General features: G+C 43.4%; 4 protein-coding genes across 6 annotated transcripts in view; 3 read left to right on the plus strand and 1 right to left on the minus strand.

Moving 5' to 3' along the window:
- The first annotated feature begins 20463 nt into the window (after window positions 1–20463).
- LOC121582088 (volume-regulated anion channel subunit LRRC8A) lies at window positions 20464–43443 on the plus strand. Its single transcript, XM_041897639.2, has 3 exons — window positions 20464–20628; window positions 32355–34476; window positions 41070–43443. The coding sequence occupies exons 2-3, from the start codon at window positions 32365–32367 to the stop codon at window positions 41343–41345; spliced, it is 2388 nt and encodes a 795-aa protein (XP_041753573.1). The 5' UTR covers window positions 20464–20628; window positions 32355–32364; the 3' UTR covers window positions 41346–43443.
- A 5673-nt stretch (window positions 43444–49116) lies between these two features.
- On the plus strand, window positions 49117–54920 carry phyhd1 (phytanoyl-CoA dioxygenase domain containing 1). 2 transcript variants are annotated; one of them, XM_041899396.2, is made up of 12 exons: window positions 49117–49246; window positions 49714–49872; window positions 50271–50276; window positions 50502–50577; window positions 50689–50736; window positions 50871–50926; window positions 51030–51092; window positions 51189–51210; window positions 52880–53008; window positions 53309–53425; window positions 53834–53960; window positions 54489–54920. In XM_041899396.2, exons 1-12 carry the CDS (start codon window positions 49214–49216, stop codon window positions 54535–54537), a joined length of 885 nt encoding a protein of 294 aa, XP_041755330.1. In that variant the 5' UTR covers window positions 49117–49213; the 3' UTR covers window positions 54538–54920. The 2 variants fall into 2 exon arrangements, with proteins under 2 accessions (XP_041755330.1, XP_041755332.1); XM_041899398.2 differs by lacking the exon at window positions 50271–50276 and having other exon boundaries at window positions 49118–49246.
- Window positions 54921–61303: 6383 nt separating this feature from the next.
- On the minus strand, window positions 61304–64618 carry dolk (dolichol kinase). 2 transcript variants are annotated; one of them, XM_041899394.2, is made up of 2 exons: window positions 64517–64618; window positions 61304–63580 (listed from the first exon to the last, which is right to left on the minus strand). In XM_041899394.2, exon 2 carries the CDS (start codon window positions 63424–63426, stop codon window positions 61855–61857), a length of 1572 nt encoding a protein of 523 aa, XP_041755328.1. In that variant the 5' UTR covers window positions 63427–63580; window positions 64517–64618; the 3' UTR covers window positions 61304–61854. The 2 variants fall into 2 exon arrangements, with proteins under 2 accessions (XP_041755328.1, XP_041755329.1); XM_041899395.2 differs by lacking the exon at window positions 64517–64618 and adding an exon at window positions 64150–64500.
- Window positions 64619–64826: 208 nt separating this feature from the next.
- nup188 (nucleoporin 188) overlaps window positions 64827–71797 on the plus strand; it is a 22456-nt gene continuing 15485 nt past the window's right edge. Inside the window, exons 1-17 of the mRNA XM_041897638.1 lie at window positions 64827–64882; window positions 66869–66923; window positions 67075–67148; window positions 67420–67504; window positions 67778–67858; window positions 67990–68034; window positions 68295–68387; window positions 68712–68831; window positions 69098–69309; window positions 69689–69803; window positions 70020–70220; window positions 70430–70519; window positions 70681–70746; window positions 70859–70978; window positions 71050–71176; window positions 71355–71510; window positions 71705–71797. The exon at window positions 71705–71797 is cut by the window's right edge and continues 34 nt beyond it. Coding sequence (XP_041753572.1) covers window positions 64857–64882; window positions 66869–66923; window positions 67075–67148; window positions 67420–67504; window positions 67778–67858; window positions 67990–68034; window positions 68295–68387; window positions 68712–68831; window positions 69098–69309; window positions 69689–69803; window positions 70020–70220; window positions 70430–70519; window positions 70681–70746; window positions 70859–70978; window positions 71050–71176; window positions 71355–71510; window positions 71705–71797 — 1759 coding nt within the window. The 5' untranslated portion in view covers window positions 64827–64856. The remainder of the gene's footprint in view (window positions 64883–66868; window positions 66924–67074; window positions 67149–67419; window positions 67505–67777; window positions 67859–67989; window positions 68035–68294; window positions 68388–68711; window positions 68832–69097; window positions 69310–69688; window positions 69804–70019; window positions 70221–70429; window positions 70520–70680; window positions 70747–70858; window positions 70979–71049; window positions 71177–71354; window positions 71511–71704) is intronic.

Below are 71797 nucleotides of genomic sequence, written 5' to 3' on the forward strand. Positions count from 1 at the left end.
GGTAGTGCTGGTGAGCTACCGCCGCTCTGATATCCAATAGTTCTTCCCGGCTATATGTAAGAAATAATACATCAAAAAATAAAATACTGCAAAGTTTCCTAAGGACTAGAAGCGAGGCAGCCCTCTGTTGGCGCAATCTTCACACCAGGAATACATTTCAATTAACAGGTGTGCCTTCTTAAAAGTTAATTTGTGGAATTTCTTTCCTTCTTAATGCGTTTGAGCCAATCAGTTGTGTTGTGACAAGGTAGGGGTGGTATACAGAAGATAGCCCTATTTGGTAAAAGACCAAGTCCATATTATGGCAAGAACAGCTCAAATAAGCAAAGAGAAACGACAGTCCATCATTACTTTAAGACATGAAGGTCAGTCAATACGGAACATTTCAAGAACTTTGAACGTTTCTTCAAGTGCAGTTGCAAAAACCATCAAGCGCTATGATGAAACTGGCTCTCATGAGGACCGCCACAGGAAAGGAAGACCCAGAGTTACCTCTGCTGCAGAGGATACGTTCATTAGAGTTAGCTGCACCTCAGATTGCAGCCCAAATAAATGCTTCACAGAGTTGAAGTAACAGACACATTTCAACATCAACTGTTCAGAGGAGACTGTGTGAATCAGGCCTTCATGGTCGAATTGCTGCAAAGAAACCACTACTAAAGGACAACAATAAGAAGAAGAGACCTGCTTCGGCCAAGAAACACGAGCAATGGACATTAGACCGGTGGAAATGTGTCCTTTGGTCTGGAGTCCAAATTGGAGATTTTTGGTTCCAACCGCCGTGTCTTTGTGAGACCGCATGTGTATTTCCCACCATAAAGCATGGAGGAGGAGGTGTTATGGTGTGGGGGTGCTTTGCTTATGATTTATTTAGAATTCAAGGCACACAGCATGGCTGCCACGGCATTCTACAGTGATATGCCATCCCATCTGGTTTGGGCTTAGTAGGACTATAATTTGTTTTTCAACAGGACAATGACCCAACACACCTCCAAGCTGTGTAAGGGCTATTTGACCAAGAAGGAGAGTGATGGAGTGCTGCATCAGATGACCTGGCCTCCACAATCCCCTGACCTCAACCCAATTGAGATGGTTTGGGATGAGTCAGACCGCAGAGTGAAGGAAAAGCAGCCAACAAGTGCTCAGCATATGTGGGAACTCCTTCAAGGCTGTTGGAAAAGCATTCCAAGTGAAGTTGGTTGAGAGAATGCCAAGAGTGTGCAAAGCTGTTCATCAAGTCAAAGGGTGGCTACTTTAAAGAACCTCAAATATATGTTTAACACTTTTTTGATTACTACATGATTCCATATGTGTTATTTCATAGTTTTGATGTCTTCACTATTATTCTACAATGTAGAAAATAGTAAAAATAAAGAAGACAAAAATTGAATGAGTAGGTGTGTCCAAACTTATATATACACATACGAACATACAGTGCCGTGAAAAAGTGTTTGCCCCCTTTCTGATTTTCTCTTATTTTTGCATATTTTTGATCAGATCTTCAACCAAAACCTAATATTAGATAAAAGGAACCTGAGTGCCCCCTTACACTCAATAACTGGTTGTGCCACCTTTAGCTGCAATGACTGCAACCAAATGCTTCCTGTAATTGTTGATCAGTCTCTCACATTGCTGTGGAGGATTTTGGCCCACTCTTGCATGCAGAACTGCTTCAACTCAGCGACATTTGTGGGTTTTCAAGCATGAACTGCTCGTTTGAAGTCCTGCCACAACATCTCAATTGGGATTAGGTCTGACTAGGCCATTCCAAAACCTCAAATTTGTTGCTTTTTAGGCATTTTCATGTAGACTTGATTGTGTGTTTTGGATCATTGTCTTTCTGCATGACCCAGCTGCGCTTCAGCTTCAGCTCCCAGATGGATGGCCTGACATTCTCCTGTAGAATTCTCTGATACAGAGCAGAATTAATGAGTTATTCTATTAAGCAAGTCGTCCAGGTCTTGAGAGAGCGAAGAAACCCCAAACCATCACACTAACACCAACACAAGGTAAATGGCGTCGACAGAGAGGGCTTCCTTGCTTCTAGTGTTATATCTAGCCTAGCTGTAGAAGAACGCACAGTTTCACATTGTACATCACTCTCTCGTTTAATTACATGTGCCACTCATTCTGACAACCCATTCATCCGTAAAGCAGCACACTGTCGTAAACCATAACAACGTACAGCACGTCGTACCATACATAACATCTAGCTCTTAGGAAACTTTGCAGTATTTTGTTTTTTTATGTATTCTTTCTTATGTTATTAGTCCAGAAAATTGTTTGTGTTATTACATACAGCCGGGAAGAACTATTGGATATCAGAGCGGCGGTAGCTCACCAGCACTACCAGCATTACGACCAGGAATACGACTTTCCCGAAGCGGATCCTTTGTTCGCACCCCCCAGGGCAATTGAACTGATTCCAGAGGCCGACCCAAAACAACGCCAGAGAAGAGGTACTTGGAGCGATCTTCTAGTCCGACTTAGGAGGCGTGCACACCACCCACCGCTTCCGAGTATATTACTCGCTAATGTTCAGTCTCTGGATAATAAAGTTGACGAGCTCAGGGCGAGGGTTTCTTTCCAGAGAGACATCAGGGATTGTAACATACTCTGTTTCACAGAAACATGGCTCTCTCGGGATATACTGTCTGAGTCGGTCCGGCCAGTTGGGTTCTCAGTTCATCGCGCAGACAGGAATAAATATCTCTCCGGGAAGCAGAAGGGCAGAGGTGTATGTTTTATGAATAACGACTCATGGTGTAATTGTGATAACATACAGGAACTCAAGTCCTTTTGTTCACCCGACCTAGAATACCTCACAATCAAATGGCGACCGTATTATCTCCCAAGAGAATTTACTTCGGTTATAGTCATAGCCGTGTATATCCCCCCTCAAGCCGATACCACGACGGCCTTCAAAGAACTTCACTGGACTTTATGCAAACTGCATTTATTGTAGCTGGGGATTTTAACAAAGCAAATTTGAGGAAAAGTTCTATCAACACATCGAATGTAGTACTCGCGCTGCTAAAACACTCGACCACTGCTACTCCAACTTCCGGTGATGCATACAAGGCCCTCTCCCACCCTCCTTTTGGCAAATCTGACCACAACTCCATTTTGCTCCTCCCTTCCTATAAGCAGAAACTCAAACAGGAGGTACCCGTGCTAAGGACTATTCAACGCTGGTCTGACAAATCGGAATCCACGCTTCAAGATTGTTTTGATCACGCGTACTGGGATATGTTCCGGATAGCTTCAGAGAATAATATCGACATACAGTGGGGAGAACAAGTATTTGATACACTGCCGATTTTGCAGGTTTTCCTACTTACAAAGCATGTAGAGGTCTGTCATTTTTATCATAGGTACCCTTCAACTGTGAGAGACAGACAAAAATCCAGAAAATCACATTGTATGATTTTTAAGTAATTAATTTGCATTGTATTGCATGACATAAGTATTTGATACATCAGAAAAGCAGAACTTAATATTTGGTACAGAAACCTTTGTTTGCAATTACAGAGATCATACGTTTCCTGTAGGTCTTGACCAGGTTTGCACACACTGCAGCAGGGATTTTGGCCCACTCCTCCATACAGACTTTCTCCAGATCCTTCAGGTTTCGGGGCTGTCGCTGGGCAATACAGACTTTCAGCTCCCTCCAAAGATGTTCTATTGGGTTCAGGTCTGGAGACTGGCTAGGCCACTCCAGGACCTTGAGAAGCTTCTTACAGAGCCACTCCTTAGTTGCCCTGGCTGTGTGTTTCGGGTCGTTGTCATGCTGGAAGACCCAGCCACGACCCATCTTCAATGCTCTTACTGAGGGAAGGAGGTTGTTGGCCAATATCTCGCGATACAAGGCCCCATCCATCCTCCCCTCAATACGGTGCAGTCGTCCTGTCCCCTTTGCAGAAAAGCATACCCAAATAATTATGTTTCCAACTCCATGCTTCACGGTTGGGATGGTGTTCTTGGGGTTGTACTCATCCTTCTTCTTCCTCCAAACACGGCGAGTGGAGTTTAGACCAAAAAGCTCTATTTTTGTCTCATCAGACCACATGACCTTCTCCCATTCCTCCTCTGGATCATCCAGATGGTCATTGGCAATCTTCAGACGGGCCTGGACATGCGCTGGCTTGAGCAGGGGGACCTTGCGTGCGCTGCAGGATTTTAATCCATGACGGCGTAGTGTGTTACTAATGGTTTTCTTTGAGACTGTGGTCCCAGCTCTCTTCAGGTCATTGACCAGGTCCTGCCGTGTAGTTCTGGGCTGATCCCTCACCTTCCTCATGATCATTGATGCCCCACGAGGTGAGATCTTGCATGGAGCCCCAGACCGAGGGTGATTGACCGTCATCTTGAACTTCTTCCATTTTCTAATAATTGCGCCAACAGTTGTTGCCTTCTCACCAAGTTGCTTGCCTATTGTCCTGTAGCCCATCCCAGCCTTGTGCAGGTCTACAATTTTATCCCTGATGTCCTTACACAGCTCTCTGGTCTTGGCCATTGTGGAGAGGTTGAAGTGTACCTATGATAAAAATGACAGACTTCTACATGCTTTGTAAGTAGGAAAACCTGCAAAATCGGCAGTGTATCAAATACTTGTTCTCCCCACTGTATATACTGATACGGTGACTGAGTTTATCAGGAAGTGTATAGGAGATGTTGTACCCACTGTGACTATTAAAACCTACCCTAACCAGAAACCGTGGATAGATGGCAGCATTCGCGCAAAAGTGAAAGCGCGAACCACCGCATTTATCCATGTCAAGATGACTGGGAATATGGTAGAATACAAACAGTGTAGTTATTCCCTCCGCAAGGCAATCAAACAGGCAAAACGTCAGTATAGGGACAAAGTGGAGTCGCAATTCAACGGCTCAGACACGAGACATATGTGGCAGTGTCTACAAACAATCACGGACTACAATAGGAAAACCAGCCACGTCGCAGACACCGACGGCTTGCTTCCGGACAAGCTAAACACCTTCGCCCGCTTTGAGGATAATACAGTGCCACCGACGCGGCCCGCTACCAAGGACTGTGGGCTCTCCTTTTCCGTGCCCGATGTGAGTAAGACGTTTAAGCGTGTTAACCCTTGCAAGGCTGCCGACCCAGATGGCATCCCTAGCCGCATCATCAGAGCATACGCAGACCAGCTGGCTGGTGTGTTTACGGACATATTCAATCTCTCCCTATCCCAGTCTGCTGTCCACACATGCTTCAAGATGGACACCATTGTCCCTGTACCCAAGAAAGCAAAGATAACTGAAGTAAATGACTATCGCCCCGTAGCACTCACTTCTGTCATCATGAAGTGCTTTGACAGACTAGTCAAGGATCATATCACCTCCACCTTACCTGTCACCCTAGACCCACTTCAATTTGCTTACCACCCCAATAGGTCCACAGACGATGCAATCGCCATCACACAGCACACTGCCCTATCCCATCTGGACAAGAGGAATACCTATGTAAGAACGCTGTTCATTGACTATAGCTCAGCATTCAACACCATAGTACCGTCCAAGCTCATCATTAAGCTTGAGGCCCTGGGTCTAAACCCCGTCCTGTGCAACTGGGTCCTGGACTTCCTGACGGGCCGCCCCAAGGTGGTGAAGGTAGGAAACAACACCTCCACTTCGCTGATCCTCAACACTGGTGCCCCACAAGGGTGTGTAATCAGCCCCCTCCTGTACTCCCTGTTCACCCATGACTGCAGACGACATAACAGTAGTAGGCTTGATTACCAACAATGATGAGACAGCCTACAGGGAGGAGGTGAGGGCTTTGGGAGTGGGGTGCCAGGAAAATAACCTCTCACTCAACGTCAACAAAACAAAGGAGATGATCGTGGACTTCAGGAAACAGCAGAGGGAGCACACCCCTGTCCACATAAAACGGGACCGCAGTGGAGAAGATGGAAAGCTTCAACTTCCTCTGCGTACACATCACTGACTAACTGAAATGGTCCAACCACACAGACAGTGTGGTGAAGAAGGCCAACAGCGCCTCTTCAACCTCAGGAGGCTGAAGAAATTTGGCTTGGCACCTAAAACCCTCACAAACTTTTACAGATGCACAATTGAGAGCATCCTGTTGGGCATTATCACCGCCTGGTACGGCAACTGCACCGCCTGCAATCACTGGCCACTTTAAACAAATGGAACACCAGTCACATTAATAATGTTTACATATCTTGCATTACTCATCTCATACAGTGGCTTGCGAAAGTATTCACCCCCCTTGGAATTTTTCCTATTTTGCTGTTTTACAACCTGGAATTAAAAATGGATTTTTTGGGGGTTTGTATCATTTGATTTACACAACATTCCTACCACTGAAGATGCAAAATATTTTTTATTGTGAAACAAACAAGAAATAAGACAAAAAAACAGAACACTTGAGCGTGCATAACTATTTACCCCCCCCAGAACACTTGGTGCCATATTCTTTCATTTTTTTAAATAATGGATTTAATGTTGCTCCGTGGGATGTTCAAAGTTTCTGATATTTGTTTATAACACAACCTGATCTGTACTTCTCCACAACTTTGTCCCTGACCTGTTTGGAGAGGTCCTTGGTCTTCATGGTGCCGCTTGCTTGGTGGTGCCCCTTGCTTATTGGTGTTGCAGATTCTGGGGCCTTTCAGAACAGGTGTATATATACTGAGATCATTTGACAGATCATGTGACACTTAAATAAAGTCCACCTGTGTGCAATCTAACTAATTATATGACTTCTGAAGGTAATTGGTTGCACCAGATCTTATTTAGGGGCTTCATAGCAAAGGGGGAGAATACATATGCACACACCACGTTTCCATAAATTATTTTTTAGAATTTTTTTAAACAAGTTATTTTTTTGACTATTTTGTGTATGTCCATTTAAATTACAGGTTGTCATGCAACAAAATAGGAAAAACGCCAAGGGGGATGAATACTTTTGCAAGGCACTGTATGTATATACTATATTCTATACTATTCTACTTTATCTTAGTCTATGCCGCTCTGACATTGCTCGTCCATATATTTATTTATAATATTCTTAATTTCATTGCTTTACTTAGATTTGTGTGTATTGGGTATATGTTGTGAAATTGTTAGATATTACTTGTTAGTTATTACTGCACTGTCGGAGCAAGAAACACAAGCATTTCACTACCCCCGCAATAATATCTGATAAATACGTGTATGTGACCAATACAATTTAATTTGATTTGATTTGACCGTGCTTCACCATTGGTATGAGGTTCTTACTGTGGAATGCAGTGTTTGGTTTTCGCCAGGCACAATCCAAAAGGTTGACTCAAGTTTGCCAAAAAAAAACCTGGAAGCACCTGGATGACTATCAAGACTCTTGGAAGAATGTTCTATGAACAGATTGTTCAAAATTATAACTTTTTGGACGACATGGGTACGCCTATTGGGGAAACCTGGTGTAGAGTGTGACACAAATCGTCTGATTTTATTTTAGCTGCTGGTGATGGGCAGGAGGAGGTATGTAGCCCATTGATTCCTTCTTGATAAATAAATAGAACAAAAATGTTTCTCTGTAATACTAGACACCTAGAAATGTTATTAAATTGGAAATGTATAGACAGTGAATTCAAATTCACTGAATTCATAGACATTTTCCACTGTGAAATTCATAGACAGACCTATGCATGCAAAGATTGACAGACATTTAGATTGTTCTTTTCTAAACTCAAATGGCAATAAATAGATCCACAATTGACTAAAATTGCTTTAATTATTGGGTTATGATACTACACTGAATAAAAATACAGGGGCGCAACTTTCACTGGGAACGGGGGGGACATGACCCCCCCACATTCTGAAATGTTTTTGTCTCCCCCAGTTTTATCATTGCACTGTAATACAAAACGCAGCCTCGGTGTGCTTTAGGACCATGCAGATGCCTCAGAGCTGTCGGGTAAGCTGTTTTCCAGTTTCAGCAGGCTGGATTTAGGACCACACGGACACCACAGAGCGTGCGGACAGGCTGTGTGAAGGCAAAGCTTCTGAAAGGCTGGCGTATAGGACCAGCACAGGAGAGATAAACAGAGGCAACTGCTCTCTGTGTTGCGCATTATCTCAGAGTTGTAAAAGCAAGCAGAGCAGAAACTGGCTACTCTTTAGTTGACTGATCTAGCTGGCAAGGTAACTGCTGTTTGACAGAAAAAAAGTATTTATTCCCAGTGCTGAGCTAGTAGTGTAACTGTCATGTTACGTTTGCTAATGTTTCATCCCCTCTCGACTTAAGTGAAGTACCATAGCCAGCTCAGCTCTAGCTAGCCTCTAGCTATCTGTCAGGTAGCAGTATCTAATAGCTGTAGTGTGGATGGTAATGTTTTGTAGCCTTTGTTTTGTCCCGTTTCAACATAATTAAATTTGATGATGTACCATTAGCTACAGCTAGCTAAAAGTTGGCTAATGTTAGCTAGCTAGCTCACTAACTTTAGCTATTAGTTTTGTCTCAATCACGCTAGACCTGAATCAAATGATGAAACCAGCGGCCAAATGATTGAAAACCGATATTCTGACATTTTTCAGCACAATGTGAGTTTTTATTAGTCAGTATAGCAATGTAACATTATTGATCTGTCCGTTTCCCTAGCTAATTTCCTACTTTTCACACTGACATGGAATAAACAACTCCACATGCTTCACTGTCATGGTGCACAGTCAGTACACAACACTATGCTCATCATGTCAGATGGATCAGGTGGTGACAGGGGTCCCTGCAGGGTCAGACAGCCAGGGAAGACCAGTCTATGGAGCTCAGGGGAATTTTGCAGTATATTATAACACTCAGTGAATGGATACAAAGTTCCATCTTGAGTTGTTGGGTGCAGTCTGGGATCTGGGAATAATGGTCATTTCAATTATTGAACCATTTCTATTCTTGGACAATATAATGTATAAATGTACACCAAGGTAATTCTTTGTCATGCCTCATCTGAGCAGGATCAGATGGTGACAGGGGTCTCATCAGGCTCAGGCAGCCAGGGAAGACCAGTCTGACGGTGCAGAGGTGAACTTTTCCAGATACAACACTTTATTCTCTCTGTGCAGTAAACACTGGACAAGCAAAAAGCTTCAATGATTGAAACTATTTTAAGGCAGTCTGACAAACCTCTAAAGTTGATTTCCAAACTGTAGGGTTGATAGAGCCTTTTCCCGATGGCACAAAACATGTAAAACAAAAATGTGAGGAAGACCTGGGAGACACTATTGATGATGAATGGATACAGATACAGTGGGGAGAACAAGTATTTGATACACTGCCGATTTTGCAGGTTTTCCTACTTACAAAGCATGTAGAGGTCTGTAATTTTTATCATAGGTACACTTCAACTGTGAAAGACGGAATCTAAAACAAAAATCCAGAAAATCACATTGTATGATTTTGAAGTAATTAATTTGCATTTTATTGCATGACATAAGTATTTGATCACCTACCAACCTGTAAGAATTCCGTCTCTCACAGACCTGTTAGTTTTTCTTTAAGAAGCCCTCCTGTTCTCCACTCATTACCTGTATTAACTGCACCTGTTTGAACTCGTTATCTGTATAAAAGACACCTGTCCACACACTCAATCAAACAGACTCCAACCTCTCCACATTGACCAAGACCAGAGAGCTGTGTAAGGACATCAGGGATAAAATTGTAGATAGCACAAGGCTGGGATGGGCTACAGGACAATAGACAAGCAGCTTGGTGAGAAGGCAACAACTGTTGGCGCAATTATTAGAAAATGGAAGAAGTTCAAGATTACGGTCAATCACCTCGGTCTGAGGCTCCATGCAAGATCTCACCTCGTGGGGCATCAATGATCATGAGGAAGGTGAGGGATCAGCCCAGAACTACACGGCAGGACCTGGTCAATGACCTGAAGAGAGCTGGGACCACAGTCTCAAAGAAAACCATTAGTAACACACTACGCCGTCATGGATTAAAATCCTGCAGCGCACGCAAGGTCCCCCTGCTCAAGCCAGCGCATGTCCAGGCCCGTCTGAAGTTTGCCAATGACCATCTGGATGATCCAGAGGAGGAATGGGAGAAGGTCATGTGGTCTGATGAGACAAAAATATAGCTTTTTGGTCTAAACTCCACTCGCCGTGTTTGGAGGAAGAAGAAGGATGAGTACAACCCCAAGAACACCATCCCAACCGTGAAGCATGGAGGTGGAAACGTCATTCTTTGGGGATGCTTTTCTGCAAAGGGGACAGGACGACTGCACCGTATTGAGGAGAGGATGGATGGGGCCATGTATCGAGAGATCTTGGCCAACAACCTCCTTCCCTCAGTAAGAGCATTGAAGATGGGTCGTGGCTGGGTCTTCCAGCATGACAACGACCCGAAACACACAGCCAGGGCCACTAAGGAGTGGCTCCGTAAGAAGCATCTCAAGGTCCTGGAGTGGCCTAGCCAGTCTCCAGACCTGAACCCAATAGAAAATCTTTGGAGGGAGCTGAAAGTCCGTATTACCCAGCGACAGCCCCGAAACCTGAAGGATCTGGAGAAGGTCGGTATGGAGGAGTGGGCCAAAATCCCTGCTGCAGTGTGTGCAAACCTGGTCAAGACCTACAGGAAACGTATGATCTCTGTAATTGCAAACAAAGGTTTCTGTACCTAATATTAAGTTCTGCTTTTCTGATGTATCAAATACTTATGTCATGCAATAAAATGCAAATTAATTACTTAAAAAACATACAATGTGATTTTCTGGATTTTTGTATTAGATTCAGTCTCTCACAGTTGAAGTGTACCTATGATAAAAATGACAGACCTCTACATGCTTTGTAAGTAGGAAAACCTGCAAAATCGGCAGTGTATCAAATACTTTTTCTCCCCACTGTATGCTAGAATGCCCAGTCATATTCATATAATCTCAGACATAAATTACTGCAGTTTAAAACCATCCATAGAACGTACTATATGCCAGTGAAACTGAATATCATGCACTCAGAAATTGAATTATTCTGATGGAGGTGTAAAACACAAAAGGGGACATACAGTAACTTTGGAAAGTATTACATTTTACACTTCAATCATTTAGCAGACACTCTTATCCAGAGCGACTTACTGTTAGTGAGTGCATACATTTTTTGATACTGGTATTCAGACCCCTTGACTTTTTCAACATTTTGTTACGTTACAGCCTTATTCAAAAATGGATTAAAGAAAACAAATCCTCAACAATCTACACACAATACCTCATAATGACAAAACAAAAACAGGTTTAGACATATTTGCAAAAAAATAAATTATAATAATAATAATACCCTCTTTACATAAGTATTCAGACCCTTCGCTATGAGACTCGAAATTGAGCTCAGGTGCATCCTGTTTCCATTGATCATCCTTGAGATGTTTCTACAACTTGATTGGAGTCCACCTGTGGTAAATTCAATTGATTTGACATGATTTGGAAAGGCACACACCTTTCTATATAAGGTCCCACAGTTGACAGTGCATGTCAGAGAAACAACCAAGCATGAGGTCAAAGGAATTGTCCGTAGAGCTCCGAGACAGGATTGTGTCGAGGCACAGATCTGGGGAAGGGTTCCAAAACATTTCTGCAGCATTGAAGGTCTCCAAGAACACAGTGGCCTCCATCATTCTTAAATGGAAGTCTTGAAGTTTGGAACCACCAAGACTCTTCCTAGAGCTGGCCGCCCGGCCAAACTGCGCAATCGGGGGAGAAGGGCCTTGGTCAGGGAGGTGACCAAGAACCCGATGGTCACTCTGACAGAGCTCCAGAGGTCCTCTGTGGAGATGGGAGAACCTTCCAGAAGGACAACCATCTCTGCAGCACTTCACCAATCAGGCCTTTATGGTAGAGCATTGTGGTGGCAGCATCATGCTGTGGGGATGTTTTTCAGCGACAGGGACTGGGAGACAAGTCAGGATCGATGGAAAGATGAACGGAGCAAAGTACAGAGAGATACTTGATGAAAACCTGCTCCAGAGCGCTCAGGACCTCAGACTGAGGCGAAGGTTCACCTTCCAACATGACAACGACCCTAAGCACACAGCCAAGACAATGCAGGAGTGGCTTTGGGACAAGTCTCAATGTCCTTGAGTGGCCCAGCCAGAGCCCGGCTTGAACCCGATCTAACATCTCTGGAAAGACTTGAAAATAGCTGTGCAGCGACGCTCCCAATCCAACCTGACAGAGCTTGAGAGGATCTGCACAGAAGAATGGGAGAAACTCCCCAAATACAGGTGTGGCAAGCTTGTAGCGTCATTCCCAAGAAGACTAGAGGCTGTAATTGCTGCCAAAGGTGCTTCAACAAAGTACTGAGTAAAGGGTCTGAATACTTATGTAAACTTTATATTTCCGTTTTTTTTATTTTATACATTTGCAAAAATGTCTAAAATTCTGTTTTTGCTTTGTCATTATGGGGTATTGTGTGTAGATTGAGGGGGGAAAAACTATTTAATCAATTTTAGAATAAGGCTGTAACTTTCCGAATGCACTGTATTTGCATATGTTATGGTCTTGTGAAGGCTGGCTGAATTCTGGCAAAGAATATGTTATTTTATCTCAGCATGTCTACAGATTCTCCCTACTCCCTGTTTTTGTTTGCTTGGAAATGTTGATACTGGAGACTTATCAGAAGAAACTGTGTAACCTAGCAATTATAGCGGCTAAGAAATGCATTGCCATTAATTGGAAGGTTGGTTATCCCACAATGTCAAGTTATGTATCACTAGATTTGATTTATTACAAGATTAAGGGTATACTATGCAACTTTCATAAGGTCTGGATGCCTTATATGGAATACTGTACGACAAAAGGACTCTGTAATGAAAACATGCCCACGTGATGGGAGATACCTATTTAGGCAATCCCTAGCTGCTGGGCTGCTCAGACCTGGCCCTGGGGGTCTGCCGTGCTTTTGGTTGTCACTCTGGCCTTTGCCTAACACACCTGAAACCAATAATGAATGTTTTACTAAGATCCTAAAGCTGCGTGGGGTGTGTTGGGTTGGGGCGCTGCAGGGCCGTGGACCCCTAGGGTCAGGAAGGGGTGACCCAGCTATATTGTGTGCAAGTACAAATACTTCTACAGTACTATTAGGCCTATGATATGAATTATATGGAGGATGTACTGTTTCTGTGCGTTAATGTGTAGGTGTATGTTTTTATTAAATTTTTGTTTTCCAAAACTTTCCCTTGAGACATAAAAAATAAAAAGATGGGAAGGAATTGTTGGGGAGAGAGTTGAGTTATTGACTAGACTGGTGGGGGTCGGGCGTACAGGGGCTCGGGCTGGCTGGGCGGTCTGGCTGAAATTTGATATAGAGGGTGTCTTAATAAAGACAATCAAAAGTTGTCTTTGTACTTTAATTTTAAGAGTTGTTCATTTGTTAGGCTATTGGTTAAAGGTGCAACACAATATTGATTATTGAATTATCATAGATCTAGTTCAGACTTATCAATCACTTAAACATATTTAATAGCGATCTCTTACCTGCGCCACTCTCCTGAGTGGCGCAGTGGTCTAAGGCACTGCATCGCAGTGCTAGCTGTGCCACTAGAGATCCTGGTTCGAATCCAGGCTCTGTCGCAGCCGGCCGCGACCGGGAGACTCATGGGCGGCGCACAATTGGCCCAGCGTCGTCCAGGGTAGGGGAGGGAAGGGCCGGCAGGGATGTAGCTCAGTTGATAGAGCATGGCGTTTGCAACGCCAGGGTTGTGGGTTCGATTTCCACGGGGGGCCAGTATGAAAAATAAATAAAAAAATGTATTCACTAACTGTAAGTCGCTCTGGATAAGAGCGTCTGCTAAATGACTAAAATGTAAATGTAAATGTAGCTTGATGACTGTGGGCATTTTTTCTTACTTTTTGTTGTTCTAAATAGAGACAGCTAGAAGGGCCATGGGTCATATTAGATTGTGTAGAAATGCAGGAAATAAGCTTTAGATGCCCCCAAAAATGAGAGGACCCCCCACTTCTAAAACCAAAGTTGCGCCCCTGCAAAAATATAAATGCAACATGTAAAGGGTTAGTCCCATGTTTCATGAGCTGAAATAAAAGATCCTCGAAATGTTCCATATGCACAAAAAGCTTATTTCTCTCAGATTTTGTGCACAAATTTGTTTATATCCCTGTTAGTGAGCGTTTCTCTTTTGCCAAGATAATCCATCCACTTGGCAGGTGTGGCATATCAAGAAGCTGATTAAACAGCATGATCATTACACAGGTGCACCTTCTGCTGGGGACAATAAAAGGCCACTCTAAAATGTACAGTTTTGTCACACAACACAATGCCACAGATGTCTCATGTTTTGAGGGAGCATGCAATTGGCATGCTAACTGCAGGAATGTCCACAAGATCTTTTGCCAGAGAACTGAATGTTAATTTCCCGTCATTTTAGAGAATTTGGCAGTACGCCCAACCGGCCTCACAACCGCAGGCCACGTGTAACCAGCCACCCAGACAGCTGATGAAAATGAGGGTTTGCACAACCAAAGAATTTCTGCATAAACTGTCAGAAACAGTCTCAGGGAAGCTCATCTGCGTACTTGTCGTCCTCACCAGGGACTTGACCTGACTGCAGTTCGGCGTCGTAACCGACTTCAGTGGGCAAATGCTCACCTTCGATGACCAATGGCATGCTGGAGAATGGCCACTGGCATCCAGGTTTCAACTGTACAGGGAAGATGGCAGACAGCGTGTATGGCATCGTATGGGCGAGCGGTTTTCTGATGTCAACGTTGTGAACAGAGTGCCCCATGGTGGCAGGGGGGTTATGGTATGGGCAGGCATAAGGTACGGACAACAAACACAATTGCATCTTATTGATGGCAATTTGAATGCACAGAGTTACCGTGATGAGATCCTGAGGCCCATTGTCGTGCCATTCATTCACTGCCATCACCTCATGTTTTCAGATTGCAGGAAATAGAACCCCCCCCACCCCTTCATCCGCATGTACTTCGTGCCCCCTCTAAAATAATGTGCATGACGCCCCTGGCAACAGCTATGAGGGGAAAAGTTGGTTGTATTTGATTGTGTAAAGCATGGATTTCAGCAAACGAAGAAAGGCATGCAACAACAGAGGAGAAAAATAGGTAGGTCAATGGTAAGGTTTAAACATTTAAATGTTTTAAGTATTGACTGCACAGAGGAGGTTCACTCCAAATACTCTAGTCTCCACTCAACTTGGTGGATGAAATCATCATTGAGTTCAGATACTTGGTTATTTAGAAATCAGATAATAAGCACATGAGCTTGCTCAGCCTGATTATCATGAATAATTGGCATCATCAATAACTTCAATCAATGCATTTTCCTTCTAGTGAATTAATTGCTTCATTATTACAGCTTTTCAGGGATCATGTGAATGAGCGCGTTCGAGCAGATCACTATTGTCAAGTCGGTGACCATCGTTTGTCACCGCCTTCCAAAGTGTATTGCATTATGGGGATAAAAATTGTCTGACTTATGCCTACATGATGACTGCATGAAATACACAAAACCATGTGATCAAAGGTCTTGAAGTAAGTGACTGCAGTCGACTGCACATTTCTGCAGTGGCTCTTCACCAACTAAATCCTGCAGCCATCACCTGCATTGTGGGAGGCTCTATTGTCAACCAATGAGCAGATTCGATTATGCTGAGCCGTAAGGCACCTGTCTATGGCCCCTGACATGAACGGGCAAACGCAGTGGGGGAGGAGCGCCCTTCTCAAATCTAACAGTAATCTGCGATGCTCGCTCATGTTGTCAACAAGGCAGCATGGTGCATTGTCCAGAAGCATACAACATCTCTTTTCCATAAAATATATATTTGAATTTTCAAACTAGTTTTCATTGGGAAAGCAGATAAAGCGTTTTTATCAAAAGCGATCACTTTTGCATGTGAAAACACAGAATCCTATTCATTATTCCACGTGCTTAATTCCGTCACTTTTGTTTTGAGCTGACTTGAAGAATCCACCGAGTTGTGGCTGAACGACGACATGCATAACATACAGCTGGTAGGATATACGCTGCATCGGCAAGATAGAACAGCTGCCTCTGGTAAGACAAGGGGTGGCGGTCTGTGTATATTTGCAAACAACAGCTGGTGCACGAAATCTAATATTAAGGAAGTCTCAAGGTTTTGCTCGCCTGAGGTAGAGTATCTCATGATAAGCTGTATACCACACTATTTACCAAGAGAGTTTTCATCTATATTTTTCGTAGCTGTCTATTTACCACCACAAACCGATGCTGGCACTAAGACCACACTCAATGAGCTGTATACGGCCATAAGCAAACAGGAAAACGGTCATCCAGAGGTGGCGCTCCTAGTGGCCAGGGACTTTAATGCAAGGAAACTTAAATCCGTTTTACCTCATTTCTACCAGCATGTTAAATGTGCAACCAGAGGAAAAAAAAACTCTAGACCACCTTTACTCCACACACAGAGATGCGTACAAAGCTCTCCCTCGCCCTCCATTTGGCAAATCTGACCATAACTCTATCCTCCTGATTCATGCTTACAAGTAAAAACTAAAGCAGGAGGCACCAGTGACTCATCAATAAAGAAGTGGTCAGATGACGCAGATGCTAACCTACAGGACTGTTTTGCTAGCACAGACTGGAATATGTTCCGGGATTCTTCCGATGGCATTGAGGAGTACGCCACATCAGTCACTGGCTTCATCAATAAGTGCATCGATGACGTCGTCCCCACAGTGACTGTACGTACATACCCCAACCAGAAGCCATGGATTACAGGCAACATCTGCACTGAGCTAAAGGGTAGAGCTACAGCTTTCAAGGAGCGGGACTCTAACCCGGACGCTTATAAGAAATCCTGCTTTGCCCTCCGATGAACCATCAAACAGGCAAAGCATCAATACAAGACTGAGATTGAATCGTACTACATCGGCTCCGACGCTCGTCGGATGTGGCAGGGCTTGCAAACTATTACAGACTATAAAGGGAAGCACAGCCGTGAGCTGCCCAGTGACACGAGCCTACCAGACGAGCTAAATTACTTCTATGGTCGCTTCGAGGCAAGCAACACTGAAGCATGCATGAGAGCATCAGCTGTTCCGGACAACTGTGTGATCACGCTCTCCGTAGCCGATGTCAGTAAGACCTTTAAACAGGTCAACATTCACAAGACCACCGGGCCAGATGGATTACCAGGACGTGTACTCCGAGCATGCGCTGACCAACTGGCAAGAGAGTAGCAGCAGCGTAAAAGAGGGGGGGCAATGCAAATAGTCTGGGTAGCCATTTGATTAGATGTTCAGGAGTCTTATGGCTTGGGGGTATAAGCTATTTAGAAGCCTCTTGGACCTAGACTTGGTGCTCTGGTACCGCTTGCCGTGCGGTAGCAGAGAGAACAGTCTATGACTAGGGTGGCTGGAGTCTTTGACCATTTTTAGGGCCTTCCTCTGACACTGCCTGGTATAGAGGTCCTGGATGGCAGGAAGCTTGGCCCCAGTGATGTACTGGGCCGTACGCACTACACTCTGTAGTGCCTTGCGGTCAGAGTTGCCATACCAGGCAGTGATGCAACCAGTCAGGATGCTCTCGATGGTGCAGCTGTAGAACCTTTTGAGGATCTGAGGACCCATGTCAAATCTTTTCAGTCTCCTTAGGGGGAATAGGTTTTGTTGTGCCCTCTTCACGACTGTCTTGGTGTGCTTGGACCATGTTAGTTTGTTGGTGATGTGGACACCAAGGAACTTGAAGCTCTCAACCTACTCCACTACAGACCCGTCGATGAGAATGGGGGCGTTCTCAGTCCTCTTCTTTTTCCTGTAGTCCACAATCATCTCCTTTGTCTTGATCACGTTGAGGGAGAGGTCGTTGTCCTGGCACCACACGGCCAGGTCTCTGATCTCCTCCCTATAGGCTGTCTCATCATTGTCGGTGATCAAGCCTACCACTGTTGTGTCATCGGCAAACTTAATGATGGTGTTGGAGTCGTGCCTGGCCATGCAGTCATGAGTGAACAGGGAGTACAGGAGGGGATTGAGCATGCACCCCTGAGGGGTTACCTACCCTTACCACCTGGGGGTGGCCCGTCAGGAAGTCCAGGATCCAGTTGCAGAGGGAGGTGTTTAGTCCCAGGGTCCTTAGCTTAGTGATGAGCTTTGAGGGCACTATGGTGTTGAACGCTGAGCTGTAGTCAATGAATAGCATTCTCACATAGGTGTTCCTTTTGTCCAGGTGTGAAAGGGCAGTGTGGAGTGCAATAGAGATTGCATCATCTGTGGATCTGTTGGGGTGGTATGCAAATTGGAGTGGGTCTAGGGTTTCTGGGATAAAGGTGTTGATGTGAGCCATGACAAGCCTTTCAAAGCACTTCATGGCTACAGACGTGAGTGCTACGGGTCAGTAGTCATTTAGGCAGGTTACCTTTGTGTTCTTGGGCACAGGGACTATGGTGGTCTGCTTGAAACATGTTGATTACAGACACAGACAGGGAGAGGTTGAAAATGTCAGTGAAGACACTTGCCAGTTGGTCAGTGCATGCTCGGAGTACACGTCCTGGTAATCTGTCTGGCCCGGTGGCCTTGTGAATGTTGACCTGTTTAAAGGTTTTACGCACATCGGCTACGGAGAGCGTGATCACACAGTTGTCCGGAACAGCTGATGCTCTCATGCATGCTTCAGTGTTGCTTGCCTCGAAGCGATCATAGAAGTAATTTAGCTTGTCTGGTAGGCTCGTGTCGCTGGGCAGCTCGCGGCTGTGCTTCCCTTTGTAGTCTGTAATAGTTTGCAAGCCCTGCCACATCCGACGAGCGTCGGAGCTGATGTAGTACGATTCAATCTTAGTCCTGTATTGACACTTTGCCTGTTTGATGGTTCATCGGAGGGCATAGCAGGATTTCTTATAAGCGTCCGGGTTAGAGTCCCGCTCCTTGAAAGTGGCAGCTCTACCTTTTAACTCAGTGCAGATGTTGCCTGTAATCCATGGCTTCTGGTTGGGGTATGTACGTACGGTCACTGAGGGGATGATGTCATCGATGCACTTATTGATGAAGCCAGTGACAGATGTGGTGTACTCCTCAATGCCATCGGAAGAATCCCGGAACCTATTCCAGTCTGTGCTAGCAAAACAGTCCTGTAGGTTAGCATCTACGTCATCTGACCACTTCTTTATTGACCGAGTCACTGGTGCTTCCTGCTTTAGTTTTTGCTTGTAAGCAGGAATCAGTAGGATAGGGTTATGGTCAGATTTGCCAAATGGAGGGCGAGGGAGAGCTTTGTACGCATCTCTGTGTGTGGAGTAAAGGTGGTCTAGAGTTTTTTTCCCCTCTGGTTGCACATTTAACATGCTGGTAGAAATTAGGTAAAACTGATTTAAGTTTCCCTGCATTAATGTCCATGGCCACTAGGAGCGCCGCCTCTGGATGAGCATTTTCCTGTTTGCTTATGGCCGTATACAGCTCATCGAGTGCGGTCTTAGCGCCAGCATCGGTTTGTGGTGGTAAATAGACAGCTACGAAAAATATAGATGAAAACTCTCTTGGTAGATAGTGTGGTCTACAGCTTATCATGAGATACTCTACCTCAGGCGAGCAAAACCTTGAGACTTCCTTAGATATCGTGCACCAGCTGTTGTTTACAAATATACATAGACTGCCACCCCTTGTCTTACCAGAGGCTGCTGTTCTATCCTGCCAATACAGTGTATAACCCGCCAGCTGTATGTTATTCATGTCGTCGTTCAGCCACGACTCGGTGAAGCATAAGATATTACCGTTTTTAATGTCCCGTTGGTAGGATATACGTGCTTGTAGTTCGTCCACTTTATTATCAAGCGATTGTACGTTGGCCAATAGTATCGATGGCAAAGGCAGATTAGCCACTCATTGCCGGCTCCTTACCAGGCACCCTGATCTCCTTCCGCGATATCTCCTTTTCTTTCTACTGCGAATGACGGGGATGAGGGCCCTGTCGGGTGTCTGGAGCAAATCCCTCTCATCCGACTCATTAAAGAAAAATTCTTAGTCCAGTTCAAGGTGAGTAATCGCTGTTCTGATGTCCAGAAGCTCTTTTCGGTCATAAGAGACGGTAGCAGCAACATTATGTACAAAATATGTTACAAACAATGCAAAAAATTTGCATGGTTGGTTAAGAGTCCATAAAACGGCAGCCATCCCCTCCGGCGCCATTCTCCAATCTGATATCTGCAGCTCTCTCTCTCACTAAATGATTGTGCAATGTACACACATATGATTTCAGTTTGTGAGGGTGTGATATGGGGGTTGGAGACATGTTTATTTCGACATTATAAAGAAAAACTTTTATAAACAATGGCAACACTGCCATGTTAATCTGAGGCTTGCTGTTGGAAAACCACATTAATATCCGGCAGTTGCAGATACACCTCCCCTGACTTCACTCCTCGACTTTAGTCTACAGTCTGTTGCTTTAGACTTAACTTACCACTCAAACGCGCCCAGTGGAAACCCTCTGGTACCATGTTATTGTGATCCAACTTCCTGGGTGGAGACAACTGCGCCTCCCGATTCTTTTCTGTTGCTGCAAATGGTGTGTGAACCTGAATATTTCCATTCTGTGAAACATTAAGAAATGTATCACATATGTGCGGAAGAGGAGAAAGACAGTTATTGTAACAAATTAGGTGAGTACGGACTTTAAAATGCTACATTACCACAGTCTATATCGCAGCATGTTCATAGAGCAATGTCGACTCTTGTGTATATACATCGTTTCTGCCGCCCTAGGCGAGAAAAAAAAATGTGCCGCCCTCCCCCGCAAAACTACAATAGTGTATCCTACCGTGCTGTCCGCAATGGAATTTAATGAATGCCCATCCATGTAGTAGGCCTAGTTGCATTGGCTTTATTAGTCCTGATTTCTGTGACTAATCATTTTGGGTCTTAATATCAACTACCCAACTTTATCAGGATTTATCCTGAGAATCCATGAATTCAATGTCTTTACACTGCGAGAAATGCAGAAGTCTTATTTTTCACTATGATACAGTTCGTCAAAAATGGATAAATAGGTCTACAAACCTGAAATCACTGATTATCATGATAATTTAGCCCACGGTGCGAAATTCCTGGACAGTTTAGCGGTTGAGGATCCAGATTTTTCCATTCCATATATTGTACATTTTTCTTTGACCTGTCCTGTTTTTAGGATAGGCCTATATTGTTTGGTAACATGTCATATTCACAACGAAGCACATTTTCTATTTGATTGGGCGCCATTTAGGTTAGGCTATTTGATCGGAGAAACGTGCATGATGAAAAATGTGTATCACATGATATTGTCATTAAATGTAATTATCCAGCCTGTAGGCTACAGAAAACGCCACTCTTTCTACAGTAGGCTAGTAGGGGTTTTCAAACTTTTTAGGGCCGGGGACCCCTTTTTTGATGGCAAATTCATCATCCTCATAATCAACACAACTCGAGTGAGATAAAAAAATAAAAAAAAGATAGCATACAGGGAGTGCATGGCAGGAAGACAAAGTCTCTAGGGCCCTGGGAAGAACATTTTAAAAGCCCGCTTCTTGGCATTGGAGATAACATGTTGCAGTTTTCAAGCTAATTTCCTGCAATTCTACACATTTTGCCATGAGGCAGAGAGATTTTTGCAGTTTTAAAGCAACTGTCCAGTGTTTCCAGTTTTCTATGAAATATGACCTATAATAATATGAGTGAAATAGTTTTCCTTCCAAAAGATTGCAATATATATGATACAAATCATATTTTCTGTTTTGGAATGGTGTGGGTGTACCCCAACAACAGAATGGTGTGAGTGTACCGGTCATTCAAAATATTCACGCGAGTAGATGGCTGATTGGCCAGCTCATCCTCCTCAATGAGGAAATTACAAGCATTTTTTAAAAACTGTCTGTTTGAGATTCAAGTTAGAGTATTTTTTGTTGTTTTTGTAATGTTTTTTTTAAATGATTTGGCCACTAAGTATAGGATGAGTCAACAACATTATTTGGGTATTAGTTAACAGAATATTAACTTTTAAGTGAGATTTTCACTGGACAGTTACTTTAAATTACAGTGCATTATATATATTTTTTAAACTATTTAAAAAAAATGGGTGAATACAGGAAGTATTGAGTTAAAATGTATAACTGGTGTAGTACTGTGGATACCAATATCCCTGTGAGCCTCCCAGGCCCATATTTCCCATGGTTAAGAACATACATTGTAGTTTAATAATATTGTATTGTATTACACCCTCTAAACTTATTCCACAGATCCCTTGGCCCAAATTGGTTTAATCTGTTGTTAGTAATATTCATTTACAAATTTTTTATTTTTTATTTTGAGATCTGGCTGCAGACCCCCTGCAGTACCTGGTCCGCAGACCCCACTTTGAGAACCCCTGGGCTATAGGCTACATGATTAATGTTGGATAATTTTTTTACGGAACATTGGTGGAGCACCGCAGTGGTGCTTCTCTCCAACAGCACCCTGGAGAGGCACGCTGGGCATGGACAATATTTTGTGCCCCTGCCTTTGACAAAGTTGGTACTGCTTATCACAGGGCGAGATCAGCATTCACCTAAATAGCCCATATGCCACAGGGTGAGAAACTAGCTAGTATTCATGTAAATATTCTAAAATCGGCATATAACTATGCGTATTTTCCTACCAGAGATTAGCCCTGCTGCCACCAGATGGTGCTATTATTCCTTACGTCGTTTGTAATTTGCCACTGGCGTCCTGCATTAAGTTGCACAGCCGGTAATACACTTGTGTCCCCTGGCGACCGGTTCATACATAAAACATCCTCCATTCGGGCTGCAAAGGTTTCGGTTTCCTTCCTTAACTCGATTTAATGGCACGTCGGTGGGAAAAAAACTGGAAAATATGTGTACTGTCTTATTAAAACAAAACGTTCCACCACCATGCTAGGGAGGCTAATGGTAATTAATAATCATATTTTTTTTAAAATGCCATTTAGCAGACGCTTTTATCCAAAGCGACTTACAGTCATGCGTGCATAATTTTTTTTGTGTATGGGTGGTCCCGGGGATCAAACCCACTACCTTGGCGTTACAAGCGCCGTGCTCTACCAGCTGAGCTACAGAGGACCACAGAGGACCTACAGGCTGGTACTTCCTGATGTTGCCCTAGGTTGAAGATAAAAGGTTAAGACAACATAATATTTCCATGCAGAAGCGTTCGAAAATAAACAAATTCATTGGACCAGTGCCGGACTGAATAACAAAAAGTGAATGTTAGCAGTACAGAAAGTTCACCATCAAAGTGGAAAATAAACACAATCATAGTGAATTTCAGCGAACCACTCAACAAACACATAGCATACCTGTTTTATTCATTCTATTCATTTACAAAAAAATTAAATGACCTACAGCCACTTTATTACTTGCTGGTCACGTTTTCAATGCAATCCTGTAGAATCCGCAATGGCGCCGGTCCTATGAATATGTTAATTGTTTTATGCGCCGCATGGAATTGTCACATTGTCTTAACTTGTGTATATATATTTTGTGATTACGATCCTGTCTCATCGCTGCAACTCCCCAACGGGCTCGGGAGAGGCGAAGATCAAGTCATGTGTCCTCCGAAACATGACCCGCCAAACCTCGCTTCTTAACACCTGCTCGCTTAACCCAGAAGCCAGCCGCACCGATTTCACAGTTCAACTGATGAACGAAGTCAGCCTGCAGGCGCCCAGCCCGCCACAAGGAGTCGCTAGAGCACGATGAGCCAAGTAAAGCCCCCCCGGCCAAATCCTCCCCTAACCCGGACGACGCTGGGCCAATTGTGCGCCGCACTATGGGGCTCCTGGTCACGGCCGGTAATGACACAGGCTGTAGTGACGCCGCAACACTGCGATGCAGTGCCTTAGACCGCTGCGGCACTCGGGAGGCCAACTTGTATTTTTTCAACGTAGATGTCGCCCACGGTGTTCAGCCAGGGGTAAACAACCGACGTAGGCAGTGTGCAACATCCGGAAGTGGTGTTGTCTGAAAATCCGAAAATGGTGGTGGATTTTTTTTTTCACCGACGGGTCAATAAATCTAGTTAAGGACAGGTCGCCGGGGGACACGAGTGCATTAAGCACATTAAGTCCAGACGATAGTGGAGAAAAGCGCCCACTAGCGGCTGTTCAGACTAACCAGAGATGTGTTTCCATCAAACGGACTGTCACGTTCGTTCAATGACGGGTCAGACCAAGGCGCAGGGTGATATACGTACATGTTTATTTTAACTATTAAACACACGACAAAACAACAACCAAAACGTAAAGTCCAAGGTAGAACAAACAACATACCTTACAAGGAACAAGATCCCACAACTAGACAGAGCCAATAGGCTGCCTAAGTATGGTCCCCAATCAGAGACAACGAGCGACAGCTGCCTCTGATTGGGAACCACACCGGCCAACATAGAACTATGCATAAAGTGGGGGGGAAAACTATTTAGTCAGCCACCAATTGTGCAAGTTCTCCCACTTAAAAAGATGAGAGAGGCCTGTAATTTTCATCATAGGTACACGTCAACTATGACAGACAAATTGAGGAAAGAAAATCCAGAAAATCACATTGTAGGATTTTTATGAATTTATTTGCAAATTATGGTGGAAAATAAGTATTTGGTCACCTACAAACAAGAGATTTCTGGCTCTCACAGACCTGTAACTTCTTCTTTAAGAGGCTCCTCTGTCCTCCACTCGTTACCTGTATTAATGGCACCTGTTTGAACTTGTTATCAGTATAAAAGACACCTGTCCACAACCTCAAACAGTCACACTCCAAACTCCACTATGGCCAAGACCAAAGAGCTGTCAAAGGACACCAGAAACAAAATTCTAGACCTGCACCAGGATGGGAAGACTGAATCTGCAATAGGTAAGCAGCTTGGTTTGAAGAAATCAACTGTGGGAGCAATTATTAGGAAATGGAAGACATACAAGACCACTATTAATCTCCCTCGATCTGGGGCTCCACGCAAGATCTCACCCCGTGGGGTCAAAATGATCACAAGAACGGTGAGCAAAAATCCCAGAACCACACGGGGGGACCTAGTGAATGACCTGCAGAGAGCTGGGACCAAAGTAACAAAGCCTACCATCAGTAACACACTACGCCGCCAGGGACTCAAATCCTGCAGTGCCAGACGTGTCCCCTTGCTTAAGCCAGTACATGTCCAGGCCCGTCTGAAGTTTGCTAGAGTGCATTTGGATGATCCAGAAGAGGATTGGGAGAATGTCATATGGTCAGATGAAACCAAAATATAACTTTTTGGTAAAAACTCAACTCGATCGTGTTTGGAGGACAAAGAATGCTGAGCTGCATCCAAAGAACACCATACCTACTGTGAAGCATGGGGGTGGAAACATCATGCTTTGGGGCTGTTTTTCTGCAAAGGGACCAGGACGACTGATCCGTGTAAAGGAAAGAATGAATGGGACCATGTATCGTGAGATTTTGAGTGAAAACCTCCTTCCATCAGCAAGGGCATTGAAGATGAAACGTGGCTGGGTCTTTCAGCATGACAATGATCCCAAACACACCGCCCGGGCAACGAAGGAGTGGCTTCGTAAGAAGCATTTCAAGGTCCTGGAGTGGCCTAGCCAGTCTCCAGATCTCAACCCCATAGAAAATCTTTGGAGGGAGTTGAAAGTCCGTGTTGCCCAGCAACAGCCCCAGAACATCACTGCTCTAGAGGAGATCTGCATGGAGGAATGGGCCAAAATACCAGCAACAGTGTGTGAAAACCTTGTGAAGACTTACAGAAAACATTTGACCTGTGTCATTGCCAACAAAGGGTATATAACAAAGTATTGAGAAACTTTTGTTATTGACCAAATACTTATTTTCCACCATAATTTGCAAATAAATTCATTAAAAATCCTACAATGTGATTTTCTGGATTTTTTTTTCTCATTTTGTCTGTCATAGTTGACGTGTACCTATGATGAAAATTACAGGCCTCTCTCATCTTTTTAAGTGGGAGAACTTGTACAATTGGTGGCTGACTAAATACTTTTTTCCCCCACTGTACTAGATCCCACACATAGAAAAAGCACAACAAGGAATATACACACCCTGACTCAACATATAAGCGTCCCCTGAGTCAGGGCGTGACACGAACTTATTGCGGATAAAAGGCTGTGCGTGATGACGTAGTGCACATACAAAGTTTGCGGTTAAATTCCCACGTACCGAATAAGAAATGCAAGTTAAATAGGTTTACATCGCATTTTCAACTCTACTGATGGTTTTGTCACAAAAACTGTTACAAAAAGTGTTATATATCAAATGTGCCCACTCTGGTCTTGGCACGTGCTCTCTAGCCAACAGCTCGATACAGTGTGGGTAGGCTACCTACATGATGAGATTAGCTTAGTGGTTAAGAGCGTTGTGCCAGTAACCGAAAGGTCGCTGGTTCTAATCCCCGAGCCGACTAGGTGAAAAATCTTTTGATGTGCCCTTGAGCAAGGCACTTAACCCTAATTGCTCCTGTAAGTCGCTCTGGATAAGAGCGTCTGCTAAATGACTAAAATGTAAATGTAAAAAATGTGGGGTCAAACTGCAGCCAATCATCATGTCACCAGAATAAGACCCTCTCTTTTTATTGGAAAGGAGCATCAAGCTCATCACCGTGCATTTTCACCACCCTGTGAAGTTTATCAGAATTTATTTCATCTGTAGCCTAATAAATAGCATACTTTCCCGAGTCGTAATGGGAGGAGTGGACCACACAACATATCATTGCATGACTCCAAGTTTACTTCAATATGATGTTATTATATCAATATTTGCTCATAAAGGCGTTTACACTTCCATTTTTCGGTTAATTTATTTTACTAACAGAAAAAGATCCCACCATGGTGAATGAACAAATTGTCTCTCTGCATTTATAAAATTGTACCTGCATTTCCTGTTTCCATCAGCCTGGTCGTGACTTTTTTCCATAGACATTAAAACCAGTAGATAGTGATAGCACTGATATCATCCACGTATTCCTATAGAAAACTCTTGATGGCGCATTAAGTATTTGAATTTGAAGTGTTCCATATTGCTGAATGGGGCTGACTGGCACCAAAGAATTCCTAAGGATCATGGTGAAAGTGTCCGTAATTAGCAAAGGATCATGGTCAATGTAGTCGTTTTCATCCTGCCTGAGAGAGTCAACCAGGAGCTAATCTCGGTTAACCATAAGTAAAATTCTCACAACAGTTATCACGTCCCGTTTATTAACCGACAGATTAACTGGGAGCCTACTTGGCCTTGATGACAGCTTTGCACACTCTTGGCATTCTCTCAACCAGCTTTATGAGGTAGTCACCTGGAATGCATTTCAATTAACAGCCCTATTTGGTAAAAGACCAAGTCCATATTATGGCAAGAACAGCTCAGATAAGCAAAGAGAAACGACAGTCCATCATTACTTTAAGACATGAAGGTCAGTCAATACGGAACATTTCAAGAACTTTGAAAGTTTCTTCAAGTGCAGTCGCAAAAACCATCAAAAAGCGCTATGATGAAACTGAGGACAGCCACAGGAATGGAAGACCCAGAGTTACCTCTGCTGCAGAGGATAAGTTCATTAGAGTTACCAGCCTCAGAAATTGTAGCCCAAATACATGCTTCACAGAGTTCAAGTAACAGACACATCTCAACATCAACTGTTCAGAGTGGACTGTGTGAAACAGGCCTTCATGGTCGAATTGCTGCAAAGAAACCACTACTAAAGGACACCAATAAGAAGAAGAGACCTGCTTGTGCCAAGAAACACGAACAATGGACATTAGACCGGTGGAAATTTGTCCTCTGGTCTGGAGTCCAAATTAGAGATCTTTTGTTCCAACCGCTGTGTCTTTGTGAGACGCGGTGTGGGTGAACGGATGATCTCCGCATGTGTATTTCCCACCGTAAAGCATGAAGGAGGAGGTGTTATGGTGTGGGGATGCTTTGCTGGTGACACTGTCTGTGATTAATTTAGAATTCAAGACACACTTAACCAGCATGGCTACCACAGCATTCTGCAGCGATACGCCATCCCATCTGGTTTGGGCTTAGTGGGACTATCATTTGTTTTTCAACTGGACAATGACCCAACACACCTCCAGGCTGTGTAAGGGCTATTTGACCAAGAAGGAGAGTGATGGAGTGCTGCATCAGATGACCTGGCCTCCACAATCCCCCGACCTCAACCCAATTGAGATGGTTTGGGATGAGTCGGACCGCAGAGTGAAGGAAATGCAGCCAACAGAATCTCAAATATAAAATATATTTTGATTTGTTTAACACTTTTTTTGTTTACTACATGATTCCATATGTGTTATTTCATTGTTTTGATGTCTTCACTATTCTACAATGTAAAAAATAGTACAGATAAAGAAAAACCCTTGAATGAGTAGGTGTCCAAACTTTTGACTGGCAGTGTAGCTAAGCTTGCCACTCTTGCTAGCTAGTTAGCTGGCTAACATGATTTTAAAAAAATAGTATTACAGAGTCACATCTAATTAAATCATTGTTTTCTAATCTATTTTTGGATTAATAATTTCTGTTGCCTGTAAATACTTTTTATGCATGTTGGATCACTGTATCAAAGTGCCGTGAAAAGTGTGTCCCGTGTTTTATCCCCCTGTACCTCCATTTTTACACAAGGGCCCTTCTGTTAGTTTGCTTTCAGCTTGCTGCAGCCCAGAGGATCAGATTACCTTGATCAATCCACCTGGGGAATAACCTTAGTTAAAATTCTACAGTACCTGCCTAAACTTGAATACTAACCCAATTCCAGGTCAGGCAACTGTCAGGGAAACACTCTGATATGGTAAAGTTATAATGCAGTTGCAGTTCTATCAGACATTCTTGGAGTTTAATTAAGTAGGTGTGCCAGGGGACCAGACAGATGGGGAAGACAGAGAGGAGGGATGTTGGGTGTACTGTTGTTGGGTGGATCTCCATATGTTTAATACTGTCTGAACCTGAACAGACTGGACACATCTTGGTCACTCTGACCCACAGGGGAAACGGAAATGATTTATCAAGCTGCCATATAGTGATCATTGTGACCTTCCCTTAGGACCCTTACAGTGTCAGATCTGCCAGATAGTGCTCCCTGTGCAGCTACTGTACGTGCACTGTGTGAACTGAAAGGCTGTGTAACGGGCTGTTTGAGTCACATTAGCAGTATACGACTGGAAATCTGAGCAAACGAAAACGTCACTTTCTAGGCAACTTGATTCGGAGAAGAGAAAATAATAAGAAGAGAGAAACAGACCGAGACCTGTTTTTGTTCGGATTCAGTCAGTGTTGTTTTAACTAGACTTCTGACAAACTGGGAGTTGCTGCATGAGAGGGCAGCGATCCAAAGAGAGAGAGAGGCAGACTTAAGATGGCGACACGGCTCAGGCTCTCCTGCCTGGCATACTGGTTTGGACTGGATGAGCCTCTGTTAGCGTCCGTAAACCACATTCCATGGGGAGGGGCACATGGAGAGAGGGCGAGCCAGATCTAAAGAAGTTTTAAACTAAAGTCTACACCACCCACTCTACCACATCTGACCTCACACATACAAAGAGGAAACGGGAAATCTCTTTCAGCTGATTAGATAGTCAGTGTTACTGCGAGGGTTGTTCTGCTGAGGGTGGGCGCTCTAAGCTTCAGGATGTTCTCAGTTTACGGGATGTTTTCATTAAGTAGCCTGTCTGGGTTAAACCGCAGTGTTTCCCCTATATGCATTTATGCCGCTGCTAAATTGTGGCAGCCACTGATTTTTGTGTGTGTGTGTGTATACATTTTTTACATTTTAGCAGACGCTCTTATCCAGAGCGACTTACAGTTAGTGCATACATTATTATTTTATATATATTTTTTCATACTGGCCCCCCCGTGGGAATCGAACCCACAATCCTGGCGTTGCAAACGCCATGCTCTACCAACTGAGCTACATCCCTGCCGGCCATTCCCTCCCCTACCCTGGACGACGCTGGGCCAATTGTGCGCCAACCCATGGGTCTCCCGGTCGCGGCCGGCTACAACAGAGCCTGGATTCGAACCAGGATCTAGTGGCACACTACCGTTCAAAAGTTTGGGATCACTTAGAAATGTCCTTGTTGTCGAAAGAAAAACAATTTTGTTGTCCATTAAAATAACATCAAATTGATCAGAAATACAGTGTAGACATTGTTAATGTTGTAAATGGCTATTGTAGCTGGAAATGGCAGATTTTTTTTTAATGGAATATCTATATAGGCTTACAGAGGCCCATTATCAGCAACCATCAGTCCTGTGTTCCAATGGCACGTTGTGTTTGCTAATCCAAGTTTATCATTTTAAAAGGCTAATTGATCATTAGAAAACCCTTTTGCAAATATGTTAGCACAGCTGAAAACTGTTGTGCTGATTAAAGAAGCAATACAACTGGCCTTCTTGAGAATAGTTGAGTATCTGGAGCATCAGCAATTGTGGGTTCGATTACAGGCTCAAAATGGCCAGAAACAAAGAACTTTCTTCTAAAACTCGTCAGTCTATTCTTGTTCTGAGAAATGAAGGCTATTCCATGCGAGAAATTGCCAAGAAACTGAAGATCTCGTACAACGCTGTGTACTACTCCCTTCACAGAACAGCGCAGCTTAGAGGGAACATTGGGCATAAGCCATGGCAAAATGTGTATATTTGCAGGAAATTTGCTTTAAAACAGCAAAATGTTGTCTCTGTGGCCAAGATGTGGGCCTCTAAAACTGTGCCATTGGCCACGCCCCTCCCCCGCTAACGCTGCTTTAAAAAATCCTAGGGGAAGCACTGAAACGGTACAAATGCAGAGAACTTTGTATAACTGACTGGTTCATTTTCCAAGGAATGTCCTATTCAACAGGTGGTTTTCCCCGTACACTGGAGTAGTAGGGCAATTCCACGATAATGGAATTTGTTAAACTTTTGAAATCAATGGTCTTAGCGTAAATCTGTTACCTTGGAATTGCCAAGTAGTAGTAAATTCTCAGGCCTGAAGGTTTTCCTGACCACTTGTCCTGACCAGAAATAAACGCAAGTCATTAGTATTAGGCTATAACTACAGCCAATAGTTTTTCCTGGTCGGATCACTTGATCAGAAAAAACTCCTGGCCCCAACAATGTCCTAATAAATTAGTTGTTTTCGCGTGTCTGAGAGATCACTGGTGGTGATAGACTAATGCTGAGCTAGACATAACAGGTTAAACACCATGACGATGCAAGCCTTTTCTGGCAAAACAACATTGCAGCCATATTAATGGATTCCTCTTTAGTTTTATTATATTCAGACAGGCACTCTGTGACATTTCGCTGTTGCCCCATTGAATACCATCATTAAACCTCAGGCATTGAGTAATATTTATTCAGAAAGTAAACAGGAAGAAACATGTTCACTCTTGCAGCGAGTCACTGTTTTCATGATGGACTTATAAATGCCAAAGTTCTCGAAAGCTGTCCTTCCTTACAATGTCAAGTCCTCCTACCTGATGGGTTTGTCCTTTTCATTACTTTGTTAAGTGCGAGTCACAATGATTTCACATTTTTGTGAGGGGTCTTCCTACAGAACATTGATTCAGAGATGTAACTAACTTTAGCATGTGTGTCCGTGCATGTGTGCTGTGTCAGGTTCTGTGTCCTTCTGTATCCAGCTTGCTCTGCATTCTCTGAGCCACATAGTGTTCTCTGTCTGCTCACAGGATGTCTGGGTTGTCCCTGACGAGTAGCAGACTCTCCATAGCTGGGAAACATAATAACTGCTTTCCCTGCACCAACCTGGCAACCCACAGGCATAATGCCTCTAGTCATCCGGGAAGGGGTACAGAGTTCTGATCATATTTCCCATAATAAGCATTCTAAACGGGCTTCCTGGGGTTTTGCATTCTGATATAAATAATATGTGGGGTTGTTGTATTAGACATAGTTGAATGTAATGAATGTTCTGTGTTTAATGAGGCCCAGGTAACTGATTTGGTTCTGGGTGCCGAGATTAACTGACTCATAACATTGCAAAGGAAGTCACATTTAATATACGTAGGAGGTCTGTGGTTTAGTTCACTGGAAACGCAATAAAGGAACCACACACAGGCAGTTGGGTTTGTGTTTAGCTGTCTGCACTTGTGCTGAAAAATCAGTGGTTGAAGAAAGCTTATAAGTTCATCGAGATAACGCATGCTGACACATGACGTGTCTCCCCACAAGAGTCACAGAGTTTCTGATGAGCAGTGTCTGTGGTTCAATGAGCTATGTTTGCAGTTCAAGATAAAGCATGTTGGAGCAAACCTGTAAAGATTTTGCTCTAATGAACCTTGAAATATACTTCTGGCAATGTGAATGTCTTACATTACATTTAGTCTCTCTCTTTCTCTCCCTCTCCATAGGTAAACCATCATGATCCCCATCACAGAGCTCCGGTACTTTGTTGACACCCAGCCGGCGTACCGCATCCTGAAGCCATGGTGGGACGTCTTCACAGACTACATATCCATTGTCATGCTCATGATCGCCGTGTTTGGGGGCACGCTGCAGGTCACCCAGGACAAGATGATCTGCCTGCCCTGCAAGTGGGTGGTCAACAAGTCTTGCGAGTACCTCAATGTGAGCTTCCCAGACCCATTTGCCCCTGAGCCCAAAGGCATCCAATATGAACTCGACCGGCACCAGTACAACTACATTGACGCGGTCTGCTACGAGAACAAGCTGCACTGGTTCGCCAAGTACTTCCCCTACCTGGTGCTACTGCACACCCTCATCTTCCTGGCCTGCAGTAACTTCTGGTTCAAGTTCCCCCGGACTAGCTCCAAATTGGAGCACTTTGTGTCCATCCTGCTCAAGTGTTTTGACTCGCCCTGGACCACCAGGGCTCTGTCCGAGACGGTAGTGGAGGAGAGTGACCCCAAGCCCCTGGGGAAAATGAACGGTTTGGTGGACAAGAAGGCATCTTGTGTCAGCGAGGATGTGGAGGCCAGCATTCCCATGCTCCAAAGGACTAAGTCCCGCATCGAGCAGGGCATCGTGGACCGCTCCGACACCGGCGTCCTGGACAAGAAGGAAGGCGAGCAGGCCAAAGCTCTGTTCGAGAAGGTGAAGAAGTTCCGGATGCACGTCGAAGAAGGGGACATCGTTTACCGGCTCTACATCCGCCAGACCATCATCAAAGTCCTCAAGTTCATCCTGATCATCTGCTACACGGCCTACTATGTGCACTACATCAAGTTCAGTGTTATCTGCATGGTGGACATTGAGAAGCTGACAGGCTATAGGATGTACCACTGTGCTCACCCCCTTGCCACCCTCTTCAAGATCCTGGCCTGTTTCTATATCAGCCTGGTGGGGATTTACGGTCTCATCTGCATGTACACCCTCTGCTGGATGCTCAGCCGCTCCCTCAAGCGCTACTCTTTTGAGTCGATCCGTGAGGAGAGCCACTACAGCGACATACCCGATGTGAAGAACGACTTTGCCTTCATGCTGCACATGATCGACCAGTATGACCCGCTCTACTCCAAGCGCTTTGCCGTTTTCCTATCGGAGGTGAGTGAGAACAAACTGCGTCAGCTGAACCTCAACAATGAGTGGACGCTGGACAAGCTGAGGCAACGCATCACCAAGAACTCCCAGGAGAAACTGGAGCTGCACCTGTTCATGCTTATCGGAATCCCTGACACAGTGTTTGACCTCATAGAACTGGAGGTGCTCAAGCTGGAGCTCATCCCCGATGTCACCATCCCCCCCATCATTGCCCAGCTGGTCAGCCTGAGAGAGATGTGGCTCTACCACACACCGGCTAAAATTGAGGCCCCAGCTTTGGCCTTCCTGAGGGAGAACCTCAAGTCCCTCCACATCAAGTTCACAGACATCAAGGAGATCCCTCTGTGGATCTACAGCCTGAAGAACCTGAGCGAGCTGCACCTCACAGGGAACCTGAGCGCAGAGAACAACCGCTTCATCGTAATCGACGGGCTACGGGAGCTCAAGAGGCTCAAAGTGCTCCGTCTGAAGAGCAACCTGACCAAGCTGCCTCAGGTGGTGACAGACGTCGGGGTCCACCTCCAAAAGCTGTCCATCAACAACGAGGGCACCAAGCTGATGGTGCTCAACAGCCTGAAGAAGATGATGAACCTGACAGAGCTGGAGCTGTTACGCTGCGACCTGGAACGAATCCCGCACTCCATCTTCAGCCTGCACAACCTGCAAGAGATCGACCTGAAGGACAACAATCTCAAGACCATCGAGGAGATCATCAGCTTCCAGCACCTGCACCGGCTGGTAAGCCTGAAGCTATGGTACAACCAGATTGCCTACATCCCCATCCAGATCGGCACCTTGACGAACATGGAGAGGCTCTACCTAAACCGCAACAAGATCGAGAAGATCCCGGGCCAGCTCTTCTACTGCCGCAAACTGCGCTTCCTGGACCTGAGTCACAACAACCTGACCAGTATACATGCCGACGTGGGCTTCCTCCAGAACCTGCAGTACTTTGCTGTGACGGCCAACAGGGTGAGTATAGATCTAGTATTTGAGTGTCCCTGAGAAAATGTTAGCTACACACTAGTGGAGGCTGCTGAGGGGAGGACGGCTCATAATAATGGCTGGAACGGAGCGAATGGAATGGCATCAAACACATGGGGAACCATGTTTGATGTATTTGATACCATTCCACCTATTCCGCTCCAGCCATTACCACAAGCCCATTCTCCCCAATTAAGGTGCCACCAGCCTCCTGTGATACACACTCAGAACTAACACTAACACACTTTTTCTTCTTTCCTCTATCTAGCTATTTCATGGTCAAATGGTCACCAAACACTTGTTAAGGCCTTTATCTGTGTGTCACAGGAAAATGTTAGAAATGTTTCTTGAAAAGCCCACGCCCTTTTTTCTTCCTATTTCTTTCACATGTAAGTGGGGTCAAAGGTCACACTGGGTAACAGGAAGGTAGGGGTTAGCATTATGAAGACAGTTATGTGGGTATGTTGGGGATAATGGCCTTAGGATTGTTCCACCTCCAAAAAGAACAAGAAAGAGGATTTTGAAACCCACCATCTGAGATTGTGCTGAAATTGTTTCTGTAGTTAGAAACAGATAAGATCAGCATTCCTGAAACATTATTTTGTTGAAATATAATTTGATCTCTGTGAAATTAAGCTAATTGATTGCACCCAAATTGCTCATTTTTATTTATTGGATTCATATAATCGTCAATAAATATAGTACCTAACATCCGATTTTGACCATAATTCTTCCTAACAATGAGTGAGACATGAGAATATAACATGGTGAAAGCCACCCACGGTCATCCTCACAATTCAAGCCAGTCATCCATGAAAGCAATTCAGTTTGTCCTTCTCTTATCCTTAATCTGTGTCCAGGAAACGGCCCCTCTGTGTGTGGTTTATTCCCTTAAAAAAAAGGTCTGTATTAGTTAGACCATTTCTGGTGAACCCAGCAGTTCTAATGACTTCAATGGTCTCTAATAGGGATGCACCGATATGACATTTTTCGCCGATACTGATATCCAATATTTTGTTTGCCAAAAAAAAACGATACCGATAACCGATATAATTTTTTTTAGAGCCTTTGAAGCATTCTAGTACAGTTAAATAGTTGAAACAAAGTGTCATTTGTTCAGTTAGGAACCAATTTTGTAATAACTTGTAAGTGAGAAAAATGACAAATCCATTAATGTATTAAATCGCACAACAGATATTCATGACACTAATATTTTAGCTGCCCCCCCGCATTACAAAGATGGTTCAGTTGTTGGTGGCTCTTCTTACTATCCAACCTTGACTTGAGCAATACGGCTTTCCTCAGTACGAAATCCTTGGCAAGTAGCTCATGGATGTACGTTTCAACAATACTGTGTAACTCCGGTAGGGCAACATCTGAAAAATAGCACCTACTTGGTAGTGTGTACCGGTGCTCGACCAGTCGGCGAAAGCCAACATCATCCACGACAGAGAACGGTAGAATGTCAAGGGCAATGAATTCCATTATCTTGGCGTTAATGGATTTCGCCTTTGAGTCTCACCGAAATGTTCTTACTCTTTCAAATGACTGCTGGACTTGAACTTATTTAGTTGTTGGAAGTGTGAGATTAGTTTTTTTCTGCTTTTGTTGTAAGTAGTCGCTGAACGTCTGGGGGTGATGCACTTTCAAATGAGTAATTAGGTTTGTGGTATTGAAAGATGTCACTTCCTCCCCTCCTTGGGAAATAATAGCAGCACAAACATTTTATAAGGCCTTTTTGTTATCTTCCTTTGAGACTTCAGAATAGATCCACACAGCAGACATTGTGGGCTAGGTTAGGAATGCTGTGTAGCGCTGTATTTTTTGTGGCGTCATTACGTCATCTACCTATGTTATACAGGTATACAAGTCAGCTTTGACATCGGTTTTGCACATCGGCGTTAAACTATACATAAAGCCGATGCCGATGTTGGCATTTTTAGCTAATATCGGCCGATTCCGATATGCTTACCGATATATCGTGCATCCCTAGTCTCTAATGGTCTTCAATGGTAAATGCCCCAAACACACAGTGGCTGTGTCCGAATACCCATACTAGTGCACTAAATAGTATGCGAAAAAATCATGTTTTATTGTATGTGAAATTTCAAAAATAGTACTCCGAATATGTCATCTAATGCACGATTGCGTTGACTCCTGCCATTCGTTCATTTTGGTACAGTGCATCAATTGATCTGATTTATCAGCTGTTTGTAAAACACGTGAGTCGGAAAAGACGAGTGAATTCTACTAGATCAAACCCTGAAATGAGTATATGCAGTTTAAGTATGTAGTATGCTACTATGGGTATTCTGACATGGCCACAGTGTTTTTGTAATGGTGTTGTGTTTAATGGCAAATGTCACTAATCACACTACATATAGAGATGTTTTTAATGATTTTATTTAAAAACATATGACTGCCTTGCAGTGGCTTATAATTGTATTATTTTATTAGGGTTGGCGCAACAGTTTTAGTCACTAGCCCATTCCTCCATCAAAGTTTTAGGCTTGTAGGAAAAGTCTGTATATGGAATTTGCACCATAGGGATAACCCTCTCATAAAGCTGCCATTTGTTAGACTATTCAAGGAGAGTTGGATTGAAGTATTAGGTTGCTAGGAGGACAAACTGAATTGCTTTCATGGAAGACTGTCTTGACTTGTGAGAGTGATGACACAATTTATTTTCATCATGAGCAAAAGCTATTGGTTTTCTACCCAAGGTTGCAAAAAATTTTTGGGGATGCAATTAAAAACGCAAGAGACCCTCAAAATTGATAAAAGGGTGTGGCAGTAGCAGGAACAGTAGCATCTACTGGGCAAAACCTGGTACTTTCACAGTAATATATGGTAAATATTGCAAGTGACTTTAATGGCCAATTTTTCTGAAAGGGCGGAAAAACACCAGATTCACAGGGAATATATTACATAGGATGAAGAAACAATACTCCAAGCCGCAGCTCCATACTACTTGTCAGACATAGAGACCTAATGACCTTGTGTACATGTAGAGTACACATTGTAGAGTTGTGTAGTAGACTGGAATGTCTACATAGTCAGTGCCATTGAGATAAACTGGTCACTTGAATAGTTCAATATTCTGAAAAGGTAACAGCCTACCCTGCTAATAATATGTTTAAAATTAGTTCAAATAGGGGAAACTGACGGACCTACTACACACTGTTGGTTGACTGAGGCAATGTGCCAGTGTTTTTAAAGTACACAGACGAGCAGTTATATTATGCTAATGAGTTTGTCACACTTCTGGCTGCAGATCAAGAGGTCCCTGGGCTGATTTTCACGGCAAACTGTTTGCATTCTGTATTATTTTTTAGTTGTAAATGTTTTATTCGAACTATTCCCCACCCTTTTAGATGCAACTCATCTTTGTTAAGCAGATGGCTGGAAAAGGTTTAATGTGTCCTGTACAGAATACCTCAGGGAGATGCTGTCTTACAAACAATTCACAAAACTCCCGACTGAGTCTGAAATAATTAACATGATATTTGACTTATGTGAATTGTTGTCTAACTGAGTGCTGACTTCTAGAGTTTTGAGAATAATGTAAGTGTAGGCTAACTCTTGTAAGTGTAAAGCTTGTAAGTGTAACACTTGTAAGTGAAAGTGTAACACTTACACTACCATTCAAATGTTTGGGGTCACTTAGAAATGTCATTTTTTTTCGAAAGAAAAGCAATTTTTTTGTCCATTTGAAATAACATAAAATTGATCAGAAATACAGTGTAGACATTGTTAATGTTGTAAATGGCTATTGTAGCTGGAAATGGCAGATTTTTAATGGAATATCTACACAGGCGTACAGAGGCCCATTATCAGCAACCATCAGTCCTGTGTTCCAGTGGCACTTTGTGTTTGCTAATCCAAGTTTATCATTTTAAAAGCTGAAAACTGTTGTGCTGATTAAAGAAGCAATTAAACTGGCCTTCTTGAGACTAGTTGAGTATCTGGAGCATCAGCAATTGTGGGTTCGATTACAGGCTCAAAATGGCCAGAAACAAAGAACTTTCTTCTGAAACTCGTCAGTCTATTCTTGTTCTGAGAAATGAAGGCTATTCCATGCGAGAAATTGCCAAGAAACTGAAGATCTCGTACAATGCTGTGTACTACTCCCTTCACAGAACAGCGCAAACTGGCTCTAACCAGAATAGAAAGAGGAGTGGGAGGCCCCGGTGCACAACTGAGCAAGAGGACAAATACATTAGTGTCTAGTTTGAGAAACAGACGCCTCACAGGTCCTCAACTGGCAGCTTCATTAAATTGTACCCGCAAAACACCAGTCTCAACGTCAACAGTGAAGAGGCGACTCCGGGATGCTTACCTAGGCAGAGTGTGAAAGAAAAAGTCCAGTGTCTGTGTTCTTTTGCCCATCTTAATCTTTTATTTTAATTGGCCAGTCTGAGATATGGCTTTTTCTATGCAACTCTGCCTAGGTCAGCATCCCGGAGTCGCCTCTTCACTGTTGACGTTGAGACTGGTGTTTTGCGGGTACTATTTCATGAAGCTGCCAGTTGAGGACGTGTGAGGCGTCTGTTTCTCAAACTAGACACTCTAATGTATTTGTCCTCTTGCTCAGTTGTGCACCGGGGCCTCCCACTCCGCTTTCTATTCTGGTTAGACACAGTTTGTGCTGTTCTGTGAAGGGAGTAGTACACAGCGTTGTATGAGATCTTCAGTTTCTTGGCAATATCTCGCATGGAATAGCGTTCATTTCTCAGAACAAGAATAGACTGACGAGTTTCAGAAGAAAGTTCTTTGTTTCTGGCCATTTTGAGCCTGTAATCGAACCCACAATTGCTGATGCTCCAGATACTCAACTAGTCTCAAGAAGGCCAGTTGTATTGCTTCTTTAATCAGCACAACAGTTTTCAGCTGTGCTAACATAATTGCAAAATGGTTTTCTAATGATCAATTAGCCTTTTAAAATGATAAACTTGGATTAGCAAACACAATGTGCCATTGGAACACAGGACTGATGGTTGCTGATAATGAGCCTCTGTACGCCTATGTAGATATTCCATAAAAAATTAGCCGTTTCCAGCTACAATAGCCATTTACAACATTAACAATGTCTACACTGTATTTCTGATCAATTTGATGTTATTTTAATGGACCAAAAATGTGCTTTTCTTTAGAAAACAAGGACATTTCTAAGTGACCCCAAACTTTTGAACGGTAGTGTAAGTGTAATGTATCATGTAAAATATAATATATGTAATATCATATGTAAATGCTTTATAGGATATCATATGTTTTAATCATGTAAATGTGAAGTGACTCCGCTATAGCAATGACCATTTGTGTTTTTGCATTGGCCGATTTGTGCATTTTACATGAACGACACTGACCATTGTGACTTCCTGTACATTCCTGACAGACAGGCTGACTTCAGTCTCCTTACAACTCATTTGCCTGTGATGTGGGCGGACATTGTCTAATGCTGACCCAGTTCATTAACCTGTCGGGTTAAACACACCGTTCATCCAATAAACATTTTTAGGAATCGAGTTTACAGTGCGAAAAATAAGGGCTTGCAAGGAATTCTGGGAGGTTATACAACATTTTCCCCATTGTGTACTGGTGGGCATCTGCTGTGTGTGGAATCAGATGGTTTGAGTAAACGATACTATTATGTTTTTTTTACTGCACTCACTCACCCATATACGTAGTTCCATGCTGAGAATAGGCCACTAACAGGGTGGTATGCTGCTTTAAATAGCCCCGTTTACAAGGAACCCCTCTGGTGTGTTCTGTGTTTTTATGCCCTTCTCCAGAGTCTTCTCTTTGCCATTAGTACATTATCGACCCAAATGAGATGTGAAATTTGTAAAACGTTATTCCCAGGTGGGCCCGTAACGAGGACCCGACGCTCACCACTGGACGCCAATGTTCTAAAGTGTTCTAGGTTTTTGTTTTTCTCTTGCAGAACAATGCCTGGGTAGCTCCAGCCGCCTCTCACATCTTCAGTGTTTGAAGCTAAGAAAAGCATTTGTAATTTGATAAGGCTATTGTAAGCTTGGTGAATCAGTTTACTTTGATCATATTTTGGCTTAAATGAACAGCATCTATGTAAGATGTACTCATTGTGCTGTTGCTTCAACAGATGACTGAACTATTAATAACAGGTGTTGGTGTGGCCATTATACAAATGATGTACATGTATGGTACTCTTAAGACTGTGACTGTATGTCTGTACCTCTATGGCTCGATTGGCTCCCTGCTTTAGGGCAGAGTGTCTGGGTTTGTTTCTGATTGGCTTAAAGTCCTATGGGCTGGTATGTGACTGTTTTTTGATTGGGTAGCTACGGTAGGAACAGTATGTACTGAACTCTCCTTTCTTCCCTCTTTTGCCAAGTCTTTTCTTGAGAACATAGCTGTTCACTGGGGAGGAGTTCAACTTTAAGCACCTTTCACAGCCTAAAGCAAGAAACAGTATGCCTGTTTAAACCATACACTATAGAATGCATAACCTATGCACAAATACAATTAAATTATATTTTATGAAGTCAAAAACAGAGAAAATAAACCTTTCTCCTATTTCAACCCCTCCTTGTCCCTGTCAGATCGAGTCGCTCCCACCGGAGCTGTTCCAGTGCAAGAAGCTGCGCACCCTGAACCTGGGCAACAACTGCCTGCATACTCTACCGTCACGCTTTGGAGAGCTGACGGGCCTGACCCAGCTGGAGCTGCGGGGGAACCGTCTGGAGTGCCTGCCCGTGGAGCTGGGGGAGTGCAGGCAGCTGAAGAGGAGCGGCCTGGTGGTGGAGGAGGACCTGTTCAAGACACTGCCCACAGAGGTCAAAGAGCAGCTGTGGAGGGCCGACAAGGAGCCGGTCTGAGGAGAGAGACCAGAGAGAAGGAGTCTAAGGAGAGGAGGAAAGCGGGAGAGAGGATTGGGCAGTGGATGCTGATGTCACTTTCAATCGGAGGCCATTTTCAAATTTCTCCCTCCTTCCAGCCTCTACTGGTATGGAGTAGGAGAAAGGGGGGAGATGTGTCCGTATTGCTGGACATGCATCCAGAGAAGGATAGATGGTTGGTTGGTTGGTTGGTTGGTTGGTTATTGTCTTGGCTCTCCTGGCTGAATTAGTTTTCTTAGGGTCACAGGTAGGACTGGCACAATTACAGTATAACCGTGTAACCGATGGTTATGGATGAAGATGGTCATAAAAATAAAATAGCTATTTTTTATTTTTTTTACGAACAGCTGGCTGAATAACCACAATGCAGCAGCAGTACACAGAACTAGAATGAATAGAACAGGCTTGGAACCTCTAACCTTGGCAATTTGACTGGTAAACTTATAGGTACACTTGCAATGGCTGCCTGATATTATGATGCAATAATTTCCATGGTAATGGAGAATGTTCATTCAAATGATGTTAACTGATGTAGCTCATGCAATGTATTTTATGTAAGGTCAGTTGAGTTGAATCAACAAATCACAGCACAAATTACTTCCTGCTTTATAACTATGGGTACACTCGCAATGGCCGCCACTCCACCCATTATGCCATCATTTACTTGCCTGTTCTATTCATTATATTTCTATGGCAGCGGAGGAGAGGAGAAAATGGCAATCTATTTTTTGCTATTCAGACGTTTATTACGGTGACCGCGGTCATTTGGTTGGCCAATTACCGTCATCCAAAATTCCATGACCATCAATGCCCTAGTCACAGGGTCACAAGATGTTCTTCAACACACTAACCAGACAGAGACCTCTCCTCGCCAACTTTGTGGTTCTTTTCCCCCCTTTTTTAAATGAAACGTTGTGCAAAGTCGATGGTTGTCGAATGCTGATTAGGAAAGAGGATGAGTTAGACAGACAGAAATGAAACCTTGTGAGATTGAGGATTTAGTTTTTAGTACAGAGTCCTCTCAGTATGGATCAGGGGTGTCAAACTCATTTTGCCCCGGGGACCGCATTCGGACTTCGAGGTCAATCCTCCCGGACTGTCTAGCTTTCATTTCAGTGATTATTAGCGAGCTGGACACAGTCAAGAAACTGTATGAATGTAAGTCCATTATCATTTCTACACAGTTTCAATTTGGTTTTAGTCATTTTAAACTATATTGAGTTTGTTTCCCCCCCAAAAGAAAACAATATTTATATATTTTTTTTCTCAAACACCTCTGGTATAGACAGTGGCCACAGAAGGACAAGAGATTACAAAACCGAGCAGTACCCCTACGGTGCCCGCATGTGGCAAAGACACACACAGACACAAACAAACTTGTAGAACTAGAAAATATTATCTTCTGCCTAACTGATTCCACTGCTGGAAAGCCAGCAGTCAACATGAAAGAGTTGGTGTGTGGGAGTGGAAGGCTCATGAAGCCTACAAAGCAATATGTGTTTTTGCTCTGTTTTCCATCTTCACTTGAAAGTATACAGTCCACGAGTCTCTTTATCCAAACGCCAGTGAGAGGACACAGGATCTGACTGGTTAAATGAAACACTATGGCCAATGCAACCAAAGCAGGGCCCTGTTTATTAGGCAACAAATAGTGGGACATTTACTGAAACACTAATTTTTGTTTTCTGCAAAAGGTGATTCCTTCAAGACCAGCCAGGCAACTCTTGTTACTAATAGGGCCTTACCTTTTGGGTGCTGTAATGTATGTCCCACGCTATGTGTGATTACAACCATCATGTTCATGATTTTGCTAAATATGCAGACAAATGTATAGCTTATAATGTTGTACATTTATGTTTTGAGAATGTACATGGTATTATTATTCTTACCAGCTGTTCCAAGTTATTTTAAAAGGAGAGGGAATCCTCATTTTGGAGGAAAGTGAGATGAATTCATCTTTGTTCACAATTATTTTCATTTTATGTAATAGCTACATACAGTTCATTCAGAAAGTATTCAGACCCCTTTACTTTTTCCACATTTTGTTACGTTACAGCCTTATTCTATCTACACACAATACCCCATAATGACAAAGCAAAAACAGGTTTTTAGAAATGTTTGCAAATGTATTTAAAATAAAAAACACAAATATTACATTTACATAAGTATTCAGACCCTTTACTCAGTACTTTGTTGAAGCACCTTTGGCAGCGATTACAGCCTTGAGTCGTCTTGGGTATGACGCTACAAGCTTGGCACACATGTATTTGGGGAGTTTCTCCCATTCTTCTCTGCAGATCCTCTCAAGCTCTGTCAGGTTGGATGTGGAGTGTCGCTGCACAGCTATTTTCAGGTCTCTCCAGAGATGTTCGATCGGGTTCAAGTCCGGGCTCTGGCTAGGCCACTCAAGGATATTCAGAGACTTGTCCCGAAGCCACTCCTGCGTTGTCTTGGCTGTGTGCTTAGGGTCGTTGTCCTGTTGGAAGGTGAACCTTCGCGCCAGTCTGAAGTCCTGAGCGCTCTGGATCCTGACTAGTCTCCCAGTCCCTGCCGCTGAAAAACATCCCCACAGCATGATTCTGCCACCACCATGCTTCACCGTAGGGATGGTGCCAGGTTTCCTCCAGACGTGACGCTTGGCTTTCAGGCCAAAGAGTTCAATCTTGGTTTCATCAGACCAGAGAATCTTGTTTCTCATGGTCTGAGAGTCCTTTAGGTGCCTTTTGGCAAACTCCAAGCAGGCTGCCATGTGCCTTTTACTGAGGAGTGGCTTCCATCTGGCCACTCTACCATAAATCAAATCAAATTTTATTTGTCACATACACGTGTTTAGCAGATGTTATTGCGGGTGTAGCGAAATGCTTGTGCTTCTAGCTCCGACAGTGCAGTAATATCTAACAAGTAATATCTAACAATTTCACAACATATACCCAATACACACAAATCTAATAAGGAATGGAATTTAAGAATATATACATATATGGACAAGCAATGTCAGAGCGGCATGGACTAAGATACAGTAGAATATTATAGAATAGAATGCAGTATATACATATGAGATGAGTAGTGCAAGATATGTAAACATTATTAAAGTGACTAGTGTTCCATTTCTTAAAGTGGCCAGTGATTTCAATAGGCAGCAGCAGCCTCTAATGTGCTAGTGATGGCTATTTAACAGTCTATTGGCCTTGAGATAGAAGCTGTTTTTAATTTTCGCGGTCCCAGCTTTGATGCACCTGTACTGACCTCGCCTTCTGGATGATAGCGGGGTGAACAGGCAGTGGCTCGGGTGGATGATGTCCTTGATGATCTTTTTGGCCTTCCTGTGACATCGGGTGCTGTAGGTGTCTTGGAGGGGGGGTAGTTTGCCCCCGGTAATGCGTTTGGCAGACTGCACCACCCTCTGGAGAGCCCTGCGGTTGCGGGCGGTGCAGTTGCTGTACCAGGCGGTGATAGAGCCCGACAGGATGCTCTCAATTGTGCATCTGTAAAAGTTTGTGAGGGTTATGGGTGCCAAGACAAATTTCTTCAGCCTCCTGAGGTTGAAGAGGCTCTGTTGCGCCTTCTTCACCACACTGTCTGCGTGGGTGGACCATTTCAGTTTGTCAGTGATGTGTACGCCAAGGAAGACCTGATATGTGAAGTGCTGCAGAGATGGTTGTCCTTCTGGAAGGTTCTCCCATCTCCACAGAGGAACTATGGGCCTCTGTCAGAGTGACCATCGGGTTCTTGGTCACCTCCCTGACCAAGGCCCTTCTACCCCGAATGCTCAGTTTGGCCAGGCAGCCAGCTCTAGGAAAAGTATTGGTGGTTCCAAACTTCTTCCATTTAAGAATGATGGAGGCCACTGTGTTCTTGGGGACCTTCAATGCTGCAGACATTTTTGGTACCCTTCCCCAGATCTGTGCCTCGACACAATCCTTTCTCGGAGCTCTACGGACAATTCCTTCGACCTCATGGCTTGGTTTTTGCTCTGACATGCACTGCCAACTGTGGGACCTTATATTGACAGGTGTGTGCCTTTCCAAATCATGTTCAATCAATTGCATTTACCACAGGTGGACTCCAATCAAGTTGTAGAAACATCTCAAGGATGATCAATGGAAACAGGATGCACCTGCGCTCAATTTCGAGTCTCATATCAAAGGGTTTGAATACTTATGTAAATAAGGTATTTCTGTTTATTTTTAATACATTTGCTAACATTTCTAAAAACCTGTTTTCGCTTTGTCATTATGGTGTATTGCGTGTAGATTGAGGATTTTTATTTATTTAATCCATTTTAGAATAAGGCTGTAACAAGATTTGGAAAAAGTCAAGGGGTTTGAATACTTTCCGAATGCACTGTACATAACTTCCCTTTTTGCAAGGTTACCAATGGGTGTTCTGAATCCAGCTCTGTTCTGAAAAGGCCTCAGTCTTGGATTTGTTAGTAAAGGCTAGAGCCCAGCTCTAAAAGGCTGGAGCAACACTCACAGAGTAAGAGTGCATCAGAAAAGAGCAAACAATCCCAGAGCAGAGGCTCGCTGGTCGAGACTTGGGTGGTTGAATACAGGCCTACTGTAACGTCGAAGTATTCTTCTCTGACTTGTTCCATACTTTTTGGAACATTTGAAAACAACTGCAAACAGGTACACCCCAGGTCATTCCTTAAACAGGCTGTTATGATTGATGTGTTGAGCAATCTTAACATAAACTGATCTGAGAGTACCATAGGACTATCTCAGGGCTTCACTGGAGAGCTCATTGATTCACAGCTTTAATGTGGCGCAGGTTTGAAGGGGTGAATATGATAACAGTTAGCGCTGACTGAATCAGAGCAGAAAATTGACATTCTGCTAATAGAACCGGATAATATATTTTAGAATATATTGCTCTGCTGCTGCCATTTATATATTGTTGTATATAATTACTGTCATTCTTTAAAAGCCATATAGCATCATAAAGGATCCCCCTCTTCATGTAAGCCTCTCTTTCTGTTCAGCTGAGGTAGTAGTTACATGCTATTCTTCTGTATCACGTCTAACTCTATAAATGTATTGTTTTTACACTGAACTATTTGTATCTAACCAGATCGAACGCTCCAACATTTTGTCCTTTTCATAGCCCTCCCCATCAAATTTCAAAATATCTGTTTTGTCCTGCCCTGTACTTGTACTGACCTTCAATACAGTGGGAACACTGTCACTTCCATTAGTCACAATATTACAGGCATTCCCCCACTAAAAAACACATAGAAAGAAAGATCAAACTTCTATTTCACAACCCCCCTCCCCCTCTTCCAGTTCCATGGAGGAAACAGGCGGAGGGTGAGGTCAGCCAAGTGTTTACAGAGCAGTGGAACTAGGAAGTGTGGTAACAGTCCATCTGTATATGTTCTACAGACTATAAGTAACATTTCAACTAACTGTCTGCTAGCCCTAACCATTTGCATTACATTACATTTGAGTCATTTAGCAGAGGCTCTTATTCAGATCTACATACAGGAGCAAATAGGGTTAAGTGCCTTGCTCAAGGGCACATCAACAGATTTTTCACCTAGTCGGCTTGGGGATTCAAACCAGCGACTGGCCCAACGCTCTTAACCGCTAGGCTACCTGCCGCCCTAACCTTAACCCTTATCCTAACCCTTAACTTAGACCTAACCCTTATTCTAACCCTAACTGTAACCTTCGCAAGCAGTTGCTTATCAACAGTTTATTGATAGTATGACTATCTAAATAAAGTGTGACCGGAAGTGTGTGTGACCCTGATCACATGTCACTGTAGGAACGGTATCTGTTCGGCTCAAGGTACATGTTGCATGGTCTAGGGTCAGATTGCAGTACCCTCAATTATGATCTTAGTCATTAGGGAGATGAAATAAGATCTGATCCTGTATCAGTGGTTGGAGACAACCTCTATTGTACCTACCCCCATCCGTATAGCACTGTGCCAACATGTTAGGTAGGTAGTCATGCCATGGTCATGACAGTTGACCACAAGGGTAGCAGGTAGCCTAGCGGTTAGCACATGGGGCATTCGGAAAGTATTGTTTTCACAAGCAAAATTCAATTTCTCATAGACGTGGTCAGAAGTGGTCTTCAGTGCTCGAGCTATGTAATGCTCGCCTTATTTCGACAGTCCTGTGCATCCAGTGTGGGTGGAGCGCCCTCGTGTGTGAGCACTGAGTAACAGAGGAAAGTGTTCACTGTCATTTTCTCCATTTTGTAATGTAAGAAAAATGCTGTAAGGTTGTGTATACCATCAAAATATTATAATTTCCAGAATATTTTAATGGCCAGTCATTTAACAGCATTGCCTATCATTTGGGTAGCATACCAAAACATAGTCTAAGCAGTATTGATGTGTCTCATGATTATGTATTTTACCTGTTTAGGGGGATAGTTTCTAGGTTAAAACTCTTATTGCATATGCATAAACAGGCAAACTACTTACTTTTAATAGGGGGTTCATGATACTACACGATCTGGTTCATGATAGAGTTCTTGGTCTAAAAAACACAGCCTAAAGAAACACTTCAGGGAGTCCGAGATAGAGAAATGCTTCTTATTACATATTGTACTTGGCTTAGTTGATAACACTGCATTAGTTAGGTGATAGCTAAGTTATCATTACTCATTGTGTATTTATTCCTTGTGTTATTATTTTTGTCTCTGCGTTGTTGTGAAGGGCTCGTAAGTAAGCATTTCACTGTTAGTCTACACCTGTTGTTTTACGAAGCATGTGACAAATACAATTTAGTTTTGTGATATCTCCATAGCATTACAAATGGACACGGACATGGCATGCTCTCTCAATATTGGGAAGGGCTACGGAAATGCACATTGTCTGTTTGTCAAACAATGCTTTTTATTTCTTATAAGCCATAATTCTTTGGGTGGTCGACAGGACAATGATACATATTTCTGTCAGTCAACTGAATGAGATCAGTTGGTACAAGCCTGTATCTTTCTTTCTTTGACATTTTGCTGGCTGGCATTTTGTAAGGGCCCTGATGTGTGCTCTGTGCTGGCTTTTGTTCCAGTCAGGTTTTGGTTCTTTTCCATCTTCTTGGACAGTTTGGTCTTCATCTCAACCCACACATTGTATGCCAGGCTCACATGCTGTACGCCACCCACAGTGGGTGGCACTATAATTTTGCTCTTGTTTCATTTAAGTGTAAAAACATAACATGGACCTGTTAAAAGTTAATGGACAAATAACAATCTGTATCTCTTCTACATCATCACCATCATCATTGTTGCCCATTTAATGATAGGTCTTCACTTTTTGTTTCCAAAAGGAGTGAACACTGGCTTTCTTAGTGGAGAAACGATGAATGACCCAGACTCTTGTAACAGTGGAATATTTTAGCCTTGACAACACCATGACAGATGTTTTACTGCGTCAATTTTTTGTACTATTCTGATATAAATGATAAATTAAAACACATTATCACCAATCTGTCTCTTCATGTATTTATTTCCAGTAATGACTGATATAGACAATTTAAAACATTTGTCAATGGAGAATCTCCATTCAAAGTACCTTTTTAGTCCAGAACTTTAGGCCTAATCTGTGAAACCGTCCCTTAGAATCTCAGTAACAGCCAATGTACAAGATTCTTTCAGAATGCCCACTACCCAAATCAAGCGTTTGGATGGGATGGCGTTTGGGGATGAATTGCAGATACGGGTAAGCCTAGGTCCTGAGCAGGAGCACCGAAATGGTTAACATCGAAAATCCTATTATTACTTAACTACGGTTACATTTTAATCGAGTTAGACGTCTACATCACGTGGTACTTCTAAGCAGTTTAGACCAAGAGAACACGGATAAATCGAATACGGAGTTGAATTTTCAGCATGGACTTTCTAACAGATCAAGATGCGAAAAAGGTAAGTTTAAAATGTAGACCTAAGCGTAAATGTTTATAACAATTATTTTTATTGTATTTACTGTCAAACCTCCGTAGTAATGGCTCTCAGGGATGGCTATCGTGACTTTTATAATTTCAGTAAATCCGTTACTTGTCCTGTAGGCTGTACAGATATGAGAAGCATTTAATTTGTAGGCTACATTTTGTGCAACATCAGCAATGTGACATTTTGGTTCATACAGTGAAAATGCAAGATGCATGCACGTGATTCAAGTGATTTACAACGTTGCACACGCAGCCCACTCACTGAATTCACCTACCCTTACATAACTTGAGCTGCTGCCAAGACCTCGGCTACAATTTTTATTACAAAACTAAACTAAAAACATTTTGTGAAAATCCAACTAACAGTCAAAAAATCAGTTTCTATAGCACTCCAGTGTGCATATCCCGTGGTGGTGAATACTTTCTTAACCTTTTCAACAGTACCAGGAGGACGGGTACCTGGTCCTGGACGGGCTCCTCAGCCCGGCCGAGTGTGATGAGCTCCGGCTGAGGATGGGAGAGATCGTGGACGGGATGGACGTTCCACAACATTGTCGGATCCAGTTCTCCACCAATCACGACGAGCAGCTGAAAACACAGGTAACATCCCACTGGGCAAAAACTGGTTGAATCAACGTTACTTTCACGTCATTTCAAGAAAACATTAAATGTGATGAGGTTGAATCAACTTGGAAAACTGATTGGATTTGCAAAAAGTCATCAACGTAAGGGAATTTCTTTTTTTTCACCAAATTTTTCACCTAAATCCAATAGGTTTTTTTGTTTTTTTGTTGTTGATTTCATGTTGAATTCACATTAGTTGACAACTCAACCAAATGTAAATCAAAACTACATGTTGAGCTGACATCTGTGCCCAGTGGGATTGCACAGGAATGTATTGTCTGCTGTAGCCTACATTGAGTGAACTGGTTTGCTTTTTGCACCATTTGACCCCACCATTTTATCTTCTCCATGCCTACCTATTACAAATGACAAAGATGCAGGTAATGTTCTTTATCCCATCCTATGCGTGCCTGCCCCGATTACTGTCATTGAACTGTCACTTCCCATTGCTTTTATTGTCACATAATTCTCATATTTAGACATTTCCTCCCTCTAGACTTGTCTTTAATAATTTCATTGTCAACGTTCATGTGTGACCCCGGTTGTCACCTGTGTAACATTATCTTATAGCTGGATCAGGTTACATGTCCCTTATCTATCTGCAGGGAAACGCTGACTACTTCATCACCAGTGGAGATAAGATCCGCTTCTTCTTTGAGAAAGGAGTTTTTGATGATAAAGGTGAGGCCTTATTATGAATGAAGGTTATTCTCTCACCTCACTGATGCAATATAGAATATGTGTTGGATTTATTTGACATTGATTGACAGCTAAGTGTCACTCGCTTTATAGGAGATTTCACTGTGCCAAAAGAACGCTCTCTCAACAAAATTGGACATGGTGAGTTTCAAATCTTTGATTAGATGTTGTGCTTATCTTTGAAAACTTTTGATAAAATTTTTGACAAGACTCTATCTGATAGATCGAGTATCTAGTTATCTACAGTATTCATGATCCTGTTTCGTCTCCAATAGCACTCCATGCCTATGAGCCTTTATACAAAACTGCCACTCATTCACCCAAGATTCAGGTGAGAATTCCTTCAGCAGCCAGTCAGTAAAGGACACAACAGATAAACTGTGACAGTTAGACTAACACTGAATAATACACACTGCTCTGATTATGTCCCCCAGGGAATAGCCAAGAAGCTTGGTCTGAAGAGTCCTGTGATTTTGCAAAGCATGTACATTTTCAAGGTAGAGTGCACACCAGCTTTTTACCTTTCACTAGTCTGACTTTTGCTTTAGAATGTGTGGTAACTGGTTCTGACTTTACTCCGTTGTGTTTTTCAGCAACCAGGGATCGGTGGAGAAGGTAAGAAAATGACTGAAACACCTGGTTATGAATACTGTAGAGTGTCTGTGATTGTGTGTGTGTGTATTTTGCACCCAATACAGTGGGGAGAACAAGTATTTGATACACTGCCGATTTTGTCTGTAATTTTTATCATAGGTACACTTCAACTGTGAGAGACGGAATCTAAAACAAAAATCCAGAAAATCACATTGTATGATTTTTAAGTAATTAATTTGCATTTTATTGCATGACATAAGCATTTGATCACCTACCAACCAGTAAGAATTCCGGCTCTCACAGTCCTGTTAGTTTTTCTTTAAGATGCCCTCCTGTTCTCCACTCATTACCTGTATTAACTACACCTGTTTGAACTCGTTACCTGTATAAAAGACACCTGTCCACACACTCAATCAAACAGACTCCAACCTCTCCACTATGGCCAAGACCAGAGAGCTGTGTAAGGACATCAGGGATACAATTGTAGACCTGCACAAGGCTGGGATGGGCTACAGGACAATAGGCAAGCAGCTTGGTGAGAAGGCAACAACTGTTGGCGCAATTATTAGAAAATGGAAGAAGTTCAAGATGACGGTCAATCACCCTCGGTCTGGGGCTCCATGCAAGATCTCACCTCGTGGGGCATCAATGATCATGAGGAAGGTGAGGGATCAGCCCAGAACTACACGGCAGGATCTGGTCAATGAACTGAAGAGAGCTGGGACCACAGTCTCAAAGAAAACCATTAGTAACACACTACGCCGTCATGGATTAAAATCCTGCAGCGCACGCAAGGTCCCCCTGCTCAAGCCAGCGCATGTCCAGGCCCGTCTGAAGTTTGCCAATGACCATCTGGATGATCCAGAGGAGGAATGGGAGAAGGTCATGTGGTCTGATGAGACAAAAATAGAGCTTTTTGGTCTAAACTCCACTCGCCGTGTTTGGAGGAAGAAGAAGGATGAGTACAACCCCAAGAACACCATCCCAACCGTGAAGCATGGAGGTGGAAACATCATTCTTTGGGGATGCTTTTCTGCAAAGGGGACAGGACGACTGCACCGTATTGAGGGGAGGATGGATGGGGCCATGTATCGCGAGATCTTCCCTCAGTAAGAGCATTGAAGATGGGTCGTGGCTGGGTCTTCCAGCATGACAACGACCCGAAACACACAGCCAGGGCAACTAAGGAGTGGCTCCGTAAGAAGCATCTCAAGGTCCTGGAGTGGCCTAACCAGTCTCCAGACCTGAGCCCAATAGAAAATCCTTGGAGGGAGCTGAAAGTCCGTATTGCCCAGCGACAGCCCCGAAACCTGAAGGATCTGGAGAAGGTCTGTATGGAGGAGTGGGCCAAAATCCCTGCTGCAGTGTGTGCAAACCTGGTCAATACCTACAGGAAACGTATGATCTCTGTAATTGCAAACAATGGTTTCTGTACCAAATATTAAGTTCTGCTTTTCTGATGTATCAAATACTTATGTCATGCAATAAAATGCAAATTAATTACTTAAAAATCATACAATGTGATTTTCTGGATTTTTTGTTTTAGATTCCGTCTCTCACAGTTGAAGTGTACCTATGATAAAAATTACAGACCTCTACATGCTTTGTAAGTAGGAAAACCTGCAAAATCGGCAGTGTATCAAATACTTGTTCTCCCCACTGTATGGTCCTCTGCCTGCCTGTTTGTCAGTGACGCCACACCAGGATGCTACATTCCTCCACACGGAGCCCCTGGGCAGGGTGATGGGCGTGTGGATCGCCCTGGAGGATGCCACCCTGGACAATGGCTGCTTGTGGTTCATCCCCGGCTCACACAACAGTAAGGCACTAATGATGAACTTTGACCCATGTTAAAAGACCATTCATTATTCATTGGTGCAAATTTGTAAGTCGCTCTGGATAAGAGCGTCTGCTAAATGATGTAAATGTAAGACCCGGGACTGATGATTTATCTCAGCTCCTCCCTTTGAGATTTCAAAACAAGTTCAAGTAAATTGAGAAGCACTGCCTTCGTCAGTCTCAACCAGGTTTTGAATTACAGGGGTGCACCCCTAAGGAGTCAGCATGTAATTCAAACCATGGTCTCATTTGTGTCAACTTGACTCCCCCTTCCCTCTAGATGGCATCACCCGACGTATGGTGCGGACCCCTGAAGGCACCTATCCCCTGACAGACTTTGTTGGGAGAGAGGCAACCTATGACGATAAGCTGTTCATACCTGCACCTGTCAAAAAAGGTACGTGGCTCACTTCTACTGCCGACTTTACATAAAATAAACCAAAGTGTGCCTCGCTATTGACATCAGGGACACTGACCTCAAAGGGGTTGGTTAATAACTGCAAAACAAACCTCAGTTTGTACTGTCTGCACTGTTATATTTGCCACTGTGTTAGAGGGAGCAGGGAGGTTGCAGGGGGGAGTGGGGGTCAAAGGGTACTGAGTGGTACAGACGGAAGCACACAGCCAGTTAACACTTCATTTACTTTTCTGAGTCTTTAGTAACCGTTAAAGCTGAGTTACCATCAGTGTATCAACATGCACAGTTGACTTGAAACTGGTCTGTTAGGTTCATGACTGTTCTGTAGAGAAACATTGATAGCAGGTTAGTAAGTAACTAATGTCTATCTATTTTGTCTCTGCTCAGGTGGGGTGGTTCTGATCGATGGAGAGGTTGTCCATAAAAGTGAGCAGAACACGTCAAAAAAGTCACGCCACGTCTACACTTTCCACATCATGGAGTCTCAGAAGACACAATGGAGCCCTGAGAACTGGTGAGTGCATGACACAATGTTTCCTTCCTACGAAGTCAAACACACATCATCCTGGAAAATATGTAATAGAATAGAGTATGTCCTGCATAGTCAATGCTCAATTATAAACTGGGTGGTTCGAGCCCTGAATGCTGATTGGCTGACAGCCGTGGTATATCAGACCGTATACCACAGGTATGACAAAGCATTTATTTTTACTGCTCTAATTACGTTGGTAACCAGTTTATAATAGCAATAAGGCACCTTGGGGGTTTGTGGTATATGGCCAATAGAACGGCCCTTTGCCGTGGTATATTGGCCATATACCACATCCCCTCGGGCCTTATTGCTTAAATATACACCTTTTATTGGTTAGTGACAGCGATCCAAATGGATCTTCGTCAGGTTTTTCACAGAATAGCACATATATTATGAGGCATTGGCGTCATGCTGTACACTTCTAAAACATTTAAATAAATACAATCTGCGATTAGGGGGGGGATATAAGCAGATGTTGAGGTAAAGGCGTTCCTCTCTCTCTTTTGACAGGTTACAGCCCACAGAGGAGCTCCCTTTCCCTGCCCTCTACACCAAGTAATCCTGGTTCCCTCCACCTGCCACTACACTGAATGGATGGACAGAGGCAGACACCTTCACTTGTCCTAGAGAAGATCTTCAGTCAGACAGGACTAACAACACATTATCAGTATTCAACCAGCAGAAATGAGATACGATACAAGACCCGTCTATCAGTGAAAAATGATCACACATTAACATACTATACTTATGTCACCCAATACAAGAGGTCTACAAGACAGGAGACACTGAGTGAAACACAGTCATTGTGCGAAGGGATGATTTTATGTAGCAATGGACCAAAATGTGATGTTGAAAATGTGCTTTTACATAGTGCCTTCGGAAAGTATTCAGACACATTGACTTTTTCCACATTTTGTTACGTTACGGCCTTATTCAAATATTGATTAAATTGTTTCTTCCCCCCCCCCCCCACATTAATCAACACACAATACCCCATAATGACAAAGCAAAAACATTTTTAAAATAATTTTTGCTAATTTATAAAAGATAAAAAACATAAATAATACATTTACATAAGTATTCAGACCCTTTACTCAGTACTTTGTTGAAGCACCTTTGGCAGCGATTACAGCATCGAGTCTTCTTGGGTATGACACTACAAGCTTGGTACACCTGTATTTGTGGAGTTTCTCCCATTCTCTGCAGATCCTCTCAAACTCTGTCAAGTTGGATGGGGAGCGTTTCTGCACAGCTATTTTTAGATCTCTCCAGAGATGTTAGATCGGGTTCAAGTCCGGGCTCTGGCTGGGCCACTCAAGGACATTCAGGGACTTGTCTCAAAGCCACTCCTGCATTGTCTTGGCTGTGTGCTTAGGGTCGTTGTCCTGTTGGAAGGTGAACCTTTGCCCCAGTCTGAGGTCCTGAGCGCTCTGGAGCAGGTTTTCATCAAGGCTCTCTCTGTACTTTGCTTTGTTCATCTTTGCCTCGATCCTGACTAGTATCCCAGTCCCTGCCGCTGAAAAACATCCCCACAGCATGATGCTGCCACCACAATGCTTCACCGGATGGTGCCAGGTTTCCTCCAGACGTGACGCTTGGCATTCAGGCCAAAGAGTTCAATCTTGGTTTCATCAGACCAGAGAATCTTGTTTCTCATGGTCTGAGTCTTTAGGTGCCTTTTGGCAAAATCCAAGAGGGCTGTCATGTGCCTTTTACTGAGGAATGGCTTCTATCTGGCGACTCTACCATAAAGGCCTGATTAGTGGAGTGCTGCAGGGATGTTTGTCCTTTTGGAAGGTTCTCCCATCTCCACAGAGGAACTCTAGAGCTCTGTCAGAGTGACCATCGGGTTCTTGGTCACCTCCCTGAACAAGGCCCTTCTCCCCCGATTGCTCAGTTTGGCCGGGCGGCCAGCTCTAGGAAGAGTCTTGGTGGTTCCAAACTTCTTCAATTTAAGAATGATGGAGGCCACTGTGTTCTTGGGGACCTTCAATGCTGCAGACATTTTTTGGTACCCTTCCCCAGATCTGTGCCTCGACACAATCCTGTCTCGGCGCTCTACAGACAATTCCTTCAACCTCATGGCTTGGTTTTTGCTCTGACATGCACTGTCAACTGTGGGGCCTTATATAGACAGACAGGTGTGTGCCTTTCCAAATCATGTCCAATCTATTGAATTTACCACAGTTGGACTCCAATCAAGTTGTAGAAATATCAAGGATGATCAATGGAAACAGGATGCACCTGAGCTCAATTTCGAGTCTCATATCAAAGGATCTGAATACTTATGTAAATAAGGTATTTCTGTTTTTTGGTTTAATACATTTCTAAAAACCTGTTTTCGCTTTGTCATTTTGGGGTATTTTGTGTAGATTGCTGAGGATTTTTCTTTATTTAATCAATTTTAGATTAAGGCTGTAACGTAACAAAATGTGGAAAGAGTCAAGGGGTCTGAATACTTTCCGAAAGCACTGTACGCTCACTGACTCCCTCCCACATGTATGAATTTTGATACCAGAATAATTTGTTAAATAAACTGTGAAATGATCCCCTCTGCATTAAATGTTGTTTTTGACATTCTCTTTTCTGGTATTATAAACTTTGCTACCACTTTTCTGCAACTTGACAGCATCGTTTTGTTTTTATGCATCTCAGCATCTTTTACTCCTGAAAAAAAAAAAAACATTCTTGACTAGGGCCGGGATTCAATCCGATCACGGGTTATAGGCATTGCAGCTTTTAAAGGCAATTTCCGATCGAGATGATATATGCAGCGTTTACCGTCAATGGGATCTCTGCGAACGTGACAACAATGCCTTTAAAATATGCAAAGCCTATAACCTGCGATCGGATTGATCCTGGCCTAACTCCATGACAAAGTGACCAACACAGCCCAGGTTGTCGGTGGTAGAGGGTCAGGAAGGGGCTGTTGAAATGTGGTCAAGGTTTAGTCAATGTGTTTATTGCATCCAACCTAAATATGGTTACATTTGGATCCAGGGACATGAAGACACCTCTTATTTCCCAGGCGCGTGCACTTCAGGACATTGGTCAGAAGACTTGCAATTAGGCTTCTATAATAAAGATTTGTGAGCATCTAGGGTTGCATTTAAACAGGCAGCCCAATTCTGATCTTTTTTTCACTAATTGGTCTTTTGACCAATCAGATCAGCTCTGAAAAAGATCTGACGTCAAAAGACCAAGTAGTGGAAAAAAAGATCCAAAATGGGCTGCCTGTCTAAACACATCCGTAGGGGCACTCTGACATGAGCAATGAACCAACATGGCTATGTTTACGCAGGCAGCCAATTTTAATCTTTTGACCAATCACATCAGATCTTTTTCAGATCTGATTGGTCAAAAGACCAATTAGTGAAAAAAATATCAGAATTGGTCTGCTGTGTAAACGCAGCCTAAGTGTTGTGTGCTTCAGGACATTAGTCAGAAGACATTTGCAATTAGGCTTCTATAATAAAATTAGGGTGAACATTTAGTAGTGGCACACTGAAGTGAGCAATGAACCAATGTATGTTTGTGTGTGGAACAGTATTCATTCAAATCACATTCATTATGTTTTAGCAGTTCTTCATCTCATTCAGATTCGCTTAAGTATCCAACATATCTTCTACCTGATCAGAAACAGTTCTACTCATGAAGGTATGTCTTCCTGATAGATCACTGTGAGACATTATGCCCACAAATCTACCCTGCTATCTCTGGATGAAAAACAGACAAACATCTAGCATAAAATGCCTTTAATGATGCATCAATCTACCATGCAATACCAGTGTGTCCCGTCCAAGGCAAGAACAAGGACAGAAACAAAAAGGCAAAAACATCAGAAGACAAAACAAGCTCATAAATTATCATTACGGATTATTAGAAAAGGCAACAAAATAACTTATTTATTACAGATTCATCAAATACTGTGTTGGTTCCATGCTGAAAAAACAAGTAAACAAACAACATTATAAAAAGAGAAGGTCTCTCCAGAATGCACAGTAAACTGGAGGATGGAGAATTGGAGCCTGGCTGGACCAGACTCAACGTGCACTCACCATTGTTTGCGTGCCAATTTCCGTCTGGTTTAACCTGGCTATGGGATCACAGAGGCTCTTATGGACCACAGGAGGTTGGTGGCACCTTAATTGGGGAGAACGGGCTCGTGGTAATGGCTGGAGCGGAATGTGTGGAATGGTAAAAATACATCAAACTCATGGTTTCTATGTGTTTAATGCAATTCCATTTGCTCCGTTCCGGACACTATTATGAGCCGTCCTCCCCTCAGCAGCCTCCACTGCTACGGACAGTTGTAGTTTGACGTGACATGTCTGACTCAGAGGCTGCGTTTACACAGGCAGACCAATTCTGATATTTTGCCCAATTATTGGCAAAAGAGCTGATCTGATTGGTCAAAAGACTAATTAGTGGAAAAATATCAGAATTGAGCTGCCTGTCTAAACACAGCCAGATAGCAAAATATGCATCTACAGAGAACTAGTATAGCATCTCAATGTTAGTTGACTTAATTTAAAAAAGGTACATGTAGTTACTTTCATTACACCATAAATACATACCTTCCTGCAGCCTATAAACACTGACAGGAAATGAATTTAATCATTTCTAAATTTAACAAAACATGAATTCAATATGTTCATGATACATGTGGCCCTGTCATATCATCTCTACGATTTATTTCCAATATACAAATCATCAGATTTTTGGGGGATGAACGTTAAGGAAATAAATGTATATTTTGGAGAGGGTCCCATCAAACCACCGGATAAAAGACAAAAACAAGTAGGATTCATACAAAACTGAAAAGATACTGTAGGGTCATTTCTGTATACAAGTTACAGTAAAGGATTTCAAAATGTTTAATGTCATGCTATAGTGTATAAACTGCTGCCATATTGAAGTATCAACCAGTCTACTTCGACACAAACCATGCTGTCAACTAGAGTATCTACAGTACTAGGTAATGTGTGATACAAAATATGCTTCTTTAAGGCAAATATGTCCCGCAATCAGTCCGTAAAATTGCCACAACAAGAAATGCAAATACAAATTATAGTCAAATGAAATGGTTCGTAACAACAAAAAAATGCTCTGAAAAAAGAATTCTCAAATTATGTTCTCCAAAAGGCTATACAAGAAAAAGCCCATTACAATTTATTGAAACGTGCCATTTACCAGTGTCTCCCATTAGAGCTGATCAGGGCAGGGAAACTTATTTCCGGCTAAAATACATTTTGTCCAATTTACTGAACATCAGGTGGGATTCCTCCCCATCAAGACAGAGCTGGGTCATATTCATTAATAATAATAATATGGTGGGTGCTTATATTTGTCCTATTTCACAATGTACAAGCGTCTATTAATACGCATGTGTGAATTGGAAATGTGTTTCTTTGCATATCCCAACTCTACCTGAGACACCTTTAGAGAGTGGGGTCACGGCCAGGGTCAGCCATTATCAACAGCGGTTAGGCACCAAACAGAATAAAACAAGGCGGGACTACCCTGAACTTGTCCAATAAGGAATGCTCATTTTCATTTTCCGTTGCAAAACATTTTGCCACGGTGTGCCCTAATAAATATGACCCTGCTCTCAAACAAAATGATTTAAATAACCTTATCCTCACCAAGCAACTGATATGACATTTTAAGAAACAGTAGTGTGCATGTTGAACTGACTTGTTGTATTCTAGCTGAACATCATTGATTCTATTGTCATGCTCTGTAGTCCCACAAAATTAAGAGCAAAATCTGGAGTGTATGTACCATCTTCATGTACAGTGAGGGAAAAAAGTATTTGATCCCCTGCTGATTTTGTAAGTTTGCCCACTGACAAAGAAATGATCAGTCTATAATTTTAATGGTAGGTTTATTTGAACAGTGAGAGACAGAATAACAACAAAAACATCCAGAAAAACATATGTCAAAAATGTTATAAATTGATTTGCATTTTAATGAGGGAAATAAGTATTTGACCCCCTCTCAGTCAGAAAGATCTCTAGCTCCCAGGTGTCTTTTATACAGGTAACGAGCTGAGATTAGGAGCACACTCTTAAAGGGAGTGCTCCTAATCTCAGCTTGTTACCTGTATAAAAGACACCTGTCCACAGAAGCAATCAATCAATCAGATTCCAAACTCTCCACCATGGCCAAGACCAAAGAGTTCTCCAAGGATGTCAGGGACAAGATTGTAGACCTACACAAGGCTGGAATGGGCTACAAGACCATCGCCAAGCAGCTTGGTGAGAAGGTGACAACAGTTGGTGAGATTATTCGCAAATGGAAGAAACACAAAAGGCCTGTTAATCTCCCTCGGCCTGGGGCTCCATGCAAGATCTCACCTCGTGGAGTTGCAATGATCATGAGAATGGTGAGGAATCAGCCCAGAACTACACAGGAGGATCTTGTCAATGATCTCACGGCAGCTGGGACCATAGTCACCAAGAAAACAATTGGTAACACACTACTCCGTGAAGGACTGAAATCCTGCAGCGCCCGCAAGGTCCCCCTGCTCAAGAAAGCACATATACATGCCCATCTGAAGTTTGCCAATGAACATCTGAATGATTCAGAGGAGAACTGGGTGAAAGTGTTGTGGTCAGATGAGACCAAAATGGAGCTCTTTGGCATCAACTCAACCTGTCATGTTTGGAGGAGGAGGAATGCTGCCTATGGCCCCAAGAACACCATCCCCACTGTCAAACATGGTGGTGGAAACATTATGCTTTGGGGGTGTTTTTCTGCTAAGGGGACAGGACAACTTCACCGCATCAAAGGGACGATGGACGGGGCCATGTACCGTCAAATCTTGGGTGAGAACCTTCCCTCAGTCAGGGCATTGAAAATGGGTCGTGGATGGGTATTCCAGAATGACAATGACCCAAAACACACGGCCAAGCCAACAAAGGCGTGGCTCAAGAAGAAGCACATTAATGTCCTGGAGTGGCCTAGCCAGTCTCCAGACCTTAATCCCATAGAAAATCTGTGGAGGGAGCTGAAGGTTCGAGTTGCCAAACGTCAGCCTCGAAACCTTAATGACTTGGAGAAGATCTGCAAAGAGGAGTGGGACAAAATCCCTCCTGAGATGTGTGCAAACCTGGTGGCCAACTACAAGAAACGTCTGACCTCTGTGATTGCCAACAAGGGTTTTGCCACATAGTACTAAGTCATGTTTTGCAGAGGGGTCAAATACTTATTTCCCTAATTAAAATGCAAATCAATTTATAACATTTTTGACATGCGTTTTTCTGGATTTTTTGTTGTTATTCTGTCTATCACTGTTCAAATAAACATATCATTAAAATTATAGACTGATCATGTCTGTCAGTGGGCAAACGTACAAAATCAGCAGGGGATCAAATACTTTTTTCCCCTCACTGTATTACTCATAATGTATGCAAGCTCATTCCCTAGCTAGCAGTGCTATCATATTGTAGTTCTTCCTTCTTTTGTGCCAGCCATATTGATTTTCCCACACACGACCTTGTTAGTGGAGAGATTATCAATGCAGCATCAATATAAGTGATCATAACTATTACTCTCACAAAGCAACAAAACAAAAAATCCTCAACAGTCATCCAATGAGGTTTCCATAGATTCCCTTAGACGACTTTAAAATTCAGCAATTACATTGGTTAGCCTTTCCACTCTGACCTCTGGTCAAGAGATCACCGTGTGGCTGTGTTTAAGTGCATCTGCTCAGCCGCTGATCACAGACTGAGAAGACTGACTGATCTACAAATCACCTTGCATCCAAAACAGATACTCACTATGATTTGTAGATCTGTCAATCTGCTGCCGCCGACTGCAAGGTAGCCGATCTCAAACACGGCCTGTGTGCGGTGCTCCACGGGGGTCATCAGAGCAGCAGCAGGATGAAGAGGTAGAGCGGCAGCAGCAGGTTGTCTATCTGCGAGGTGTAGGCCTCCAGCATGGCTACCATGGTGATGGAGCCCACGATCCACGAGTAGGTGGAGTTCAGGTTGATGGTGGGGTCGAAGATGAGGAAGATGGCCACAGCGATGATCTGGGCAAACACTGACGTGGCCGTGCCCTCCACCGTCTTCTTGGTGCCCGGCCAGCGTATCTCCCCCATGCTGCTGCCGAACACCGACGCCACCGTGTCCCCCACACCCACCGCCAGCACCCCGGCGTAGGGTACCAGGCCCCCCGCCCCTGGCAGGATGCCTTTGGGGGCGCAGGGCCCTGGGAACAGCCAGATAGGCAGGGACATGCCCAGGAGGAGGTAGATGTGGGTGAGGATGAGAGGTCCAGAGTCACGCTCGTCCAGGAACAGGGTGAGTAACTGACGAAGGAGTTGACCCAATGGGCGGATGCGGAAGTAGCGCACGTACTCCAGGAGCAGGAAGGCCCCCAGGCAGCCCACGGACGCCACGTGGAGGAGCTGGCGGTCATACACCAGGCCCGGGACGAAGGTGGCTACTACAATGAGGTGGAAGTACTTTCTGACTACCGTAGAGGCCTGGTGCTTCTTGGAGCCTGACTGGCGCTGGTAGTTCTGATGCAGCACCACCAGGATGGCCAGCGTGGCCAGCAGCACCCAGTAGCCCAGCAGGCACAGCCGCTTGTCGTTCAGAGTCACAAAGTCCAGCAGCCACATGATGGGGTGGCGGCGGATGAGGAGGGAGAGCCAGGGCATGAGGATCCCCAAGCCCAGCACGGCCGTCATCATGTGGAAGAAGAGCGACGACACCCAGGTCTCAGACTCCATGAAGCAGAAGAGCAGGGCGAAGAACACCCCTAGGAGAAGAGATCCTACCACCACCACGGGCAGGAAGTAGTGGACCGGTTCCCCTTTGACCTCAGCCAGGTTGAGTGAGCGCTTGATGAGCTGGTTGACGATGAAGCTGATGCCCCCAACGATGAGGAGGGCCTCGCCAGGCGTGAAGCAGCGCGGCAGCAGGTAGAGCACGATCAGACTGAGGTAGACAAAGATCAGCAGCACCTCCAGCACCTCGATCACTTCCGACACCGTCAAGGTCTGCTTCACCGTGTACAGGATGGCGCTGCTTGCCACACCTGCGATCACACACGTGTTGGTGGGCACGGGCCGTGTGATGCCCAGCGCGAGGAGCGACAGGAACAGTGCCAGCATCATGCCCGTCACCGTGACCACCATGGAGAAACGCTCAAAGTAGACGTTCCCCGAGGCGGCGCACTTCTCCCGCAGCGTCACGCCCAGCAGTGGCATCACCATGACGGCTGGGACGATGCCGCTGTTGGCTGACAGGCGCCACTGGAAGACGGCGTTGCCATTACGGAGCAGGCGGTCCCACTTGTGTTGCACGTAGAAGGCCTGGATGGCCAGGGCCACGCAGCACCAGGAGTGCTGGTTCCACACGGCCATGTGGACACACATCACCACAGAGAAAACCACTGCAGACTCCACCAGTACCGGGTTGGTCTGCATGGCTGCAGTAGGGGGAGAAGACAGGGAGGGAGAGCGGTTCACGGCGGAGGACTCCAGATTGAATACAAATGTCTTATTCAAAGGACTGTCAATTCCTCTCTGGGGCACACACCATGGTTAGTTCTTCTTTTAGTCCACAATCGTAGGCCTATATCTGTGAAGACAAAATAGCATAATGGCTGAGGCAAAATACAGTGAAAAACTATCATGACTTGATTAGACAGTTGTCAACAAAATACATATTTTTGTATTTAATGAGAATTAAACGTTGAATATATTATAAATATTAAACCCTTGATGTTTTCCCATTACACACACTTATTTCAATAGATCCACACCCCACACCGACTGTTGAAATAGCACTGAACCTTGGCCCACTGACTAATGTCGCGTTCAGTTGCTAGTCGGAACTAGGAAACTCGGACATTTCCGAGTTGCTAACTGGTTGAACGCGGCACGTGTAAAACTACAACCAGTTAGCATGTCGGAAATGCCCGAGTTTCCTAGTTCCGACTAGCACATGAACGCGGCATAATGCCCATGACCGATTGCCACACTTAACATTCACTCCCAAATTCATTTGCAGGTAGCTAAAAGAGATAATGCCTAAATGTGGCTAATAAGTGCTATGGATTAATTATTTACCAGAAATTGTACTAGACCGAATAAAGTCTAGAAATGACAATACAAAAGGGCAAGTCTAGACAAGTGGAAATGCCTTACCTCCAACCTTTTTTTCAGACAAGAGGTGGGGGCGGTTGAAATTATTTCTACTGTATTTTTAAATGTACGATTGATGGTAGCAAGCGTTCATTCAAGATCATTCGAGATACCGACGAGCTCTTTGGCTAGATGCATAGGAACAGCTACATAACGTGGCCTTGCTACAGATAGCTCTCACTGTAGTGAGAAATGCTTGAATGCAATTTCAGCCGACCAAGGATGCCGATGCAGCGATCCAGCGTCCTAGCTAACGTTAGCAGAAATTCATCTGACAAATGTACTGAGTTGAGTTCTCGTGCAGATAGCCGGTATTCGACCATGTAAACGGATATTTAAAATGAATTTAAAGCATCACATATAGACTTACCCGGCAAGTACTGCACATATCAGGATAAATGAGTAAAATGATATCGATCTCGATATCCGATCTTTCGACTATTATATTCTACCGAATCAGCTGGCGTTCCTCATACACAGTAGGAGGTGGTCATAGTGACAGCCAAGTCACGTGGTACATTGAAACCTTGATATTTATGAATGCACGATTTACGATATTTTCTTATCATATATTTGATTTCATGTGAATGGTAAATGTTGATGTTTGGTATTCATATTTTTTTAAATCACAACTATAAAAAACGACATCTACACGTCACGTGATGTGGGTCCATGTCGCAGACAAGTTACGTCACGTTGCAGGGGAGAAGATGGCGGACTCGGAGATGTGTGTGAGGTAGCTAAATGAAAGACAACTTATGTCTATTTTGACCATTATAGCCATCAAATTTATAAGTAAAGTTTAAGATGTGCATTCATTTAGAAATTGTGCTTAAATTTATACAGCAATGTGAAAGCTTCCCTTGGAAGGAAATAGTTGCTAGCAGTAGCAAGCTGCTAGCTAGTTAGCATAAACTACATTTGAATGGCAGGATAGCGCGGTCTGCTACAGAGTTCCAAACGCATGACAACAGCAGCATGCATCAGCGAGACGTGAACTTGCTAGTTAGCGTACAACTGGCATTTGTCTGGGAATACATGCACTTTCAGACATGAATTCGTAATGAAAAAAAGGTCGTTGATAATGTAGCTAGATAACTAACTCAACATATAATGTTGATTTTTGCGTATTATGCTGTCTGGTACAGCTAATTAGCTTGCTAGCTAGTCAGCTGTAGGGAGTTGACAGCTGGTTCACAATAACAAACATCCTAGCACACTTGTTATTAGTTAGCTTTGCTCTAACTGTGACCAATCACTGCACTTTTATGAAGCTAAGTTTGAATATTTTTATTTTATTTAACCTTTATTTAACTAGGCAAGTCAGTTAAGAACATTCTTATTTATATTGACGGCCTACCAAAAGGCAAAAGGCCTCCTACGGGGGCTGGGATTGAAAATATAGGACAAAACACACATCATGACAAGAGAGACAACAATACATAATGAGAGACTTAAGGCAGCAACATAGCATGGCAGCAACATAAAATTTCAAGCAAATTGTATTTATAAAGCCCTTTTTACATCAGCAGTTGTCACAAAGTGCTATACAGAAACCCAGCCTAAAACCCCAAACAGCAAGCAATGCAGATGTAGAAGCACTGTGGCTAGGAAAAACTCCCTCGAAAGGTAGAAACCTAGAGAGGAACCAAGCTCTGAGGGGTGGCCAGTCCCATTCTGGCTGTGTCGGGTGGAGATTATAACAGTACATGACCATTAAGGCCAGATTTTTCTCCCAAGCAGACCATTCCATAAAAATTGAGCTCTCTAGGAGAAAGCCCTGCCAAATCGGAGAGATGGGTAGGAGCAAGCCCATGTAATGCTTTGTAGGTTAGCAATAAAACCTTGAAATCAGCCCTAGCCTTAACAGGAAGAGGCTAGCACTGGAGTAATATGATCAAATTGTTTGGTTCTAGTCAAGATTCTAGTAGCTGTGTTTAGCACTAACTGAAGTTTATTTAGTGCTTTATCTGGGTAGCCGGAGAGTAGAGCATTGCAGTAGTCTAATCTAGAAGTGACAAAAGCATGGATTAGCTTTTCTGCATAATTTTTTGACAAAAAGTTTCTGATTTTTGCAATGTTACGAAGATGGAAAAAAGCGGTCCTTGAAAATTCTTAATATGTTCGTCAAGCGAGATCAGGGTCCAGAGTTACGCCGAGGTCCTTCGCAGTTTATTTTGAGACGACTGTACAACCATCAAGATTAATTGTCAGATCCAACAGAAGATCTCTTTGTTTCATGGGACCTAGAACTAGCATCTCTGTTTTGTCCGAGTTTAAAAGTAAAAAATGTGCCGCCATCCACTTCCTTATGTCTGAAACACATGCTTCCAGGGTAGGCAATTTGACAACAACATGGTAGCAACACAACATGGCAGCAGCACAACATGGTAGTGACACAAAACATGGTACAAACATGATTAGGCACAGACAACAGCACAAAGGGCAAGAAGGTAGAGACAACAATACATCACGGGGAGCGGCCACAACTGTCAGTAAGAGTGTCCTTGATTGTCTTTGAATGAAGAGATGGAGATAAAACTGTCCAGTTTGAGTGTTTTTTGCAGCTCGTTCCAGTCGCTAGCTGCAGCAAACTTAATAGCTATGTGTAACTTAAACCATATTTGCCATTATGCCACTAAAGCCATAACTCAGATTTGAACCGTTAACTGGGTTTAACCACCTGAAAAGTACTAGCTATGGAATTGTTCTGCTTTTGCAGGAGCAGCCGAGAGTTATGGACTATCTTACTGGGGAGATCTGCATTGAGGGAACCGGTATGTAAACTTTTGCCTTTTTATTTCCTCACCTATCATATATATATATATATATATATATATATATATATATAATTCAACAAAGTCTTACCATGTTTGCCACTGTGTGCTTTCTTTTCTCCAATATTACATCAATCCTTGATGGATGAAGGCTCAAATAGAGGAAGAACTAGACCGAAATTGGGAACGATTACTTCAAGGACTGTGTTACTACAAAGCACCCAGGTATGCTGTGCAAGAATCAAGCTATTTAAACGGCAGGTAGCTTAGTGGTTAAGAGCGTTGTGCCAGTAACCGAAAGGTCGCTGGTTCTAATCCCCGAGCCAACTAGGTGAAAAATCTGTCGATGTGCCCTTGAGCAAGGCACTTAACCCTAATTGCTCCTGTAAGTCGCTCTGGATAAGAGCGTCTCCTAAATGACTAAAATGTAAATGTAAAATGAAATGCTTAATCTTGTCATAGACCAAATTATGTTTGACATTTTTCCTTGTTTTAGTTCATCATCGGCGGGAAAACTGAAAGCGGACAAAGATGTAGCCCAACCATTGAAGGACTTTGGTCTGAGGATCAGTAAACTGCTGGTAAGGAATGCTGAAATGATCTGACAGGATAGTGAATGAAGTCTGATATGCTGATACTGTATAGTGTAATGATGCATGGAGAAAACAAGTATTATCTTGAATACTGTATAGTGTAATGATACATGGAGACACAACAGGTATTAACTTGAATACAGTGTAGTGTAATGATGCATGCAGAAAACAGGTATTATCTTGAATACAGTATATGAACAGGGTATGATTAACAATTGTTTGTTTTGATTCTTTTTATAAATGCACTCCTTCTTTTTTCAGGGTCTGGATCAACAACAGAGTGTACAGATTTTGCAATGTTACCTACAAGAAGATTATAGAGGGACCCGCAACACACTGAAGGTAGTTTCTATGGTGATAATAGGTTCAGAAAAAATAGCATATGCCTGACTGTGAAGGAAATCTGAACTACTGAATATTGATGTCAGTCTAGACATGTATACCTTGACTAGACATATCTTATCTGCCCTCAGGTTGTTCTTCAGGATGAGAGACAGAGCCAAGCCCTACTTCTGAAGGTTAATACAAGCTCCCAAAAGCTATCTAAGTTTGCTGGTATTCTATTTCACCAGCTCATAAAGCATAATCAAATCAAATTTTATTGGTCACATGCGCCGAATACAACAGGTGCAGACATTACAGTGAAATGCTTACTTACAGCCCTTAACCAACAGTGCATTTATTTTTAACAAAAAAAAAAGTAAATATAAAACAACAACAAAAAAAATCAGGTCAATTGATAGGCATACACTGATTCTTTGAGTGTGTGTGTGTTCAGATTGCTGACTATTACTACGAGGAGCGTGTGTGTCATCTGCGATGCGTCCTCCTCCTGCTGACATACTTCCAGGATGAGAGACACCCTTACAGGGTAAGGAGCTCGCTTCTGTCTGCTAGGACTATACAGATGGGTCTATTGTGTGGGTGGGGGGGTGGGGGGTCAGGCTGATAAGCTTATTTGTGTTAATGCTATGCTAATACAGTACAAGCCAATGTTCCTGATTGGCTAGTAGTAGCTATGATGTTTTACAGTATATCTAACACATTGTAAACTGTGTTTACATTTATTGTTACCAATTATGGGAAACAACAGTGAAGCATACAATGGTACAGTTTGGTACAATTTGTAAGGTTACAAAAAAAACCTATGACAACTTTTAATCAATTGAGGTTGTTTTGATTGCTTTGAGTGCAGGCGGAGTACTCCAACTGTGTGAACAAGCTGGAGAAGGACCTGGTCAACATCTACCAGAAGCAGTTTGAGACTCTGTTCAAAGCTGAATCCCCGACATGGGAGACACACGGCAACCTCATGGTTAGAACTAAATTCTTTACTACCTTAATCCAAGTTATACATTGAGTTTGGGATCTGATTGACTCCTCAGTGCTTGAAGTCAATATGGGTATCTCAAACTCTCTAAGTTCTTATCCTACTGTTTTCAACATTATCTTGTGGAAATGTTTTCCACCTATTTAAACCAGATGTTGTGACTTTTATCTCCAGGAAATCATATAGGTTTTTATCAATTGTTATATATTGAATCATATTTATATTATGTGCACGTTTCTCTCTCTGGTCAGACTGAGAGGCAGGTGTCCCGCTGGTTCCTGCAGTGTCTGAGGGAGCAGTCCCTGCTGCTGGAGATCCTGTTCCTGTACTACGCCTACTTTGAGATGGGCCCCGGAGACCTGCTCAACTTCACCAAGATGTTCAAGGAGCAGGGCTTCGGCCTCCGCCAGACCAACAGACACCTGGTAGACAAGAGCATGGACGCCCTGGTCGACCGCATCGGGTCAGTCACAGCACTAATACACTGGAGTGGATGGAAATATTCATAGCTAGCTACTTCTTGTTGGCATCTATATTGATCTGGGGTTAGGGACATTACCTAACGTTTAGAAGATTGCAAGCTACCTTTTTCCTCTAGCAATTAATTTGTAAACAGAATGGCAGAGCACTAACGAATGCACTGTACTGGATGGAAATATACATAGCCAGCTAGCTACTTCCTAATGGCATCTTTATTGGTCAGACAGATTTAAGTAGGTTACAGTTTCAGGATAATGGCTACATTTGTTGCTTTGGCTTGGGCAAGGGATTCAGCTTGAAGTACAATTATATTTTCTGAAGGTATTTCCACTTGTTAATGTATCTCTCCTTCTGTCTTACAGGTACTTCAGCTGTCTGATCCTGGTGGAAGGCATGGACATAGACTTCCTCCACAAGTGTGCCCTGGAGGACCGCACGGAGCAGCACCAGTTCTCTAACACCCCTGCCATCAGCAAGGTAAACACTGAGCACCTTTACATGTACCCCCCATGTGTGTGCTGTTGGAATTGGCATGTATACACTCCTGTTTTGTTATCAAGTAATCAGAATGAGATGGTTCAAATTGAAATGTTGTTCTGAAAAGTAGTAGTTTTGATGATCAGTTCGATGGGGGAATACTTTGCAATTTATCCATAAGTGACACTCATTATTGCGAACTTTGTCACCCACCAGGAGATGGACCAGATGCTGCTGACGTTTGGTGACATCCCCCACCACGGGCCGGTGCTGCTGGCCTGGGTCCTGCTGAGACACACCCTGAGCCCAGATGAGTCCAGCCCCGTCATCCGACGCATCGGGAACACCTCCCTACAGCTGGGGGTGTTCCAGTACCTCACCACCATGCTGCAGGGCCTGGGAGGCACGGGGAATAATGTAACAACTCACACATTAGAACAAAAACACACACACTATATATATATATACACGCACAAAACGCTCACCTAGCACAGGACAGCACACACAAAAACACATATTTTACATACGCATACAGCACAACCTGCAATAATTATACTTAAACAACACACTATGTTCCAGAAATATGTTGTTTTCATTTGACCATGTTATGTTTCCTCCTTCCACAGTGCACAGCCAGTACAGCCAGGATGTGTATCTACGGCCTCCTCTCCTTTGTAATTACCTCCTTTGAAGAGGAGACGCTGGGCAGCCAACAGGTACCAGGCCTCAGACAAGTAACGATAATGACGAGTTGTAGCAGACTGATCAGTGATGTCACAGATTCATGACTTGAGAAATCTGCATAGATTCACATTCCTAATGATGCTGATAAATAATATCACAGCTTAACGATTGAATGGTACTTTCCCCCCCATAGCATCTGATCAATGCAGCGTGTGAAGTCCTCTCTGCTCCCAGTCTGGCTGAGCTCTTCTGGGAAACGGTGAGGAGAAATTAATAAAACCACTTCTGCTTCATGAAGGTTGTGAAATCACTCCAAGAATATGTCTCTAGCTAAATTCCCTAATATATGGCTTTTTGAATGCTTTTCCCAGAAGCCCACTATGGGATTGGGAATGATCCTGGATAGCGCTATGGGAATGTTCCCACACAAGACTGGTCTGCTGTTGCAGCTCCTCACCGCGCTCCTGTCCGACAAGTCCACCGCAAAGAAGGTATTAATCACACACACACACACCTTTCTGCTGGTCTGTGGTTACACTTGATTAATGTGTCTGTGTGTTAGGTGTACATTTTCCTGGACAAGATGTCGTTCTACACCGAGGTCTACAAAACGAAGCCCAATGACATCATCTCAAGAGACGACGAGACACTGTGGAGGAGACAAGCACCAAAACTCCTCTACCCTCTCGGTGTGTGTTTAGGCTGCTTGTGTGTGTTAGTCTGTTTCTTCTAATGGGTGCGCATTAGTATTTTTGTAATGTTATAGTCTTTAAGTAATTAATTGTCTTTCATTACGTTTCTTCAAATATTTGTGATTGAAATCTTATGGTCTGTTCCTTGTCTCCTCTCCCTCTGTGTGTGTGTCAGGCCTGGGCCAGACTAACCTGCGGATTCCTCAGGGTGTGCTGGGTCAGGTGGCTTTGGGGGAGCAAGGCTACATGGTGCGCTGGGACTACTCCTACAGCGCCTGGGTCCTGTTCACCTGTGAGATAGAGATGCTGCTTCACGTTGTCTCTACTGCAGGTAACTAGAGAAATACAGGCACATTTACGTACTTACACAGGTGAAGTCATACTGTATACCCAAATGCATCCTCAAACATACAGTACAGACACACACTCAAATAATTCCTTTATCAGCAGAGATCCTTTAATACAAGAGAGCTTTTGTTTCAGAGCATGTGTATATGTGTGTGTGTGATTCTCTCCCTGGTCCAGACGTGATCTTACACTGTGAGCGTGTGAAGCCCATCCTGGACCTGGTCCATAAGATGATCAGCACAGACTGGACCGTGTCTGACTGTCTGCTGC

Source organism: Coregonus clupeaformis, chromosome 15, assembly GCF_020615455.1.
Source record: "Coregonus clupeaformis isolate EN_2021a chromosome 15, ASM2061545v1, whole genome shotgun sequence".
Taxonomy (NCBI): Eukaryota; Metazoa; Chordata; class Actinopteri; order Salmoniformes; family Salmonidae; genus Coregonus; species Coregonus clupeaformis.

Excerpts from the sequence above, each read along its gene's own strand:
- LOC121582088 (XM_041897639.2), top strand. The coding sequence starts at position 32,365 with ATGATCCCCATCACAGAGCTCCGGTACTTTGTTGACACCCAGCCGGCG. Across the intron at positions 34,477-41,069 it reads TTGCTGTGACGGCCAACAGG|ATCGAGTCGCTCCCACCGGA; the intron begins GTGAGTATAGAT and ends TGTCCCTGTCAG.
- phyhd1 (XM_041899396.2), top strand. The coding sequence starts at position 49,214 with ATGGACTTTCTAACAGATCAAGATGCGAAAAAG. Across the intron at positions 49,247-49,713 it reads CAGATCAAGATGCGAAAAAG|TACCAGGAGGACGGGTACCT; the intron begins GTAAGTTTAAAA and ends CCTTTTCAACAG. Across the intron at positions 50,927-51,029 it reads CTCATTCACCCAAGATTCAG|GGAATAGCCAAGAAGCTTGG; the intron begins GTGAGAATTCCT and ends TATGTCCCCCAG.
- dolk (XM_041899394.2), bottom strand. The coding sequence starts at position 63,426 with ATGCAGACCAACCCGGTACTGGTGGAGTCTGCAGTGGTTTTCTCTGTG.